General features: G+C 45.1%; 4 protein-coding genes and 1 pseudogene across 5 annotated transcripts in view; 2 read left to right on the forward strand and 3 right to left on the reverse strand.

The window, feature by feature from the left end:
* Nucleotides 1-59: 59 nt before the first annotated feature.
* On the forward strand, nucleotides 60-1,503 carry cops6 (COP9 signalosome subunit 6; the record flags this gene model as incomplete). The annotated part of the gene is given in 2 exon segments (XM_065958777.1): nucleotides 60-159; nucleotides 1,122-1,503. Coding segments are annotated over 2 exon segments (134 nt in total), but the record flags the coding sequence as incomplete, so codon positions are not given.
* A 405-nt stretch (nucleotides 1,504-1,908) lies between these two features.
* Nucleotides 1,909-4,059, reverse strand: LOC136179947 (uncharacterized; annotated as a pseudogene).
* Nucleotides 4,060-5,393: 1,334 nt separating this feature from the next.
* Nucleotides 5,394-18,900, reverse strand: mcm7 (minichromosome maintenance complex component 7). 2 transcript variants are annotated; one of them, XM_065958775.1, is made up of 15 exons: nucleotides 18,690-18,900; nucleotides 15,538-15,617; nucleotides 14,751-14,915; nucleotides 14,161-14,285; nucleotides 13,907-14,087; nucleotides 13,686-13,823; nucleotides 13,457-13,606; nucleotides 13,261-13,375; nucleotides 10,573-10,704; nucleotides 10,404-10,487; nucleotides 10,108-10,319; nucleotides 9,762-10,027; nucleotides 9,522-9,690; nucleotides 6,630-6,739; nucleotides 5,394-5,820 (listed from the first exon to the last, which is right to left on the reverse strand). In XM_065958775.1, exons 1-15 carry the CDS (start codon nucleotides 18,718-18,720, stop codon nucleotides 5,595-5,597), a joined length of 2,184 nt encoding a protein of 727 aa, XP_065814847.1. In that variant the 5' UTR covers nucleotides 18,721-18,900; the 3' UTR covers nucleotides 5,394-5,594. The 2 variants fall into 2 exon arrangements, with proteins under 2 accessions (XP_065814847.1, XP_065814848.1); XM_065958776.1 differs by lacking the exon at nucleotides 18,690-18,900 and adding an exon at nucleotides 16,790-16,947.
* Nucleotides 18,901-19,984: 1,084 nt separating this feature from the next.
* Nucleotides 19,985-53,823, reverse strand: LOC110002989 (cohesin subunit SA-1). Its single transcript, XM_020658672.3, has 31 exons — nucleotides 53,780-53,823; nucleotides 52,568-52,664; nucleotides 52,139-52,339; nucleotides 51,223-51,319; nucleotides 50,893-50,969; nucleotides 50,360-50,564; nucleotides 50,009-50,160; nucleotides 49,510-49,707; nucleotides 49,115-49,213; nucleotides 47,350-47,429; nucleotides 46,453-46,560; nucleotides 45,298-45,394; nucleotides 44,742-44,844; nucleotides 44,551-44,654; nucleotides 44,256-44,348; nucleotides 43,900-43,992; nucleotides 42,179-42,379; nucleotides 41,283-41,350; nucleotides 41,117-41,204; nucleotides 40,430-40,510; nucleotides 40,185-40,277; nucleotides 39,010-39,178; nucleotides 27,567-27,700; nucleotides 26,844-26,945; nucleotides 25,686-25,819; nucleotides 25,411-25,533; nucleotides 23,728-23,903; nucleotides 22,933-23,113; nucleotides 22,559-22,660; nucleotides 21,678-21,765; nucleotides 19,985-20,359 (listed from the first exon to the last, which is right to left on the reverse strand). The coding sequence occupies exons 1-31, from the start codon at nucleotides 53,806-53,808 to the stop codon at nucleotides 20,309-20,311; spliced, it is 3,624 nt and encodes a 1,207-aa protein (XP_020514328.3). The 5' UTR covers nucleotides 53,809-53,823; the 3' UTR covers nucleotides 19,985-20,308.
* Nucleotides 53,824-59,039: 5,216 nt separating this feature from the next.
* The window catches only part of gpc2 (glypican 2), an 18,220-nt gene continuing 12,259 nt past the window's right edge, over nucleotides 59,040-65,000 (forward strand). The window contains 3 exon segments of the mRNA XM_020658673.3: nucleotides 59,040-59,554; nucleotides 61,364-61,522; nucleotides 63,246-63,380. Of these exon segments, the coding sequence (XP_020514329.2) occupies nucleotides 59,377-59,554; nucleotides 61,364-61,522; nucleotides 63,246-63,380 (472 nt within the window). The 5' untranslated portion in view covers nucleotides 59,040-59,376.

Genomic DNA, 65,000 nt, shown 5'->3' on the forward strand with positions numbered 1-65,000 from the left:
GGCGTCTTTCTGGCCTCCATCTTTTTCTGCTTTCACATGTTTTTCTCTTCACGCCGCAGGAGAGGTGCCATTTAACCACGAGATCCTTCGAGAAGCTAACGCCTTGTGTCACAGACTGCCGGTCCTCAGCACCATCAAATTCAAACGGACTTCTACGATGTAAGCGTTACGCACCCCGACAGAATATAAACACTGTGGGTGTGTTCCTGTTCTTCTTCCTCTCCGCTGAGGTCGCAGCAGGTCGTGTGTGAACGAGGTCGGCGGGGTTTAGGGGGCGATACTGTCGTCGTCGGGGGGGTAGAAGAGTCAGATCACCTCGTTGAAGGTCGGGGGAGCTCCGCCTCTCGTGCACGTCTCTATCACAGCTTCACAAACCTCCTGAAGTTTCTCAGTCTGAGCGTCATGTGATCACTCTGAGCGTCATGTGATCACTCTGAGCGTCATGTGATCACTCTGAGCGTCATGTGATCACTCAAACAGCTGAATGTTTCTCCTCCAGCCTCCTCGTATTTATTCTGCAGAAAGTCAGAGTGAGCTGATGTGAGACACAGCAGGATATAATCAGGAGAATTCACCTGGGGGAGGGGGAGGGGGGGAGGGGGACACAGTGGTGGACTTCATTATTTAACAGCTCTGTGAAGTATCCTCGATGTTGAAGAATGTTATCTCCTCACTCGCTCGTTTTCTTTACTTGACGATGAAGCAAGTCGATAATCTGACGTCTTCTGACAATGAGGAGCTCCTCGCTGCATCAGTTTCCAGCTGGAACTGATTAATAACCACTGCAGTGATTATCCAGTGGAAGGCTCTCTTACCTGTGAGCCTCGTTAAATTCAACAATGCAGCAGCCAGTATGTCCTCCTTCTAACTTTACATTCTGCTCCTGAATGCTCTGGATTTGTTTGGACCAGAGAAGGTAGGCGCTTTTAAGACACGCCCCCACACGGCGGTTTTGGACGCCCCTCGGTTTGTCAGATATGAGAGCAGTTATCAGGTCAAACCAACAGGTGTTCGGGACCGCTGATCTAAGGACTCAAATCTGTGAAAAAATAAAGACGAGTCGTTTAGAGTTTGAATCAGTTCACGGTTTCCATGACGATGTCCTCTTTCTCTCCCTGCAGCAATGTAACGACGTGGGCCTCATGGCGTACTTAGGCACCATCACCAAGACCTGCAACAGTATGAACCAGTTCATCAACAAGTTCAACGTCCTGTACGACCGACAGGGCATCGGCCGCAGGATGAGAGGACTCTTCTTCTGAGACGAAGCGAGCACTGCAGTTTGTTTGTTTTCTCTGTTTGTGTTTGTTTGTGTTTTGATCATCAGCAGAAACAAACACTTAAAGCAACAGTAGCTTTTCAAAGCAGTTTACCATTTTCAACCACGAGGTCAGAGGTCAACACATCGATCAGTTAGAGCGGCTCACAGACTCCTCCTCCTCCTCCACTGTACATGTTTCATTGTTTTCTTCTGTTTCTGTATGTAATAAATGATCTGCTGAGGTTTTTTTTTCATTGGACTTTGACTCTTAATGAGCTGCTCTCGATACGACCTGCTCGACGTTACGCGCTCAAAGTGAAGCTAACGTAGCTGCAGCTTTATTGTTGGAGTGTTAGCTCTGCGTTTGAAGTGGGTCTCCTGCTGTTTGATTGGGCCTGCAGGTATGAACGCCTAACGTCTAACAGTAGTCAGCATTTTTGTTTATTAAATGAACAGCGGAACTCGAGATAATGACCTCCAGCCTCTACCCGCTCTGCCATGTGGTCAAAGCAAACGAGACCTTCAGGGACATTTATTATTTCTATAAAGTTTAAGATTTATTATTTCTATAAAGTTTAAGATTTATTATTTCTATAAAGTTTTTCTTTAAGGTCTGAAACATGAGACATTTTACTGACAGCACGATGTTTTGTGTTTTTAGGATTCTTTATTCTTTATGAACACAGAGATCAAAAATATGTTTTTTTTTTATAAACAAGTGCTGCAACTGTTCAAAGGTCGACTCGGAGGACGTTGAATAAACGTCGTGATGTTTCATTGGCCGTCCTCTGCCGGCTCGTCAGCTGACGCAGCGGGCTGCGGGTACTGGAAGCGAGCCGGGTCGTACAGATCGTCTCTGGGGTCGTAGGGCATCGGGTGGTAGTACGGGTAAGGGTACAGCGCCACTTTCTTTGGGACGAGAGCGGGCGGCGCCGCCTCCTCCGCAGGCTCCTCTTTCTTTTCTGCCTTCATGGGAGGCGGAGGCGGTGGGGGGGGAACCACAACCTTCCCCTTCATGGGCCTGGGGGGGTGGTCGATCAGGCAGTCAGGGTCCCAGTAGGGGTCGCAGTCATACTCCATGCCCTTGAAGGTGCGGATGGGTGCCGGGGGGGGCTTCTTGACAAGGACAGGAGGAGGGGGGGCGGACTTCATTGGAGGAGGTGGGGCGGACTTCATTGGAGGAGGTGGGGCGGACTTTATTGGAGGAGGGGGGGGCACTGCGACCGGCTCTGGTGCAGCTTTGTGCGGCGTGCAGTGGGGGTGGTGGCGGGGGTCACAGAGCACGGGCACAGAGCCGGTGGGCATGTAGACGATGTGCGGCCTGCAGAGGGGGTCCTTCTTGTTGCACAGGTAGAGCACGTCAGCCTGAGAGATGATTGGAGGGGGAGGGGGGGGCTCAGTGGGCTTTGGGACCCCTTTCATGGGAGGGGGAGGGGGGCCACTTTGCACTTCTTGTCCGTGGCGGGGTCACACATGATCACTGGAAGCCCCAGCTTGTTCTGGAAGGAGGAGGCGTCAGGGCCGTAGGTGTGCTCCAGGTACCTCATCTGCTGGTAAAGCATCCGCAGCTTGTCGATCTCGTACAGCTGAAAAAAAACAGATAAACAAACATTCATAAACACTTTAATATAATTATCATACTGCTGGATCTTTATGTCCTGATATTCAGCGCTTCATTCATCGAGGATTAAACTAACTTTAACTTTCATGAATAAACTCAACGTCTTGTTTCTTAAAACAAAACATTTAGCAGAGCCAGGAGAGTGAGTTCTGTCCTCCCCCCTAAGGGAGGTTTCCTACTGTCACTGCAAAATAAGAGCCACAGCTTTGGTTTAAAGTTTGTCAGCCCCCAGGGGGGCCCTTACTGGTCTGGGGCCTCCTTACTGGTCTGGGGCCCTGATCAGCTGCCTGATTATTAAAGTCAAACGCTCTCTCTGAGGTCGACTGGAGAACATGTTTCCCTCTGAATGATTCACTTATCATCACGTTAGACGCTGAGTCGTAAAGTGTCTCACCCCCTCCGTGTGTCCGATGCTGCTGTAGTAGCGGTAATAAGCCTGGAAGTCCGGGTTTCCTCTGTACCACCTCGGGTCCACGTTACGCTTCGGTCTGGAGTGAGTCAGGAAGCCGTTCGCTTTCTCTGAGTCGATACTGAGATCACCGACAGGAACCATCTCTGAGACGAGAGATCAAACCGAGTCAACTTCAAAACAAGATAATAATAAAAAAGTGAAGTTAAAGAGGAGCTCTGACTTCTAAACAAGATAATAATCTTTTTTTAAAGTTGAAGAGGAGCTATGACCTTCCTGCTGGAGGACGTTTAACAAAGATTTGGCCTCCAGCCGGCCTGAAGGAGACAACACATGAATAATGACACAAAGGGTTAAACAGGAAATGGTCAATGATGATGATTCTGTCATATCTTGATTTGTTTGATGAGAACTGACCTGGGAGGAACATCAGGGTGCACATCGCTCCCAGCAAACATAATGAAGAAATCATCGTGAACCTCTGTGTCCAGAAATAAAAGATTTAAAGAATAAAGAACAGAAAGAAAATAAAAGATTTAAAGAATGAAGAACACAAATAAAAGCGATATGATCTGTTCCTGAGACACATCTGAGCTCGCTCTGGATCATCATGTTTCAGTTTTAGATTATTTAAAGTCTTTCCTCAGAGTCTAACTGCTCTGTAACCTGCAGCAGAGACTCAGTGAAACTATCGGAGCGTTGAGTCTCCTCGCCATCTGACCGTGTTGTACTCACCTTCCTCTGGAGGTCGTCTTCACTGCTCCAACAGGACTGAGCGGGTTAAATACACCTCTGAGTGTTAGACATAACCCCCCTGTCCAATAGGAGGACTCCAACCAAACCTGAGACCCCCCCCCCCCCCTCTCTTTTCATACAGTTTAATAAGCAGCCAGCGAGCAGCACGCCATAAAGCAAGCAGACTTCAAATGGAAAGTCCTCATTAAGTCTGAGAGGGAAGCATCACCTGCTGGGACGGCTGCAACAGAGGGGGAAAATGTGCCGACTAACACGATACCTGAGCCAGACGACGACGTGCAGCACCTCGTCCCGTCTGTTAATAACATGTCTCGTGCTTCTGAAGGTTATTTTATACACGGGGAACATCTGCTCTGATTCTAAACGTGTCCATGATACCGCTCCAAGCTCTTTAGAGGAAGGCTTCCTTCTAACAGGATGTTATAAACTTAATGTTTACAACACGCCTGAAAGAGACGCCGTCGCCTTCATAACCAGCGTTTGAGTTTCATAAACTAGAACATTTAGACACACTAGACCTAAGGAATCTAAAAGAGGAAGACAAGATATCAGTGAACACTTTGTTTTATCAACAGATTGTAAATATAAATGTTTGAGTTGCCCGTCTGTTCCTGCAGGGGGCGCTGGAGTCCCATCGATGGCGGTCTCCATGCTGGAAATGCTGTCTCAGTCTAACTTTCAGTCAACCTAACGACAGGCTGAGAGCTGGAGCTGAGGCGGGTTTTAAACCTCCTGACAAACCGTTACACCGCGCCCACCTGTCAATCAGGTCAGCTACACGCCTTATTGTGAATAACTCTTATCCTTCATCAAATCAAAACTGATGAGTCATCAAAACATTCACCCCCCGTACAGTGTGTGTCCATCCAGACATGAGCTAATCACACCTATTTGGTTTTTTGAACCAGGCTGTAAACATGTTCATCTCTGCTGTAAAAACAGGCTTTTTAGAATGGGTGTGTATGTGACTTCCTGTGCTTCTGCAGCCAGCCTCTAGTGGACACTCCAGGAACTGCAGGGTTTGTCCTTTTTAGAGAGGACAGCTGAGGAGAGACAGGACATGTTGGGAGAAAGGGGGGGGGGGGGGGGGTGACATGCAGCAAAGGGCAGATTTCACTGTTTCATCATCTGAGACCGGGGCGTGTCCAGACCTGCTGGACTGCGGAGGCCTCATGAATGAAGAGCGTTTATTGAGCCCTCCTGTCGTCACATCGTCTTTTCACTAACACGATGTAACGACTCTGACCCTCAACGCTTCAAAGACATGACTCAGCAGTTTACAGACTTTAACCAGAAAGACGTGTTCCAGGTGTTCAGGACTTCTTCTCTGAATGAACAACAAGAAGCAGAGTTTCCAACAATCCATTTATTAAACTACTGGTCACAACACGACGTGCACTAAACATGAGAAAATATACAGAGAAACATATTTACAAACATTTAGTGAAGATAAAACCGATCGCAGGAAGTCCACCATGTTCTCCATCTTTAATACAAAATGCTGCAGGAGGAAACCAACGAAGAAGAAAGAGGGTACAGCGTGCTGGTCAGACGAAGGTGACGCGGCTGCGGGCCTGGTTGACCTGCCACACGTTCAGCTCCTCGTACTCCTCTAAGGCCTCCTGGAACTGAGCGGGGGTGAAGCCGCGAGACACGCAGCGCTGCTCCGCCTCCGCCATGCGAACAACGCCGCCTGCTCCGCCGCGGCTCGCCACGCCCTCCGTGGAGAGCTCACGCACCAGAGAGAAGATGACGTCAGACGGACGCTGAGTCCTGAACACAAAGAACAAAGAGACGGGTTAGGGATCAGAGAGACGGGTTAGGGATCAGAGAGACGGGTTAGGGATCAGAGAGAGACGGGTTAGGGATCAGAGAGACGGGTTAGGGATCAGAGAGAGACGGGTTAGGGATCAGAGAGACGGGTTAGGGATCAGAGAGAGACGGGTTAGGGATCAGAGAGACGGGTTAGGGATCAGAGAGACGGGTTAGGGATCAGAGAGACGGGTTAGGGATCAGAGAGACGGGTTAGGGATCAGAGAGACGGGTTAGGGATCAGAGAGAGACGGGTTAGGGATCAGAGAGACGGGTTAGGGATCAGAGAGACGGGTTAGGGATCAGAGAGACGGGTTAGGGATCAGAGAGACGGGTTAGGGATCAGAGAGACGGGTTAGGGATCAGAGAGAGACGGGTTAGGGATCAGAGAGACGGGTTAGGGATCAGAGAGAGACGGGTTAGGGATCAGAGAGAGACGGGTTAGGGATCAGAGAGACGGGTTAGGGATCAGAGAGACGGGTTAGGGATCAGAGAGACGGGTTAGGGATCAGAGAGACGGGTTAGGGATCAGAGAGACGGGTTAGGGATCAGAGAGACTTGTTCTGACTGCTTTTTCATTATAGACCCCCCCCCCCCCCCGGTCTACATTAAGGGGGGTCTGAACACAGACTGTGTTTCAGTGGCTCTATAAAAACAGGTTTTACAGCTTCCTGCAGGAGACACTCGTAGACCAGAATCTCATAAAGACTCAGACCAGACCCGGTCACCCGGGTCACGTGGACCTGAACAGACGTTATGACCTCACTGACCTCGTGCTGCTCGACTTGTCAGCTTGCAGCGAGTCTTTGGACATCTCCATGAGCCTCATGGCCTCGTTGACGTCTTCCTTCTCCACGCTCTCCATCATGCGCAGACGAGCCTGCAGACCACAAGAGACCACAAGAGACCAGGACTCAGATCTGCAGGGTTTAATTATGTGCATCATGAGGTCCAGAAGAGACCACAAGAGACCAGGACTCAGATCTAGAGGTCTGGTTTCACTGTGATCAGGAAGGCTGCGCTGTGCCGGCACTGTCAGACCGAGACAAGTGCAATGCCCTCTGGGAAGGTCGGCAATTGCCCAAGTCTCCGCCTCTCAACACCAGCGAGTCTCTGAGCAGAAACAGTCGAGGGCTGAACGACACTAAAAGGGTTGATGACATCATAGGGGTGTTGATGACATCAGAGGGGTGTTGATGACATCATAGGGGTGTTGATGACATCATAGGGGTGTTGATGACATCATAGGGGTGTTGAGCTGTAACACTTCACCGTGTGAGCTGGAGGCGGAGCCACTGAAAGTAACCAATCAGCTGCTCATACGGCCTGTAAATGTGGTCACAGACTAAATGAGGTGTGTGTGTGTGTGTGTGTGTGTGTGTGTGTGTGCAGGCATGTGTGTGTGTGTGTGTGTGTGCAGGCGTGTGTGTGTGTGTGTGTGTGTGTGTGTGCAGGCGTGTGTGTGTGTGTGTGTGTGTGTGTGTGTAGGCATGTGTGTGTGTGTGTGTGTGTGTGTGTGTGCAGGCATGTGTGTGTGTGTGTGTGTGTGTGTGTGTGTGTGGTTTTCTTTCAGATGGTGATTCTGGTCCTGGTCAGTTTTGCAGGGTTTGCACAGCTGATCCTCACAGGCTGACAGACTAACAGACTAAATGAGGTGTGTGTGTGTGTGTGTGTGTGTGTGTGTGTGTGCAGGCATGTGTGTGTGTGTGTGTGTGTGCAGGCGTGTGTGTGTGTGTGTGTGTGTGTGCAGGCGTGTGTGTGTGTGTGTGTGTGTGTGTGTGTAGGCATGTGTGTGTGTGTGTGTGTGTGTGTGTGTGTGTGTGGTTTTCTTTCAGATGGTGATTCTGGTCCTGGTCAGTTTTGCAGGGTTTGCACAGCTGATCCTCACAGGCTGACTGCCCACCCTGCAAAGCTGACCGGGACCAGACCAGCAGGTTTTACCTCCATCATGTGAGAACAAGCTGTACACACATTCTCTCTCTCTCAGTGAAGCTCGCCCCCTTGTGGTCACGTGTGTGCAGCACAGCGCCGCCCCGTCTGCCTGAAGTGCTGGTTCTGCAGGAGGTTCTGACTGCTACCTGCACAAACAGCACTTTTAACAGCCGAGGACCCGGACGACCCGGAGGACCCTGAGGACCCGGAGGACCAAGACGCCCCGGAGGACCCTGAGGACCCGGAGGACCAAGACGCCCCGGAGGACCCAGAGGACCAAGACGCCCCGGAGGACCCAGAGGACCCAGACGCCCCGGAGGACCCAGAGGACCCAGACGCCCCAGACGCCCCGGAGGACCCAGAGGACCCAGAGGACCCAGACGCCCCGGAGGACCCAGACGCCCCGGAGGACCCAGAGGACCCAGAGGACCCAGAGGACCCAGAGGACCCAGAGGACCCGGAGGACCCGGATGACCAAGACGCCCCGGAGGACCAAGACACCCCGGAGGACCCGGAGGACCAAGACGCCCCGGAGGACCAAGACGCCCCGGAGGACCAAGACCCCCCGGAGGACCCAGAGGACCAAGACGCCCCGGAGGACCAAGACCCCCCGGAGGACCCAGAGGACCAAGACGCCCCGGAGGACCCAGAGGACCCAGACGCCCCGGAGGACCCGGATGACCAAGACGCCCCGGAGGACCGGTTTAGAAATGTTCTGGTTTCAAACAGAAGAGAGCGAAGAGTCGTGTGCAGCGTGGGAAACAAATGCTCACACTGCAGTAGATCATCATCATCACTACCTGCACTGTAAGCACTTTATCACACACTGTAAACCAAAGGTCAAAGGTCATCATCACTACCTGCACTGTAAGCACTTTATCACACACTGTAAACCAAAGGTCAAAGGTCATCATCACTACCTGCACTGTAAGCACTTTATCACACACTGTAAACCAAAGGTCAAAGGTCATCATCACTACCTGCACTGTAAGCACTTTATCACACACTGTAAACCAAAGGTCAAAGGTCATCATCACTACCTGCACTGTAAGCACTTTATCACACACTGTAAACCAAAGGTCAAAGGTCATCATCACTACCTGCACTGTAAGCACTTTATCACACACTGTAAACCAAAGGTCAAAGGTCATCATCATCACTACCTGCACTGTAAGCACTTTATCACACACTGTAAACCAAAGGTCAAAGGTCATCATCACTACCTGCACTGTAAGCACTTTATCACACACTGTAAACCAAAGGTCAAAGGTCATCATCACTACCTGCACTGTAAGCACTTTATCACACACTGTAAACCAAAGGTCAAAGGTCATCATCACTACCTGCACTGTAAGCACTTTATCACACACTGTAAACCAAAGGTCAAAGGTCATCATCACTACCTGCACTGTAAGCACTTTATCACACACTGTAAACCAAAGGTCAAAGGTCATCATCACTACCTGCACTGTAAGCACTTTATCACACACTGTAAACCAAAGGTCAAAGGTCATCATCACTACCTGCACTGTAAGCACTTTATCACACACTGTAAATCAAAGGTCAAAGGTCATCATCACTACCTGCACTGTAAGCACTTTATCACACACTGTAAACCAAAGGTCAAAGGTCATCATCACTACCTGCACTGTAAGCACTTTATCACACACTGTAAACCAAAGGTCAAAGGTCATCATCATCACTATCTGCTCGTTAGTGAAGTGTCTCACCAGGGCCGTGGACAGACGGAGGATGGAGAGCAGGGTACGAGCGGAGGTGAAGGTCGTGTCTTTGCTGACTCGGGCCTCTTTCCTCATCTCCACGTACGCAGCTGTGATGTAATCGGCGAGCGACTCGGGCACGACGGGCTGCCGCTTCTTACACAGAGCGATGTAGCGCCTGAGAGACGAACAGGAAGACGTTAGATCTGTGACCGTCACGATTTATAAACGTGGAAACGTGGTCGTCACCTCATCAGCTTCATGTCGATGGGCGTGAAGTGAGACGGCGGCTGGCGGCAGTGCTGGTGCACGTAGGTGATGTGCTGCGCCAGACGCAGGTCGGCGTCGGCGTCCGGCTTGTCTTGGATCAGCCAGAGGAGGTCGAAACGGGAGAGCAGCGCGGCGGGGAGCTGGATGTTCTGCTCGATGGTCTTGCGGGGATTGTAGCGGCCGTACGCCGGGTTGGCGGCGGCCAGGATAGAGCAGCGAGCGTTCAGGGAGGTCATGATGCCGGCCTGGAGGAGGAAGTGTGACACGGCGTTTAGATTTAAATCACACCACACGCCATCTGCCGAGGTTAGTAACGTGTGTTTACCTTAGCGATGGAGATCGTCTGCTGCTCCATCACCTCGTGGATCGCTGTGCGGTCGGCGTCGGCCATCTTGTCAAACTCATCAATGCAGCAGATGCCCAAATCAGCGAGCACCAAAGCTCCGCCTTCCAGGGTCATTTCTCCAGTCACGGGGTCACGCATCACCGCCGCCGTCAGACCGACGCCAGACGAGCCGCGACCGGTCGTGTACTGACCTGAAGACGGCGAGGAGACGAGAGAGCGATGAGACAAAAACAAGGAAAGCGCCGCACAATAAAGGTTAAAACACGCCCACTCACTGCGAGGCGCCAGGCGGTCGATGTAGGACAGCAGCTGCGACTTGGCGACTCCCGGGTCGCCCATCAGACAGATGTTGATGTTTCCTTAAAGACCAAACAGGAAGTTATTGTTACAAGTCGGCGTGCTCATGCCTCCGTCAGCGGGACATTGGTTAAAGTCGGCGCTCACCTCTGATCTTCATGCCTTTGGGCGCCTGTTCCACGCCGCCAACCAGCAGCAGGAGCAGAGCCTTCTTCACGTCTTCATGACCGTAGATCTCGGGCGCTATGGAGCCGGCGAGCTTCTCGTAAAATCCTTCTTCTGCGACAGACGAGAAAAACAAAAAATGACATCAGCTGATTAAAAAACCTCACTTCTTCACATCGTCTAAATGTAGAGACACGAGAACACTGTGGAGGCGTGGCCAACAGATCCACCTCACATCACGCAAGTTAGACACTCCCGTTACTGCCGCCATGTTTGTTTTTCTAAAACGTCTCTCGGATGAGGCGGCGCCCGTGCAAGAAGTGGCAACAGCATCCTGTTCTCTTTCAGAGTTCATCCTGGTTTCTGAAGTCACACCTGATGTTTACATAGAACCAGAGACTGGACGCTCAGGTGTGAACACGGTCAGTGTCGTCACAGGTAAATAAACGCCAACAGGAAGTCACACCTGATGTTTGACCCCACTCTTCCTGATTCATGTGATTAACTGTTTCAAAGAGACTTCAGAACGTGAAGAACAAGACGTCGTAAAAACCTCTTTGAATAATCCTTTAATCTACGTTGGTGAACCAGAACACGTGAATAACTTTCCCTCGCCGTCTGCCGAGTTAATCAACACGGCAGGAGAGGCCTTTGATGTGATCTGACCGTCTCCCGTTGAACAAACTGTCTTCACCAACATAATCCATTTCTGATATAAAAGAATGTCGGTTCAATCCCTGAATCGGATATATGTATCCATGACATCAAGACTAACACTTTCATGCAAGTTAGATTCCGCTACGATCATCTACGACGAACTTAGATATTGAAATCTAAATCACATTACCTGATGACCTCTACTTGAATCTTACATGGAGCACTACTGCCCCCTAGTGGCAGGAGCACTGTACCGACCTGAGTTTCAGGACAGAGGTATTACGATAGTTAATATGTGATTTTGTCCTAGTTCTAAACTTAGTATTTTAAGATATGATTTTATACTCTTCATACTATATTAATGTGTTTTTGAATGTTGAATGTTATAATTCTGGTTTCATTCCCAAACAGGCAGAAATCGTCTGACTGTCCTCAGGTTTGATGTAATGTCTATTTCATTGGATAATTGTTTGAAATGTTTAATGTCTGAGATAATTCTACATACGAATATTGACATGGTGATGTTCATATGATCAAAGTTCTTATTTATGCTCTTAATAAGTAAAGAACTCAGAGTGGATTAAATTAAAAGTTAAACATCGGAGGCGGGTTAGATATTAGGCCCCGCCCCCTCGTAAAAGTCATCCCCAGAATAAAGCAGCTCGTCTCTCAGGAGTTCGCTCTCGTAAAAATCTTACGTTTTTTTTCACCCTCTGAGACGTCTCTTGTTAATTCTTGTTTCAAACCACTTTGTTTCTTTAAGTTTTGCCGATGCGAAACTCTTTGAATTTAAGCCCGGACTCGCAGGACCTGCAGACCTCGACTCCAACTTAAACCAACCCTGATTCTTCACGCACGCACTCTAAGGCTTTTTCCTACAGCCTAAGACCCGTGCTGCTTTCCTTTTTTTCCCTTTTTGAAGTATTGATCATTCGTCTTCCAGAACATTATTTTCTCCATTCTCACACTTGACTACAAGTGACCATTCAAGTGAGGATCAACGAGCGTCAATCCTGACGAACGTTAATTAAGACTCTTTGAGCCGCTGAGAGACGGACCCACGGATGACTGATTGGACCGCTGTGTTTTTCTTCAAACCCTTCTCATTATCGAGTCCGACCAGACCTGCTACAGCGGTTATCGTAGGCCACCGGCATTCCTGATCCGAAAGAACTCGACGGGGAGCCTTGGCACCAGCACCAGAGTTCAATTGAACACTACGTCTCAGTAAGGAAGCGTTCTGATTATGAGATCGGGTTGTTGAGTCAAGCTTGTCGTATCCGAATCAAAGCCTCAAAGTCAACTTTCACCAAATTTATTAAGTTCCCCTTTTTCATTTTTTGATCCAAATCCCACTTCGTTAAATCCCTCAGACAATATAGTTTGAAACTCCAAAATCGACATAAGGATCTCACCATGACAACTTAGAAACAACTCAATATTATTCACTTTATATCACTGTCGTAATTATACTGATGTTACCTTTGCGTTTCCTTTAAACTCTTCTGTTCATCATTTTTCTTTATCAAACTTCCATATATAATTTCAGTACTTTGTCTGTGTAATTTTATGGTTTTTACTGCTTGAGAATTCATCCCAATGATATGAGACCGATTTATAGATTCATTAATTACTACAAGTAATATCAGTTTCCTTACTTAACAAGGATGGTGCCCCGAGTTATATATATTAAAAGTAGATTTGCTACGCAGGTAAATAAACGCCAACAGGAAGTCACACCTGATGATTACATAAAACCAGAGCCGGGACGCTCGGGTGTGAACACGGTCAGTGTCGTCACAGGTAAATAAACGCCAACAGGAAGTCACACCTGATGTTTACATAGAACCAGAGCCGGGACGCTCGGGTGTGAACACGGTCAGTGTCGTCACAGGTAAATAAACGCCAACAGGAAGTCACACCTGATGTTTACATAGAACCAGAGCCGGGACGCTCGGGTGTGAACACGGTCAGTGTCGTCACAGGTAAATAAACGCCAACAGGAAGTCACACCTGTGATGCTGCGCAGCTCGTCGTCGCTCAGGTCATCGTTGCCGAGCTCGTCGTCCTCCGACTTGTTCATGAGCGTGATGCTGTGAGCCTCGAGGTACGTTTCAGACAGAAGACCCTGAAGGCAGCACAACAACATTTAGATATGATGCATTCAAAGACCAGATGAATCATGGGAAATTAAAGCTTTGTGACTGACCTGAACGGCCTGTGAGAATCCTGAGCGTAGCAGAGGGAGGAAGACCCCGGTGATGGCCACGTGGTCACCGGGTTGGGCCAGCCGCGTGTTCTCGCCGCGGGCGTACACCGACATGCTCCGTGGGATGTTTCCAACGGGCACCTGGTCGCTCTGCAGGGCGACAGAAGGAGGTCGTGAGGAGAGACAGTCGTAGAGGTCAGAGGTCATAGAGTTAGAAAGGCTTCCTCACGTGTTCCTGGATTCGCAGCTCCTGGAACTTGACGAACTTGGAGCCTCGGGTCTGCAGGTAGAGGCGACCTCCGGACTTGTTGGTGACGCAGTCTTGGCTGGGACACATGATGAGGGGCATGAAGGAGGGGGACTGGATCTACAGGACCACAAAGAGGACTGTAAGAGGGGCAGGTGATAAACGGGTTCCTTCAGGGTCAAAGCGGTTTGATCCGGTCTTACTGGTTGGTAGGTCTCTGCACCGCACTGGTCACACGTGTACGTAGCAACCGCCATCATGGGTTTGACCTCAGTGGCCCGGGTCACTATTCCTCGAACCGTCACCAGATTCCCGATGCTGTCTGCTCGAACGTCACGCACCACTTTGGGTTTGGTGGTGCTGGGCGGCTTGAAGTAAAGCTCGCTGTGGACGCAAGGCGAGGAGCGTGAGGACAGCGCTGAAGCTTTTAATAACACAAGAATCTGACTCCACTTACAATCTCCTCATGAGCTCAGGCGGGTATTGGTTGCGAGCGTCTCGGGTGTCTGCGGGGTCGCGACCCCTCTGCTCCATCATCAGCCTGTGCTCGATGTACACGTCCAAAGAATCCTTCGCCACGATCTGAAAAAGGAAACAAAGTGTTACTGATGGCGCTCTCATCTTTCAATCCATCCAATCAATATTTATACTGCTTTTCCTGATCGTGTCATTGGGCGAGAGGCGGGGTTACACCGCGTGTCTCATCTCCATGACAACAGCCGCTGCTCTGCTGTGAGCGTCAGACGGAGGGTTCGTGCCCTCCTACTCAAATGATGAGCGTGATAAAAATTACGACCTCGTTATCCCGGCTCCGATCAGATAAGGAGCGAGGATGAAGTTGGTACTCAATCGCTCTGCTACGATTGGCTTGTTGAATAGAGCGCCAGTGACGTCACAGCGCCGTTGTGAAAAGTTGATGTTTAACTTGAAGTGACAACAGAAGGACGCCGGGCGCTGTGCGTGCTGATTCAAACGCCCGCTGCTCGTTGGGACTCGTGAAGTGGTACATACAGCGACATGAATAAAGGTTAAAGGTCGGGAACGTACGTCTCTTTCTTTGTATTCTGGCAGCAGCTCGTGGATGGCGTCGGCGAACAGACCCGTGTAGCGCTTTGCGTTCTCACAGACGCTCTCCACCAGATCGGGATCCTCCTCGGCAACATCATCCAAATCCACACAGATGGACACCTGCTCCCTGTGGGCGAGCGCCACCTGCAGACAAATCAGGGGACAAGTCATTTCAATCCCAGAGACGGCGGCGGCTTGGACAACTTCACAAAGACGAGCGACAGCATCGCCTCGAAACGGCGCGAAACAGGAAATAATGTTTGTGAAACCAACGGGCACCTGAAGTCGTCACAAATGTTCATTTTTTACAAAGAAGTTATTTCATGAAAAACTAAACTTTTCATGCAAGACAGCGAAAGTGAACAAGCATAAAATAAGTGTTTCAGAGCGTTCACTAAAAGTGTTCAGGGTGAAAACGTTAAAGGGTGAAAACGTTAAAGTGTTCAGGGTGAAAACGTTAAAGTGTTTAGGGTGAAAACGTTAAAGTGTTCAGGGTGAAAACGTTAAAGGGTGAAAACGTTAAAGTGTTCAGGGTGAAAACGTTAAAGGGTGAAAACGTTAAAGTGTTCAGGGTGAAAACGTTAAAGGGTGAAAACGTTAAAGGGTGAAAACGTTAAAGTGTTCAGGGTGAAAACGTTAAAGTGTTTAGGGTGAAAACGTTAAAGGGTGAAAACGTTAAAGTGTTCAGGGTGAAAACGTTAAAGGGTGAAAACGTTAAAGTTTCAGCTCCAGCTGTGAACACAAACTGGTTTGTCGTCCTACTTACAAGCTGAGCTCCGTATTTAAACGCCTTCTTCCCGTTGTCATCCTCAGAGTAAAACTCCTGCAGGAATCTTTTGCATTTGTCTGTTAGAGAAAAGAAACAAAGAACAGAGTCAACATGATTTCAGTGCAGAAACACACACAGGTCGTACACACCGGAGACACAAGGATTCAAACCCTCTGTGATGTGTACTACAGCCTCCGTACACGGGGTGCACGACATAACCACCAAACTATTCAACGCCTCAATACATTAGAATCAGCTGACAGGTCCACTCACACTCTGACATAATAAACATGAGAACATATTAACAGGTGACGCATGAGGTAAAGCGTGTTTACATGAAACAAGCTTACTGCTAATATCTCAGACTGATTGATTCTACTTGTTTGAAATAAACTTTAGTTTCAGACACATTGAGGCCGGGGTGAGACGTGTACGGCGTGTACAGCCAGGTGAGCGTGTATTAACCAGGCTGGACATGCGTCACCTGGGCGAGAGAGGCAGAGAATCTGAAAGTTTGTTAGGTTTAGCATGCAGCACATGTGGAACTGGATAATATCACGTAGCTTACAATAAAGGCAGAATGCTCCGATCTATTTGATTCTGATTATAAGACATTTCAGGGGACCTCGTTTGAATTCCATGTGACCCTGTTTGGGGTCGGGACCTCAAGGTTGACACAGCGCCAGGCAGACCTGATTACAAACATGTCGATAATTTTCATGTTATTTTATGCAAACGTGATTTTCTCCATTATTTAAATGACTATATTGTGTAGTGTATATTCTGTGGTGATAATAAAGCCTATAGAACAGAATTGATACTTTCCACTGTTAGAAATGAAGTAATAATCAGTCTTTATGTAAATGTAGACCACCAGCAGGAAACACCCGGTGACAGTATTCATGTCCACACTGTGTGCAGTGTGAGGCTCAGGACCTGATCTATCTTTGTGTGTTTATCACTCATGTGTAAGAGACAGTTTCAAAGCTGTGTAATGTTCATCAACAGGAGCGGATCTGTTTGTTGAGTAACATCTCACTGCAGCCTCACCCTGAGATGCTCCGTGAAGCCTCTCCATGTTTACAACAGTTTAGAAAGAGAAGAAGAAGAAACCGCCGTTACGCAGCAGAAGTGTCCATCTTTTATTTTTATTTTAGCCCTCACTTCAGAGAGTCACAACTATCATCATTATGGATTTTAATACAACAACAAGTGAGACCAGTCCGAGCTGTTTCAAAAGTTAACTTACTTTGACGCCGAAGAAGAAACGCCTCAGCTCTGCTTTCTCTGTTTAAACCATGTTATTGTAAACAAAGCAGCACATGGCTGTGTGCCTCGTCACTTTCAGATCCCTCCGCGTCACTTTCAGATCCCTCCGCTTAAAAAAATAATCCTCTACTGTTTACAACAACGAGGGCAGCCATCTTGCTCACGTTAGCTCTGTCTAAAGTCAACAATGTTTCCATTTATTTTAATGTAATAATCACTCAACGGTCGATGATTTCCGACGGCGGAGACGTTGACGTTTAAACGTCATCACGTAGCGGTTGATTATTTCGGTCGACGTTACACCGACTCCGGTAATATTTAACGTTTAGTAAAAAGGTTTAAACAAAGTTAATGGTTAAGAAAACAGAGATGGAGGGTTAAAGAACGGCCACACACACACACACACACACACACACACACACACACACACACACACACGGTGTTAGGCCGAGAAATGTACCCCACCAAGTGTTTGAAAACTAAATGTTTGTAATGATCAAACTAGGCTCAATAATGGAGAGAGGTTAGAACAGTTTACAGACAGAGCTGGATCAACACTGACTCTAATATTTTGAATGTGAGCTGCAGTACACACTTTAAACACTAGGTGTCAGTTGGCTGCTTTAAGAGAAGGAGGAGAACTATAATATACTTTTTAAACTTGTTCATAGAAAAGATTATAATCAACACACTGTGGATCTGAAACCCATACACGAACCAGCCAGACATGAGGAGCACCCTATGGGAGCACCCTATGGGAGCACCCTATGGGAGCACCCTATGGGAGCACCTGGCTCTTCTGTTTCAGTGTTGTCTCATGTTTATGAATAACCCTAACCCTGCTCAGCTGTGTATGTAATGACTACATGTATTTTACCAGATCAATAAATGTGTAAAATATCATTTTAATGCCCTATACTAAATGTGATGCTTTTTTATAGACTGTAGAGCTTGATTATGTTCATCTGTATACACCAGTTATTGTTTTTGTCTTTTAAGAATCTTCTTCTGAAGGTCCAGGAAGTCCTTTTCAAAATAAAACCTTAATTTGAAGAAATGCAGCTGTTGAAGAAATCTCCATAAAATAATTTTCTTTAACTTAAAGAGAAAACCGTGCACCTTATTAAAAGTAATGTATTTCTATTGCAACAGTGACATTATTCCTCTGGGACATGTGGTCGCGCCTGCTCCTTTGTTTAAACGGACACATCCGGGTCATTGAGCAGTCACAAGCTGCTGGATCCCAACAAGTTTTACCAAAGTTCAGGAAATTAACTAAAATACGCACAAAGTAAGATCGTAAAACAAAAAGAGCATTTAGTGGAGGTAAACGGAGTGCATGGACGATTAACTAAAACACACAGTAAAGAATATTATTTTAAATTAGATAAGCTCGATTTAGATCAAGTGCAATCAAAAGTACACTAGCAAGAATACACAAAAAAGTATTTAAGAGAAAACTCGTTTAAAGTTTAAAGCTCAGAAATGTGGGTAACCTGCTGCTCCGGTGTTATGTCGAATAATGCTACCATGCGGTTCTGTGCAGCATTACATGTCTACAGAAATATGGTTCCTCTAAAACCTTCAAAGTATAGTTTCATAACATGCTCCATGTTACCTGTAAGGGCAGGTGAGGCGACTGGAGTTGTTTAAACGTGATTCTTTACTGGGAGAATTACCTGTTAGGAGACTATTGTTCTGAAATCTTCCGTAATGGAGCACCAACACTTCTCCAGAATACTCAGATTGTGCATACGGAGTGGATTTATTTAAATTATAAAGATACTTTATCAAAACAGCGTTGTTTGAGCACCTGGTGTCGTTTTGACACGGTAGCATATCTCGACATAACACCTCTTCTGTAAAAAGTGGAGCCGTACCTTTCTCTGCTGCGTAATCCTTACGAGCCATAGCTGCTCACGTCAAGTTAAACTGTTAGTGTCACCGGGAAATATCCACGCACTTTAAATTCACGGTTTTAACGTTTCACCGGGAAATATCCACGCACTTTAAATTCACGGTTTTAACGTTTCACCGGAGAACAGCTCGTGCTTCTCTCTCAAATCGCGCTGCAAAGTGGCGCGAGTCTGACGTCTACACCAGCCAATCAGGTCGCTTCTCACAGCAGATAGAGGCGGGACTTTGTTGTGGCGCGAAACTTGTGGGGCCATTGGGCGTCACGTGACTCCTCAAACTTCCGCCCTGTTAGTCAGAATTGGCGCGAAAGGCAGCGATAGGATTTCATTCAGTTGAGTGACGGAGGGAAACTCCCACGCGACGATCATTTACATGTTTAATGATAAGTTTTATAAACTCGCGAACACTTATTTGATCCCCTAAAACAAAAACAATGTTTACACAATAACATAAATAAACTGAAAATAATAAATATTCCCACATTTATCAGTGGAAAATTATAAGTACGGAACTTGTGATAATTGCGAAATAATATATATTATTTTATCACACTTTTTTTTTATCACTGTTGTTTATTTTATTTTATGTCCTTACTCTGAAACGACTTTTATAAAACCTGTTCCAGTGGTTTAAGTGGGTAGTGGAGGTCATCTGCAGTCTGACATTTACAAAGGGGTCCTCTACAAAGCATCTGACACCAACAACATATTTTTGTTTTGTTATGTCTCCCCCATAATTAGGGCTAGACAAGCATCATTCAGTCATTTACTATCATATGAGTGAATGCTGTCAGATGGGGGCTACTTAAGGGGGTTTCTTACTGTCATTGCAAACTTTGCACATTTTGTGCCACTGCTGTTTTAAAGCTTGTCAACCCTTGGGGGTCTACTATTGGACTGGGGCCCCAAGCAGTTTCCTGCCTTTCCTGTTGACCAGCAGCGCCCACTGGCGATTCTAGAGTCTGGTAGGGCGGACTCTGGATCTTAAAGACCACCACTCAGGTTATTTCTCCACGTCATGACTGAGATCAGAAGGAAAACTCCTCTTTCTAAAAGAACAAATAACTCCAATTCATTTGTAGTTTGACTTTTATCACCCGGTTACGGATGCAACCTCCCCGGTGTTACGGTCTAAGTGAAAGACACGCCCCCTGCACACAAGATGATTTTTTTATGGTCTTGTCTCGGAGCACTCTGGACTCGGGTGTGTCATGTTGACTACAACACTAGTTTTAAAACATTTGAAGCATTTAGATCAATAAATCATCTTTTATTCAACAAGTGTACCAAATGATGTGCCGTCAACATCGGTGCTACAGCGACATGAAAACACAGGAGGAGAGGCTTTTAATTTCTGCTGTACACAGAAAAGAACTTTGAATATTTGGTACATTTAATTTTCAAAACATAAACAAAACAAACTTTTATACACAAAATCCATAATGGTTCATCTCTCCTCCCCAAACAAAACTAATGACGGACAGCTTTAGGAGAACTCAAACGTAGTGACACCACCGAAGACGCAGTGATCTTGTAGAGACGGAGTTGTAAAAAAGAACTGTGGGTCCAGGTCTCTGGTGTCCTCAGTCAAAGAGCTCATCCAGGACGCTGGCCGGGGTGTGACTTGTTGAGGGCTGCAGAGGAAAAACAGGATTAAGAAGTTGAATCTTTCAAGGCGTGCAGCATTTAATCTCCTCTTCTTCTTCAGTGTAAATATGTGTCAGAGCTCCTCAAAACATGTGTGTTAAGTTTCTTGTTCTAAATCCACTCTGATCCTGTATTTGATCATGTCTATAAACCCCTCTATTTCAGCCCTGCTCAGAACAGGCTGTTTCTGTGTCTGTACCTTTAAATATGTAAATGAGCTGTGTCTGACCACGCCCCCTCTCGGTCTTTCTTTCTCCATGTCCTATTGTTTACGATGAGAAGGCAGACCGTCACTGTCTGTGTCTGTGCCTCATGTCCGCACAGAGCTCGGGAAAAGACAGTTTAGTTTTGCTGCTCCCACTGCACAGAACTTTCTCCAAAATGACTTGAAAATGGCGGAGCTAATTTCGCTTGAAACCTTTGGTCTTAAAAGATAAAATACGCGAGACAATTGGACAGTGCCTGTGTTTCTGAATTGTAATCCGTGATCAAGATTCTGCACTTTATCTGTAAATCAATTTGTACATTGTAAATTGTTGTTCTCTCCTAACTTATTGTTTGTAAACTGTCTCTTTATCATGAAATGCTTTTTAAGACGTGTGCTGCTGCCTTCTTGGCCAGGTCACCCTGTCAAAGAGATCCTGATCTCAATGGGTTATTTACCTGGTTAAATAAAAATAAAAATGACTCAGAGGGCAGAACAAGGTGTCACCCACCTGGGGGAGGGGCTACTGCCCTTTGTGATGTCATGAAGGGAAAATCTCCAAACGGCCTGTTTGAGCACACATTTTCTGAAAAGTGGAGCAGGCAGAAGACGGAGAGGATGGACTTTTCTCATCATTGGGGGGTTTGTAGACGGACTAGGTTGAGTTCCAGCAGGAAACACTGGACTCCGTTACCATAGAAACCGCAGTGTTTCCCCTAGGTTTACAGCTTTGGGGGGTTGGGGAGGTGCGGGCAGACGGACGCCGACACAAACACTTGGTGTTCATGCGTTACTTTTAATGACAGCTGTCCTGTTCTATCAGAAAGGTATCCTTAAATGACTTCTTTCCGACTCTCACCACTATCCCATCTTTACAATAAAGGCACAAAAACCCCAAAAATAAATCTAAAAACTAAATAATAATAATAGATATTTTTTTGATTAACTTGACCTTCAAGGGGGGTAGGGGGTGCCGTTGGGGAGGGGCGGGCCGCCCCCTAATATAATGGTAGGGGATACACTGAACCGTATAGCTGATGTAAATGAGTGATTAATTGGTCTAACAGCTCATGACCAACACGTGCACTTTGTTCATTTACCGGCGTGTATCCAGACTCCTGGTCAGAGTCACTTTCATAACCTTCGATCTCGGCTTGTTCTTCATCTTCATCCTCGATTAGAGAGAGTCTGGGGGCACACACACACACACACACACACACACACACACACACACACACACACACACACACACACACACACACACACACACACACACACACACACACACACACACACACACACACACACACACACACACACACACACACACACACACACACACACCACACCTCTTTTAATGTTGACGTCACTTCTCCAACAGGCCGCGCCCCCTCAAGCGGGTCAAAGCAGAGCATGAAGACGCACAGGAGCCCGGTTTATCAGTGATGGATGTGACTGAATAAACTTTGGAGTCGGGGGGGAAGAGATCCAGATGTTTTCATTATTTCAGAGATTTATTTACTTTAGCTTTCTGTGTGATGCCTCCTGTTGCCTTGCATCTCTCCCCACTCAGGTTGCATTTGGGCAGTAAGGGGCAGAGCCAGGTAAAACACTTAGCTGCTGAGTTATCATCATTCTTTTGCCTTTCTACTGATCTGATAATATTTAAGCCCTTCATTTTCCCAGAAACAAACAAATGGTTAAAAAACGAGGAGGAGGAATGAAGGGGGTTCAGATTATATTCATCACAGACTGAATGTTTGCAGGCTCTGCGATGCGTCTGTGCTACTGTAACTACACCGCTTCACCAACGTAACGTTAGGAATCCTAAAGTTTCTACCTGAGGATCCGTCCTGCCCACAGAGACACTGCTCGACTGTACGAGCTTTCTGCCACTCGGTGTAGTGACTCCACCCACCATGACATCACGTGCATACCCTCCACATGAGTAGTGAACATTGTGCCCCCCCCCCAGTCTTACAATGTGAGGTGCGAGTCCAGGTCTTGGTGATCTACAGAGGGGCCAGTCTGGCTGGAGGAGAGCTGGCGTCCTTTTGTGGGCTTCACCTTCAGCATGTGAGACCTGTTGAACAGCAGAAGGTATATTATTAAAGCTACCCCCCCCCTTACAAATTCATCTTTATCTCTCAACAGAAAAGAACTATGACAGCAGGACCTCTAAAAGGTCTATCATGTTTCTGCAGCATGTGCACAGACGGTTGTTGGCTTTGAAATGGACAGAAAGTAATTGACCCGTGGAAACCTCCAGCATGTGACACACGACTGGCAGGAATAACTCCAAATAAGAGATGGTAGATACTGACACACTGACATGATGATAAAAGCTCCACCTACCCTGAAGAGAACTCATCCTCAGACTCGGGCTCAGTTAAGCCGCTGCTGATGTCGGGCTCGGCGGCTCTGGGCTTCCTGGAGGCGGGCTGCTTCGCTGGTTGTCTCTGGGCGGTGGAGGTGAGGATGGGGGGGGGCAGGCTGCTGTCCAACCAGGATCCTCTGACTGTGCTGGACACAGAACCTGGAGGAGACAGAAGGGTAACAACGGTTTCACTTTATGAGTGGATCTTCTCTGTAGTGTGATAAACTCCCCTGCTCCTTCAACATTGTAAGAGATAAAGTCAAACTGATGAGAGGTAGAGGTTTACTCAAAACAAGACGCACTTTTAATACCCATTATTTCATCTAAAAAGTTGGCTGCGTCTTGACACCGGTGCGACCAAGATACCAGAATAAAATGCTGACACACGCGGCGTCATTAACCAGAGTTCAGCTGCCACCATCACAAACTGAACCCGACCTGACGCGATTGAAAATTCATCCCCGTTCATTGTGTATTGAAAGCTGTGCAGGACAAGGCTGGCTTCCTACTTCACATCTTTGACATCTCTGACACCCGCTCAGTGTCTTCGATACGCTGCATGTCATTAACGAGGCTCACAGCAGACCCGGTGAGATATCTAACACTTACTGCTGCTGGGTAATGTCAAAAAAAGAAGCAGGTAGAGACGAGGGAGGAGGTGGGGCAGGACAGGCTGAGTGTATGATGAGAGGGATAAGTGTGTGCATGTGTGTGTGGATAATAGAACTGAAGGGAAGCCAGAGGAGCACACTGTAACCATCTGTCTGTCTCACCCTGAGGAGCAATCCTCCTGCGTTTAGTGGCAGGAGTATCGAGTGAAGACGCAGCCTCGCCTTCCTCCTCCTGCTCTACAGCTTTAGAGGAGCGGCCCTCCAAGGAACGCTGATACATTTTGACTGACGTCCAGGAGAGGGCAGCATCGGGACACTCAGATTGAAGAATCCCAACCCTGGAAGGAGACAGTGCAGTGGCAGAGAGGTAAGGACAAAGACAGAGAAAGCTTTGTTAATATTCAGCTCATAATTTAATTCTAAATGAAGCAGAGTAACATTAAGAGGATCAGAATGAACATGATGTCCTGTGGAAGAGAGAGTTTGTGCGATTCACAGAATTTTGACTCACTTTTCTTTTAAACACTCATCAAACCAACATTAAAATAGCTGGTGATTAAAAGTGTAAATGGACTTGAGCTTGTATATTTCTGTTCTAGTCTTCAGACTACTCAAAGCGCTTTTACACCGCAGGTCACACCTACACATTCACACACTGATGGTAGAGGCCGCTGTGTAAAGAGTCCATCAGTATTAACTCATCCATTCATACACATTCACACACTGATGGTAGAGGCCGCTGTGTAAAGAGTCCATCAGTATTAACTCATCCATTCATACACTGATGGTAGAGGCTGCTGAGTAAAGAGTCCATCAGTATTAACTCATCCATTCATACACTGATGGTAGAGGCCGCTGTGTAAAGAGTCCATCAGTATTAACTCATCCATTCATACACATTCACACACTGATGGTAGAGGCCGCTGAGTAAAGAGTCCGTCAGTATTAACTCATCCATTCACACACTGATGGTAGAGGCTGCTGAGTAAAGAGTCCATCAGTATTAACTCATCCATTCATACACATTCACCCGCTGATGGTAGAGGCTGCTGTGTAAAGAGTCCGTCAGTATTAACTCATCCATTCATACACATTCACACACTGATGGTAGAGGCTGCTGGGTAAAGAGTCCATCAGTATTAACTCATCCATTCATACACATTCACACACTGATGGTAGAGGCTGCTGAGTAAAGAGTCCATCAGTATTAACTCATCCATTCATACACACACTGATGGTAGAGGCTGCTGTGTAAAGAGTCCATCAGTATTAACTCATCCATTCATACACATTCACACACTGATGGTAGAGGCCGCTGTGTAAAGAGTCCATCAGTATTAACTCATCCATTCATACACATTCACACACTGATGGTAGAGGCTGCTGAGTAAAGAGTCCATCAGTATTAACTCATCCATTCATACACACACTGATGGTAGAGGCTGCTGTGTAAAGAGTCCATCAGTATTAACTCATCCATTCATACACATTCACACACCGCAGATGAAGCAGTGGGAACAACTTGGGGTTAAGTGTCTTGCCCAAGGACACATCGGACATGTGGCTGCAGTAGCTGGGGATCTAACACTCGGGTACAATAAAGATTTTCCAAACCCCCGACCTTCCGGTTGAAAGACGACCGACTCTACCACTGCTTTTATCTCTGAAGAACTAGAAGAAAAATCATGTTTCTGTTAATTAATCAATTTGTTGCTGTAGCTCTGGATGAGGTCATTGTTTATGAGCAGAGAATACAATATTGTTTAATAAGTACTGAGATTCAGGTGAAAGAACAACTAAACACAAAGGCATATTGAACATGTTCTCTGTGTTTGAGTTTCTCACAGCTGGGCGCGGTCCTGCTGCAGCAACTTGAAACTAAACTCGCTGAGAATTTCCAAGAAGGTCACATTCGGGTGCTGCTCTTCCACATCCTGCGGGTCTTGAAATGCAAAACGTATGCCATCCCTACGAACAAAACAAACAAACAAAATGGTTACTTAGCGGATTATTACGTAAGAACAAAAACGAAAAGGAAGAGTCAGCGCTGTGGCTGCATCCAAAGCTAATCAGACGGAGCCCGTCTGTCATTGTTTGTCAGAGACAGGTGTGTTCCTTACATGTGCAGGGCCACCAGTGGTTTGCGGACACGATGAAGATCGATGCCAAAGCTCATGGCGAGCCTCTTGGCCAAGTCTCTAATCTCGCCGAGATCCCTCCTGCTGTAGTCCTCCGTCAGCATCTCGGAGAACAGCTGAGCACACAAACATGACTTTACACCAAATGGATGCAATGCAAACAATCCTACAGGTGAGGGCTGACTGTTCCCCTGGTTTCCTGGAAGGTAAAAAATACTGTAAGGAAATCAGATGCTTCTTATTGTGTCGAGTGTGTAAATATATACGGACGTTTCTTAGACTTAAAGCATCCACAGGAGTGAAAATAAACAGCTTATTTTGCTCGTTTGGATCATTTCTCAGGACTGTGTGGGTGTCACAGCTCACGTTTTGATTGACATATGCCAATCAAAATCCCACCTCCCCCTATACATAGTGTATTCCAACCATCTGATTGGCTGCTCAAAGCATGCTGGATATCTAGCCTCAGGAGCAGACACAGCAGCGCCACTTATTAACATATTTTCAAGGAAACGTTGATATACTGTTTGGAAAATTAACTTTGTGGAGTGTTGCTTTGTTTGAAAAGAAACCTCAAGTTGAGAGCTGAATGGTGCAACTCTAGCCTGACTGTTGCCTTATACCGCTCAGGGTCGCAAGAGGAAGTCGTTTGGCAAAGCTTCAGGGCGTTCCAGGCAAAACTGGTTAACATATCTTGGGGGAAATGAGCGCAGCATATATACAGGATTGCACAACCCTCTGTTTCTCCAAACCCAGCGCAAGACAATCTGTCAACTTCACCGGAGGATGTGCAGCCAGGAACGGCACGCATGGAGGAGCAAAGAGTAGAGGGAGACAGGAAATGTTGGGAGGCGAGAGCAGGGGATGACATGCAGCAAAGGGTAGAGGTCGGATTTGAACCCACAGCCACTGTGACAAGGGCTTTTGCCTCTGTACATGGGGTGAGATGCATACCCGCTAGGCTATGCGGCGCCCCTCAAAGCTGTTTTAAAACGAGTGAATATTAAATAACTATGATCAATCGAAAAACATGCAGATCGTTATCATCGTCATTTATTACATTTATACAAACGAGCAGTTAAAAGACATTTCATGTGCTTGTACAGTTATCAGACAGATCAGAGTAGGTGAGGTGCACACCTGCTGCAGACTCAGGCAGACGGTCTTGGCGCTCATGATGGGACTGATGAGTTTGCTCTTGCTCACAGTCTCTTTAATGATGTCTCCAAAGTCTTTGAAGTACTGCAGAAAACCAGAACAAGGCTTAAAGTTAGAATCATTAGTTCATGTAATGAACGAGGCGCTGTCTCGATGTCTAAAAGTGTAAAATAAATCTCCTTTTAGTCATCCGAGCTGCTTTTAACCACGGTTCCCTGTGACTCATCTTTAGCACCTCGGTGCTTTTCAGACGCTCACCCTCCTCCGATCTCTTACACATCTTCTCTTATTCCTCCTGTTTTAACCCAATTAAATCCTCGGAGCGACGAGGCTTCAACACAACTCTTAATTTTACAATCTTTAAACTTCCTACTTGAACACATTGCACTTCACACGTGTAATCACTTTGTATGGACCCCACAGTGATCTCACATCACACATCAGAACTACCCCAAAGATCAGACTACAACCAGCTGACTTTACACACACACACACACACACACACACACACACACGTTCAGAGAGAGTCAGGGTTCTGGTCAGTGTGGAGGGAACAGCTCTGGGCTTGTTGGAGGCCTTTTGCCTGATCCAACATGTAGATAAACATGCAGACACAAACTACAGTTCCTCTATATATTCCACTTTATTTAATGCCAGACTGATAAAACTCAGCTATCCTTTAAAGCCCTTTCCTCTATCGCAAACCTTGCTGTAGTGCTTGAAGACATCGGTGGCCGCGCTGAGGTCCAGCACGCCGTAGACGACCAGTTTACAGTAGCCTGCCAGCTGGTTGCGCTTCCTCTGGAGAAGAGTGATCCTCATCTCCTCGTCACCCTCGTCTAAAGGAGGAGAGAAAGATGGAGAAAGGGGATAGTGAGACTTGGCAGAGATCGTTAATCGAAAAGATGCCGACTGGAGAGGCAAAGAGAACATTTGGAGGTGTTTATAAGACGCAGGAAAAACTGAACGCTGCGAAGAAAGGCTGGTATATATGACTTGGGAATTGGCAGTGCATTGTGAAATACAGGGAACAAAAGGGTTGGTTACAGCGGGAGATTCTCAAAAGCCGTGTCTGCAGGCATAAATGATGGTAGGCTCCCCTGGGAGAGAGTTGGCACTGTTAAAACTGAGAAGTTTGTTTCATAAACGCTTCAAACACAGAAGGAGACACCATCAGACTACTGTAGATTAAAAATAGGAGAGGACGACTGGATCTCCTCATTGCTTATGGAAAGAACCAAAATGTATTAAAACATTTTGAGCGGTAGCATGTAGGAGCGGCCATGAGGGTAACAGACTAACTTCAGAGCTCCCTGACCCTACGTCTAAAACTCCGTCTTTTTGCACTTTAAATTGATTAAAAATCGTGAAATATGATGAAGGCGTTGAGGATATGAGAGGGGGAAGACGAAAAACCGCTGTGCATGCTAAAGAACAGTTCTCCCTAGCAAACAAAAATTCTGCAGACGAGGAAGGTGACGGCGAACTCCACGAGCAGGAGGGGCTAGCTCCGCAACAAGCTAACGAAATGGCTAATCTACAGACTATACTCCAGGAACTGAGGGACTTTCGTTGTGAAAACGGGGTCTCTCTCCGAGATATTAAAGAAGACATTAAAACTACTTACAAGAGAATTGACGATGCCAAACTCTGAATCTCAGAAACAGATAACAAAATACAAGTAGTTGAAGAAACCATTTTGGACATGCTAAAAGTACAAGAGAATCTGGAGGCCAGACTCTCGGACCAAGAGGGTCGAGCCAAACGGGACAACATTAGACTGCACGGCATAACAGAAGGATTGGAGGATAACTCGCCATCGATGATCACTTTCGTAGAGGGTTTGCTAAGAGAGAAGCTGGAAATTCCTGCCCACCACAGATCTTAGGATCGAAAGAGCACACCGATCCCTGGGACCAAAACCGCCACCAGAGCCCCCCCCCCCACCAAGATTAATAGTGGTCAAGTTTGCAAGTTTCAAAACTAAAGAGGAAACTTTAAAGATGGCTTGGCAGAAAAGAGGGTTTATGCATCAGGAGAGAAGGGTGATACTCGACCACGACTATGCCCCAGATGTCCTTAAGAAGCGTTGGGAATACGCGGAGGCAAAGAGGGTCCTTATAGAGAGGAAACTTCGATTTCAAACCCATTCCCAGCTAGGATGAGAGTATTCTATGAGGAGGAGACACGTGTGTACAACTCCGCAGCTGAGGCCACCAAGGATATGGCGAGATGCGGACTCCCGGTGGCTGTGTTCAAAGCACCAGCGAGTTGGTCCGACAGGATTAAATCTTCAATGTGGCACACATCTAGGGCATCGGGAGGAGAAAAACCAGCAGAAACTCTGCAAATGGGATATAAAAAGAAACTGGAGGCTTTCAGAAAAGATTGACTTTTACGCGGGACCATGCACGGCGTGTGAGGAATTTCACTACATTGATGTAAAACCTTTTTGACAAATGTTTCGTTGGCCTCTATATGGGCTTGTCTTCTTTTTTTTCCTATCGTGATGTAGTGAAATAAATAGCAATGCAAAAACTTATGGGTGCTTCCCCGGGACCTGTCAAAGACATTGTTCATTTAAGGGTCTCTGACGCGGGCTAAACGAATGACTGTACGCAAGTACTGTATGGAAGCAACAGAGGAGGGCTCTCCACAACCTGAGCGGAGCGGAGAAAATCCCTCTGAGCCGTCAATCCATCGCGGCTCCTTTAGGGTCACAAACAAGACCTCGGTACTTGAAGTTTCATTTTTCTTATTCGAAACATTTAAACGTTCTATTGTTCTGTGTTCTGTTGTGTTTTTGTTTTGTGTCTGTTCGAGTAGCAAAGGGGGAAAGGTACGTTCTGTGTTGTAACTGCACACCAGAAATACATGGCTGAGCAAACAACACTTGTCAGAGTAGTTACCTACAATGTAAAAGGTGTCCTCAATCCTGTAAAAAGGAGCAACATTTTTAACAAAATGAGAAAAGAAAAAGCAGAAATAGTTTACTTACAAGAAACTCACTTAACAGATGAAGAACATGCTAAACTTAGCAGACAGGGCTTCAACCTGGTGTCATCATCATCGTATAAGTCAGGACGCAGAAGAGGTGTAGCAACACTAATATCTGCAAAATTATCTTTTGAAAAACTTTTTGACATCAAAGACAAAGAAGGTAGATTTAATATGGTTACTGGAAGATTAGATGGTGTAGAGCTCACTCTGCTAAATGTATACGCCCCTCCAGGGGCTAAATGGGCATTTTATAAGCACATATTTGATTTAATGATTGCAAAAGCACAAGGTATAATAATTTGTGGTGGTGATTTCAACCTACGACTGAATCCAATGAGAGATGCCTCAGGAAATAACAGTAATCCAAATAATTCAATTATTAGGAAAATGAGAGGGTTGTTAAAAGAAATGGGAATTTGTGATGTTTGGAGGGAGTTAAATCCTACATCAAGGGGCTACACTTTCTTTTCTTCTCCCCACTCATCCTACTCCAGGATTGATTCTTTTTTTATGTTTAATAAAGATATCGGTAGAATAAACAATTGTAAAATTGGATTGATGGATCTATCTGACCATAGCCCTGTGTATATGGACTTAGACATTAAGAATAGAACAAACAGTTTTTTGTGGAGATTGAATGTAAGCATACTCAAAGGACCAACTAAACAAGAATTGCTAAGAGATATACAGACATACCTAAAAGAAAATGACAATGGGGAGGTTTCCCCAATTATACTTTGGGATGCCTGTAAAGCAGTTATGAGAGGTAAAATTATTGCCAAGTCATCTCTCCTGAAGAAACTCAGACAAAAAAAACTGACTGACTTGGAAAAAGAATTGACTGACCTAGAAAGAAAAAATAAAGACAATACTGAACCAGACACTACTCACAAAATTAAAGAAGTTAAAAACCAAATAAATGAACTACACTCAAGTAATTCAGAAGAAATTGGTATTTTTGAAACGAAGATACTACGAAATTGGTAGCAAGTCTACCAAATGCTTGGCCTACAAACTAAAGAAACAGCAAGCAGATAGAGTTATATTTAAAATTAAAGATCCGATAACGAAACAAGTAAAACACAAAACTCAGGAAATCCAAAGCTGTTTTGAATTATACTATAAAAACCTCTACTCCAAAAAATGCAGTAAAGGAGACATGAGTACAGACAACCTTCTTAACTCACTAAAACTTCCTACAATTACAGACGACCAGAATGCAGCCCTGTTAGCAAAAGTAACAGCAAAAGAGCTTGAATATGCAATATCAAAACTCAAAACATGCAAATCGCCAGGTTCTGATGGATTCAGTGCAGAGTGGTACAAAACCTTCAAAGATTCTTTATTACCACTATTATTAAGGACCTTCAACTGGGTGCTTGAAGAGGGGGAAATTCCTCCATCCTGGCGCGAGGCTGTTGCGATTGCTGTATTACCAAAAGAAGGGAAGGATAGGCTGGAATGTTCTAACTTCAGGCCAATAAGCATCTTAAACCAGGACTACAAACTCTTCGCCTCTATTCTAGCCAAAAGACTAGAAACAATACTCCCAGACATCATCAACTTAGATCAGACGGGATTTATTAGACGGAGACAACCCCGGGACAGTATCAGACGTACACTGCATGTAATTAACCATATAAAGCGTAGTAATATAGAAGCTGTAATACTAGGATTAGATGCCGAAAAGGCATTTGACTCTGTAGACTGGTCTTTCTTGTATAGAGTGTTGTTTGGGTTCAATTTCCATGAAAAGTTTGTTATGACAATTAAAGCATTGTATGACAGACCAACAGCAAAGATAAGAATTAATGGTTCCCTATCAAACAACTTTGCATTACAACGAGATTGCAGGAAAGGATGCCCTCTGTCCCCACTTTTATTTGTGATCTTCATTGAACCTTTAAGTCAATGGATCAGACTAAATGAGAAAATACACGGAATCAGGATGAGCCAGGGAGAACAAAAAAATTGCGTTATTTGCAAATGATATTTTAATTTATTTAGGGCACCCTAATACCTCCTTCCCCAAATTAATCTCAACCCTCACAGATTATGGGTCCTTATCTGGTAATGAACTAAATACTCACAAATCTCAAGTTTTGACTTTTAACTACATCTCTAATCAATCTATTAAAGAGACATTTAAAATAAACTGGGACTCTGAAGCTATGAGATACTTGGGTGTGAACATCCCAAAAAACTTGGAAAAACTTTTACCATTGAATTATGACCCCTTAATATCCAAAATTAAATCGGACCTGTCGAGGTGGGGTCTTTTGCCCTTTCTGAGTATAGCACAAAGAGTAGAAGCAATTAAAATTAACACTTTACCGAGACTTCTATATTTGTTTCAAACCATCCCAGCTGAACCTCCAAACGGACAATTCCTAGAACTTGACAAAATTATTTCAAGGTTTATTTGGCAGGGCAAGAAACCTCGGGTAAGGTTCAAGACCCTCCAGTTACCTAAGGAGAAAGGTGGCCTTTCGCTCCCAAATATTAGAAACTACTATAGAGCTGCACAACTAAAAACCCTGGTTGAGATATGTAATCCATCTTACAAAGCACGGTGTAAAGAAATAGAATGCCTGTTATCGAGTGATATTCCCCTGCAAGCTGTTATTGGGGACAGTGCTTTAATCAAACACATAAAAAGAGGCCAATCCCTGGATAAAGTCTTCTCTTAAACCCTGGTTTCATGCGATGACAGTACATCGAGCCAAGGGACCATTCGAGCTGTTGAGATGGATAGCCTATGATTCCAATTTCATACCTAATAAGACTGACACAACATTCAAAAAATGGGCGGATAACGGCCTGGTAAAATTCAGCGATCTCTATATAAACGGCAGCTTTAAGAGCTCATCATGGCCTAACAAACAGAGACTTCTACAGACTTCCGGTTTGGTGAGCATGTGAGCACAGCGTAGTCTCCGTCCCCCGTAACTCAAACTTAAATTTACTTTTAAAAACCCTACTTTTTTGCCACCCCTACAAGCGAAACTGAGGAATAAACATCATTATTCTCGAAACACTAAGGCAAGATGTCGAAATCTTCTAAACTGCAAAGGAAAGCCGAAGCAGAAGCCTCTGCCTCATGCAGTAACTTGTGTCTGACTGGCATAGCTAGCCTGCTAGAGGACCTCAGAGCTAGTATCTCGGCCGATATAAAGAAAACTTTTGCAGCTGTGGAATCTAGATTGGACAAAATACAGACCACGGTAACAGAACACGGACAACGTCTCGAGTCTTTGGAAAACAATGCTGAACTGAATATTCAGCGTATTCAAGCACTGGAGGAGAGGTGTGTAGCCTTGACAGACAGCAATGCTAGGCTGGCGGCAAAAGCTGCAGACTTGGAAGGCCGGAGTCGCAGGAATAACATCCGAATCATCGGCCTCCCAGAGTCTATTGAGGGACCCAGGCCCACAAGCTTTTTCTCCGACCTCCTTGTTGAATTGCTTGGCGACGAGACCCTTCAATCTCCTCCCAAACTGGACCGTGCACACAGGGCACTCATCACTAAACCACAACCCGGGTCGCGGCCGCGGCCTGTAATCATCCGTCTCCATCGTTACCAGACCAAGGACCTGATTATACGGGAGGCACGCAAGAAACGAGGTACACTCCAGTACCGCGGGTCCCCTGTCCAGATTTTTGAAGACTACGCTCCGGAGGTTGTTGAGGAACGGTTTGAATATCGGGCGGTCATGGCCAAACTGTACAACCTCGCTCTTAGGCCGGCTCTGCTCTTCCCAGCACGCTTGCAGATAACATTGGATGGCGGGATAAGGAAGAGGTTCTCGTCCCCCGAGGAGGCTAACTATCAACACACCCCGAGGCTTGATTAGCTGCACTGCTAGCTCGCTTGGAGCTTTCATCAAACTATACCGACACGGCCAGGGTAAGACTCTGACAATTTGAAAATGCTTCAAGTGCACAATCCCTTTGGCCCTCAGGACGTAAATGACACGATGGTAACACTCCAGGTCTGGGATGTTCTGATAGCCCTTTGCACTTTACTGTTGGCCTGGAGGCTAACCGGCTAGCCATACCATCATCATGTACACTTAAAGTGCCGTGATGAGAGACGATATGTTGTGGTAATCTGAGTTTGTTGTTTACTCAGACACATTATGATTGATTGTTGTCTCTGTTTTATCTCTCCACCTTTTTCATTTATACTGTAGACGTCTATATCATTGACGCTCATGGGCTGGCACTTTATCTGAGGTGTCCATGGTTCTGAGGTGCTAAAGTTCACAATGTTTATGTGGCTACAATGTCTACAATTTGTATTTATAAATGAGGCCTTATATCTCATTCACACTTGGTGCTGAATAAGTCTATCATTCTGCAGTCTGGAGCCAGTTCTTATTTTTCTCATTTTATTTTTTTTATTCAATGCAGTATAGCTCAGACTATCTTAAGACCTCAATTTGATACTTGCAGATTGTTTATTTTTTGTACGGTGGTGAGCCAATATTTCATATTGTATTCAGAAGGTTACATATCTGATTTTTCTCTTTCACGAGTTATGGGATCTGAGATGAATCCCGAAGGAGTGAGGACGCAGAAAGGGAAGTACACATCTTTTGTTTTGGTTGATAAGGATTTGTTAAGGGACATGGGTAAAGTGGGTTGGGAGGGATGGGAGGATCGTTCTTTCTATGGGGAGGTTATTTGGAGAGGGAGAGTTGAAGCTGGAAGTAAGTGCCAGCTCTACAGATGTGTAGGGAGGGGGACCTATTTTTTAACCTATCATTTTTGTGATGTTTGTTTTATTTGTGTTAACTTTGTTGTTACTGTGCTATGTTGCTCTGGTACTCGCTGCTTTTCACTCTTTTGCTGCTCGCATCCTAGGATTGACCAGAAACTTTTGCTGCCCTGTGCTGTGTCATGGCTGATGTGACTAGTGGGGGGGTGGCTGGTGGACAGGCGGTGAGGATCGTCTCCTTAAATACTGGTGGGTTAAATGCTGCAGTGAAGCGAACTAAAATCATGACACATATCAAGAGCCTCAATGCCGACATAATGTTCCTTCAGGAGACACATTTACAAAACTCTGATCACCGGAAGTTGAGCAGACAGTGGATTGGTCAGGTCTTTCACTCTAAATTTAATTTGAAAACAAGAGGCACAGCCATATTAATAAGGAAAAATGTACATTTCACTCATACTAGCACAATCCTAGATTCAGACGGCCGTTACGTGATTATCTCAGGCATACTATACCAGAAGCCAATTGTCCTGACGTCAGTCTATGCTCCGAACTGGGATGACCATCATTTTATGAAGTTGTTACTGTCCTCTATCCCGAACTTAAATTCCCATACTCTGATATTTGGGGGTGACATGAACTGTGTCATAGACCCAATAATAGACAGATCTAGCTCACGGCCCGCCCCACTCTTGAAAATATCACAGACCATTTCGGCCTCTATGGATCAATATGGTTATGTCGATCCCTGGAGGTTTTCGCACCCCTCTACCAGACAATATTCCTTTTTTTCGCACGCTCACCGATTGTTCTCTCGGATAGACTATTTTTTGGTTGATAAAGCACTTATTCCGTCAATTATTTCCACCCAATACTCTCCTATTACTGTGTCTGATCATTCTACTGTGATTCTGGACCTCCGCTTTGACCTCAGACCAAAGGAATTCAGAGTTTGGCGCCTAGACCCACTATTGCTGGCCGATGTAAACTTTTGCAAATTACTGATTCGATTGGTTTTTTCTGTGAAACTAATGAGAATGATGAAACCTCCCCCTCAGTATTGTGGGACACCATGAAGGCTTTCATTAGAGGCAGAATTATCTCGTACACGTCTCATGCGAACAAGCTGCGCAGGGCTCGCCAGAGGGAATTAGAAAAATCTATAGCTAACCTTGATGTCTTACTGTCGACTTCCCAATCACCTGACTTGTACAAAGAAAGCTTGACCTTCGTCTTACTACAGAAGCTGAACGTCTCCTCCTCTGCTTTCGTGGGTCTATGTACGAACATGGCGACAAGGCGGGTCGCCTTCTGGCCCACCAACTAAAGGCCAGATTGGCTTCCAACCAGATAACCCAGATACGAGACGAGTCAGGCTCTTTAACCTCTGACCCAGATGAGATAAACGACATATTTAGGTCATTTTATTCTAAGCTATATACCTCCGAGTCCTCTAACGATGAAAGTCAGTTACGTAATTTCTTTGATAAATTAATTTTACCAAAAGTTTCGCCGAATGATGGTCAGACATTAGATGCCCCTTTAACACTTTCTGAAATCAAAGAGGCCATTTGGGTGGAGTGGGCTTCTCTCTTTTTCACCTTGCAACGGTTCGGTTTTAGTGCCAGCTTCATCTCCTGGATTAAGCTACTCTACTCCTCCCCTTACGCATCTGTGTGTACAAACACACAGTGTTTAAGACTTTTTCCTCTTTTTCGCGGCACTAGGCAAGGCTGTCCGCTCTCTCCCCTGTTGTTCACACTCGCCATTGAGCCGTTATCAGTTGCTTTAAAGTCGATTGGAGGGTTTGGGGGGATCAAAAGGGGGGGGTTGAACGTCTCGTCTCGCTTTATGCTGACGCACTCCTCCTTTATGTGCGTGACCCCCTGACAAGTATTCTGCCTATCCTTTCGCTCCTGAACACTTTTGGCGTTATTTCTGGATATAAATTAAACATACCGTCGTCTGACATTTTAGGTATAAACATCAATCCATCCCCACATATAGCTATTTTCGGTAGGTCTCCTGACGATCTTGCCACCTCCACCACTCAGGACAATGTTACTGCTTTTGCCTCCTTAATTGCCCGCAGGAAAATCCTTCTCTTACGGAAATCTTCACAACCTCCCTCCTTCAAAGCATGGCTGCACGATGTCTTATTTCTCCTTTAGTTGGAGAAAATTAAATTCTCTCTTAGAGGGTGCTCTGATAGGTTTTACACTCACTGGAGACCTCTGCTTCAATATTTTGAGAAACTCTCACCTGACGAGGTATTGTAGTAGTACACCTTCGCCTGCTGATACTGATCCTGTCCTCTCGTGCCTGTCCAGCCCCCCCGCGTAATTAAATACCAAATTTTATGTTCTGACCTTACTTCTTTCTGTGCGCGGGTTCTTCAGCCGCTTAGGTGGTAGCCTGGATGTGAGCAGCTGTTGTTGTCGTCCCTTTTATTGATCAAGTTGAGCAGTGTGGGTGAGTGATTCTGTCTCTTTTATAGGTTATACTGTTTTTCCTATTTACCTTTGTGGTATGCTCATAACAATGTTTGTTTTTTTGTTATGTTTGTCTCTTCAATTTTCATTATTATTATTTATTTGTTTGGTTATTGTATTTTATTTTTTTTTTCTGTGAAGTTTTCCTATCTTGTATTTTTATTCTTGTCTTTAAATTAAGAGGTCCATTTGTTGGTCTGGGAGGGTTGTTTACAGGGTTAAGGGATACTGGGTTTTTGAATGTTTCTGAGGAAAAAAGAAAAATGTTGACTGCATCCCAATTGCACTGTATGTTTTGAACTTGCTTTAATAAAAATATGTTGAAAAAAAAAAACAGAGACTTTTACAGGTTTCTACAACTTAGACATTATGCTGATAAATTAATAAGAAAGAATGACTTAGTCAATATGAATTCTGCCATTTTTAAGGTTTTCTTAAAGGCCTACGACAGATCCAGGCCTTAGAAACATCTCTAAGCTGTACAATGGTCTGAATGAGCTGGATTGGGACAACACGAGTTACGTAAAGAAAAAGTGGGAAAAGGAAGGAAATCTTACATTAAATTCTGAAGTATGGGAGAAACTCCACAAACAACAATGGAAAAGTACACCTGCCCTGTCCTGGAGAGAGTTCGGATGGAAAAATTTGATACGTTTCTTTAAAACGCCTGCACAAAATAATTTTGTTAATAAAAACACATCCTGTTGGAGGTCTTGTGGGGAGAAAAAGGCAAACCACTACCATGTATTCTGGCAATGCCCGTTGCTCCAGAATTACTGGATTCAAGTTAAAAACGTAATGGAAAAGGTGCTCAAAGTGCAGATCCCGTTCAATTTTGCAACGCTCTATCTAGGTCTGCAGCCAGACAGCATTGAGGGCTTTTCCAAAAAATACTTGTTTAATATTCTACTGATATCAAGCAAGAAAGCTCTCACCAGAAAATGGATGTCACGGTTGAGAACTGGATCGATGTAATCCATAATATTTTGTGATGGAGAAACTCACATTTATTTTACGACTTGAACAACAGAAGTTTAAAAGTTGTTGGACACCTTGGACCACTTATACATCCTCATTAAATCCTACTACAACCAATCTCAAAATATGGACCTAATACACCTCTTCCCCCTAAGTGTTTACTAGTTTTCGGTTTTTTTTGAGCTACTAAAGTGTACATAGTTTATTGTTGTCAATACAAGTTTTCCTGATCCAGGAACACATGCAAGCAGCTAGGCCTAGACCCCCCCCCCAACATGTTTCCTTTTCTGTTATACATCTCACTATGGGTGATAATAAAAGGGTCCCAAGTTGTTAATTTGAATTTGCTCTGTGGCACAAGTGACAACTCTGACTTGTAAAGTGTGTTTTTTTTCACTAAGACTTTACTTTAATTCATCTGATCACTGATCATTTCTACAAGTTTCTAAATGTTTTTTTGTTTTGTTTTGAGCATTTCTCAGTATGTGAAGATTTATGACCGTAAACTTTGGTATACGTTTTTGTGAGAGTACATTTACTTTAAACTTATTTACTTTCTTTCACTGACTGATCAGTTTGCCTGATTGGGTGCGTGGGTTTGTATGTGTGCAGGTATATGTTTTTAAGTTTATCTATGTAAGCAGGGTCATGTACATGTATTTATATACGACAACAATCCTAATCGCTTACCCATCCCGGCATATTACTCTTACCCACAATGGCTTTGCCAAGCTTTGAATTTTCTTTTACAAAATGTTTATTTGTCTCACCACTATTACCACCTCATTTTATAAGAATGTTTAGAAAACTGTGTCTTATGCCTGTTTTATTGAATCTCTTTACTTTCTGAAAAACGTTTGTATCTTTGACTAGCTGCAAAATATGTCTCAATTTTGCTCTGAATAAAGATTTTAATTAAAAAAAACAAAAAAACATTTGGAGCAAGTCAGAATACCATTTAGCGCAGAATCCTCTGAGTCGGAGAAGACGTAGTCCAGGAGGAAAGCAGCCATCTCCGAGCGCAGGGAGTCGGACGGCAGGTGGACCAAAGCTTGGAGTGCGGGTTCAGAGCGAGCTGAACTCGTGCTGTACAAGAGCAGCAAGTCACAGAGCAGCTCGAACGCCTGCAGATGGAAACACACAAACTGTAATCGAATGCACGTATGCAACATTTTGCAAATAGAGTCAGCCAGCAGGAGAAAAAGCACAAACTATTTTAATTGTGTAAATACTGTTTATTATGTATTCTGAGTATCTACTGGGACAGAAGCTTTGTGTAACATGAGCGCCCTCTGTTGGTGCCCCTGCAGAGTTGAGCGGTGCAGCCCGTGCATTGATGCCAGTCTGCACTTCGCTGTCCCTGTGATGAGTTGATTCATCAAAAGCTCTGCTAGATACCGTAAAATACGGAATATAAGATGCAGTATATGAGATGCTACGACCTATAAAATCATTTAGAGGTCGCCCAGAGAGAAAAAAGTTTTAAACTGAAGTCCCCAAAGTGCAGTTTCAGTGCAGCTCTGTGTTGCTCTTGCTTTAGTAATATCTGTTTTCTCTTTGTGGAGGTTGCACTCGTTTTAGCTACAGTATGCTAGTCGAGCTCTCAGCCTGCAGTGAAAGTTGTGAAGTACTAAAAGCCTGCAGGTCGTACTGCCAGACTCCGCTGGTCACTTGTTACCATTAGAACTCTTTGAATCAAAAGTACGCTCCCAAGGTTTATTTACTGAACAATAAACCACTGTTTCATTAAATGCACAATTATGACCTCATGACGGAGAAAAGATGATAAAAAGTCTCGTCAGCATCACTTTGTATACCATCACAGCTCCCAAAACACAATGAACGGGGATGAACTTTCAATCACTTCAGGTGGCGTGCGGTGTGTAATGGTGGCGGCTGCACTGACGGTAATGACAGGGTGTGTAAAAGAGATCTCTTTCGTGATTTCAGTTTGAAAAGGATAGAAGTTATTTGTTAATTAAGAAAGGGACGTTTTCCTTCTGGTCACAGTAGTGATGTGGAAAAATGGCCGATCAGTGGCGGCTTTAACTGGTCTTGATGTAAAATCAGAAGTCCACCCAGGACGAGACAGAGACCTTCAAAAGAGGTCTCTAGAAATACAGTTCCTACCTGATCTCTCATCTCCGCCTCGTTCACAGACAGACAGGCCTGACAGACTCTGCAGAAGGAATGCACCTCTTTCTTCAGAAGCTTCAAATCTGCCTGAAACAGACAGTGAGGAAGGAAGGTCCCACATTACCATCACTAATGTGTACATAGCATGTGCAGCCACTTGCAGGAGTGTAGTTAGAGCATGACAGATGGAGAGAATCTCTAATAAAGCATCAGAGGCGGCAATGAGATCAAATGATCACCTCGGATGGCGTGGAGTTGACTGCGTTTACTTCAGCCCACATCAGGTGAAAGGCTGCACACTTCAGAGCCGACACCATGAGCTGGAAACACACAAAAGGACAGTTAACATTTAAAACCATTTCTGGAGAGAAAATCATTTAATATGACGACTAAACAAAATTCAACGGCATTTTCCAAACAGATACACATCTACATGAAAGACTACCTAAACCCCCAGACCCCCTTCTCTGCTGTAAATCCCCAGACCACCTAAACCCCCAGACCCCTTTCTCCGCTGTAAACCTTCATTAAGTCGTGCTGGCGATCAGTCTGGGTTCAGTCTCAACAAAGAGCACAAAGTTTTTAGATTCTACATATCGGCTGTTTTTGAAACCGCCTCCTACATACTTCTATGGAACGTAGTCTGTAGTATGTGCAGCACTCTGCGTAGGACAGTAGTCTGACCTCCAGGAGGTGGTTATTCTAAAGTACACCAGGCCCGGCTTAGCTGGTTGCCGATCTTGGAATGAGGTATGGCTTGCGTGTGTGTGTGCGCGTGTGTATGTGTGTTGCACGGACTGATGGTTACATCATGAAGCAGCGAGTGGGTGTGTCTTATCCCTCCTTCCCCCCAGCTCTATCCATTGTGATGCGTTGTCGTTCTAAAGACTTTTTTTTTTTTTTTTTATGTTTAACATCCCGCAGACCTCCTTGTCAAGCTCTCCGGACTCCATCCTGTTCTTCAGAAGCTGGAGACACGAGTTGAACAGCTTCCAGCCCGTCACGTCCTTGGCACTGGACAACACAAACACCTTTTTGTAAGACATGGCGCCAATACGACTTGTCATTTGTATCATGAGGATGCACTTTTACCTGCTGAGGGCTGCAACCCTTTTTAAGGCAGTGGCAGCGCTGTAGATGTCATCATCATCTGCGGTTCCCTAGTGAACAAACACAGGCTTAAAGATCGACTCTGAACAACTTCAACACTCTGACGTTTGTGATGTAAAATCTCTGTGATGTAAAGTCTTCATCACTGAACTGTTTTGATCTTTTTGACCGTTTCTTGCTCAACCTTGTGTTCGTTTTATTTTATCTGCACGAGGCGTAGTTGTGCCGTAGACAGTAAATATAAAAGTTTGAAGCCTGAGTAACGTCCCCCGTCTGTTCCTGCAGGGGGCGCTGGAGTCCCATCGATGGCGGTCTCCATGCTGGAAATGCTGTCTCAGTCTAACTTTCAGTCAACCTAACGACAGGCTGAGAGCTGGAGCTGAGGCGGGTTTTAAACCTCCTGACAAACCGTTACACCGCGCCCACCTGTCAATCAGGTCAGCTACACGCCTTATTGTGAATAACTCTTATCCTTCATCAAATCAAAACTGATGAGTCATCAAAACATTCACCCCCCGTACAGTGTGTGTCCATCCAGACATGAGCTAATCACACCTATTTGGTTTTTTGAACCAGGCTGTAAACATGTTCATCTCTGCTGTAAAAACAGGCTTTTTAGAATGGGTGTGTATGTGACTTCCTGTGCTTCAGCAGCCAGCCTCTAGTGGACACTCAAGGAACTGCAGGACTTTACACTTCAGCATAGAGTCCAACTGATTACTAAAAGCTCCTGTTAGGGGTTTTCAGTGGTTATGAAATGGACTGATTTTAACACTCCTGAAGTTCTTCCCTATTTGATATAAATGTTTTATAGATTAGCACGTGCATGAATTCTGCTGCTTTTGAACGTACAAGCTTAGGTGACTCGTTATCCACACCTGCAGTAGGTCATTTAAGTAAGAACTGAAACACTCCGTCAGGGCATCCAGCAGCTGGCTGAATGCCAGGTGTGCCCGGGAGGAAAAGGTGTAGCAGTCGGAGCAAAGGGCGCTGGCGAGGTGTGCACACGCCTCCAGCACGGTAAGCTCCGTGTGTTTCTCCACGATGCTGCATGTCTGACCCAGCAGCGAGTCCAGATGCTGACAGAGAGGAGAGATCGTTAGTAACATTCTTATAGTAACATTTTTTTACTGACAGGTAACGGCCAGTGTCCACCTGGCATTTATTTCTGAGTGCCAGGGTCTTTTTGCACTTGATCCCAATGGAGGAGGGAGCGTTAAAAATCATTCACCTTTCAGAAGGGTGATGTTGACGTCACCAACGGTCTTCAAAATATGAAACTCCCAGTATCTTTGTCTCCTACGGATCATGTCTGGATCCACATACTCCTCTTATCGGAGCCGTGATAGCAGGGCCGTCATTATTATTAAGCTCATTCTCTAGACAAAGTCGGGGGGCGAGCATCCTCCATTTGATGCTCATAGTGAAGGAAAAAAAACGATCTCAGGTGAAAAAAAAAAACTTTCAGTAAAAAGAGCATTGTGGGTTAACAAACAGCGCTTTTATTCTCATCTAAGGGCTCAGAGGGCACAGCCAACCCCCCCCCCCCCCAAAAAAATGCTGGGTTGACACAGGGCCTCACTCTGGAGGGGCATTCAGAATTCAGAGATGATCAAAGACATAAAGAGAAGGATAAGACAAAGATTGGCTCCTCATATTTATGGCGCCTGGCTAAATAAGTGGGTGCGCAATTTTCAAGTTTTTACACACACTGAGTACTCACTGACCACATAGAAACCACAAGATCACTTATGACATTCAGACTTCATTTATTGTCGCAGGTAGCAGCTCTGTCATGACTCCCCCATCTCTGAAGAAATCTCCCTGATGAGCACATAACCTCAAGTAATCCTACCCTAAAGTTTTTAGAGATGTATATAGTTAATATGAATTAATCACATTTTTGAAATTCTATTATTTTGCATTTCAAAAAAGTCTTTCTTAGGCTTTTGTTTTGAAGGTTTGTCCTGTCTTAAGCTGATAGTATTTTACTTGCTGTGTGCTTTTATTTTGAAATAAAGTAAGGCCCTTCCTGTAGAGTGAAGGTTAGGACAGGAAGTTAAGCACAGAAACAGGAAGTGGTTAGGGATCCCAAAGTAAGGTCAAACAGCTCAAAGGAACGGTAACAAAGGTCAATGTGTGATGTCATAGGTCAATGTGTGATGGCATAAGGTCAATGTGTGATGTCATAGGTCAATGTGTGATGGCATAAGGTCAGTGTGTGATGTCATAAGGTGGATATTACTGTCTGAGAGTTTGTTAAAGTGAAATGAGATGTTCAAAGATGCAGCAGTGTTCTTCTTTTACATCAGTGAGACTACAGGGAGACACTGAGGACCACTATCTACGGAGAGCCTGAAGGGACAAAACAACATGAGAATAATCGTGATTGTTTTTCCTTCCATTAGCCCTAAAAATGACATCCCCCTCTGGCAGCTCACTCTCTCACAGACCTCTCAGGTTTATTTTGCTATGATGTGATAAAAACAGGAGGAACTCTGGGAGAGGGAGTACAGGTCAGAAAGAACAGGATGTGATATTTTAAATACAATTTTTCTGATTAATTACGTTGGTCCTGAACGCTTTCCACCACTCCTACCTTCTCCAGTGTGGGAGCGCTGCTGTACATCTCAAGGTCGAAGTGGAGAGGAGCTCCAAGAAGGAGGGTCACCTTCGATGCATCTGCCGAGTACTGCAGGTCAGCGAGGAGAGAAAAACACACGATCAGTATTGAAAAATGTCTCGTGAATATTGAAAATGTGCATGTGTATCCTTGATAATAATCTCAGCTTTCTTCTGGATATAGCGAGTTAGGACCTATAGTGAAGCTACACGGTCTACCTTGCTTCTGATGGAGGTCAAAACCTTCTCAGCAGCTTTAAACTTTTGTGTTTAACCCTTTAACTTTAATGGGTTAGCGTTATTAAGTGTGTACATTGAACCTTGGGGTCGTACCTTGGCCAGCAGCTGTGGCAGTAAGGGGATGAAGTGTGTGGTGATTCGTCTCCTGTCCTGCTCCTGGACCTTCTTGTCCTTCATACTGAGGATCTGCACAGGTATGTTCAGACACAGGTGAGCAGTTTAACCATGTTCATGCACACATACGAGGGCCCAAAAAAAAAAAAACAAAAAAAAAACACTTACGATACCTTCAATAAACGCGGTGTAATTCTGACAACCTTTCTATTTTAACTGGCACAGCTTTTACTGAATTTACAGTAGTGGGTTTAGCGTCCCACAACATCCTTACCTTTTTGCCTTGTGTTCTCCCAACAGGCGGGGTCCCCTGTGCTGCCTGTCTAATGGCACACATCATCAGCTCTATGAGAGTCCCCTCCTCCTCGTACATCAGACCTGAAGCACAGAGGGGAACAGACAGGTGCAGAACTGAGTGGGGGAGATGACTTCATCTTGTGGTGTGCTCAGAGTCTAGATCCTCACCAGACTCCGTGAGCAGCAGCATCGTCATGGTCTCCCAGTCTCTGAGCACTGATCCTGCCACAGACCACAGACTGTCCACCAGGTACGCACCGTGCTCATGGAACTGGAAAGACAGTGAATGAGATCATTTTGAGATACTGCATGACTCACAGCTGAAACACTAATGTTGCTAACATCAGGAAACATGCAGCAGCAGGTTGATTAGAGCACGAGATGGTAGAGGTGGTGTGCAGACAGTCTATGGTCGTGCAGCGATCACAGGGAATAAAAGGTCACCACCCCCTCCCACTGGCCCCTCCCACTGGCTCCAGGTGAATTCTCCTGATTATATCGTATAATGCTGTGTTCTCACATCAGCTCACTCTGACTTTCTGCAGAATAAATACGAGGAGGCTGGAGGAGAAACTCCGGCTGAAGAGAGAAACATTCAGATGTTTGTGCTCACACATGACGCTCAGAACGAGAGACTTCAGGAGTGTTTCAGGAGTTTTCTGCAGGTGTGAGAGCCCTAAGATAGGTAAGAAGTGGGGACATGGACGGATAAAGGAGACATTACCTCGCTCTGGATGTAGAAGGAGATGAGGATTTGAAAGAAGGCTGCTGAGTCACTTTTCTCACTCTCCTGGTTGTCACTAGAGATCACACTTTTCAGCCTAACACACAAAAACAAACGATTCTCAAATACATTAGAAATAAAAAGATATAAAACTCTCAATTATAAAAGGTGGTGGTTAAAATGTTTATTTTCTACCGATCCACTTCTTCAGAGTCTGGTGTAAATTGTTTTTAGGTCCTGACAGACATTAATAACTCATGTTCTCTGAAAAAGGAACAAAGAAAATCCATCATCTGTATCAGTTTGTAAGTCTGTAAAAACTTTGACCAATGTCTGCCACGAGGTACCAATCTGATGAACCAATCAGACGCCTCCCTGTCTCCCTCGCTCTCTACCTCTTACCTGCTCTAGCTCACACTCAAAGCTCGTCACCGATGACTTTAGGAGTTTATACTGTGAGATTACTGACCGCTGAATGAGACATGAGACGATGTAGTTTCTACACAATGAGATGAGCTGAGGTCCACTTCTGGAGGGACGGCGCCCGATGTAAAGGAGGGGGCGTGGCTTTAGAGGGAGCACAGAGGGGGAGGGGCGTGGCTTTAGAGGGAGCACAGGGGGCAATGAGGAGGGGGCGTGGCTTTAGAGGGAGCACAGAGGGGTGTGGCTTTAGAGGGACCACAGAGGGGTGTGGCTTTAGGGGGCAATGAGGAGGGGCGTGGCTTTAGAGGGAGCACAGGGGGGCGTGGCTTTAGAGGGAGCACAGGGGGGCGTGGCTTTAGAGGGAGCACAGAGGGGAGGGGGTGGGTGCAGACAGCACACTGAGGGAATGCTACTTTCAAAATCATGCTAGTTCACAAAAATTACAAACCCTGCCTTTAAGACGGTTTATATTTGCTTGAAAAGATTGTAAATATTTTAGTCTTGAAGTCATACAACAGATATACTGTAAAATACAGAACATAAGCTGTCTGTTTTGGGTGTCTCCCAGTCCACAACGGGCAGTTTCTGTGTTTCCTATCCCTTCAATAAAAAAAAAACATAAAAAGCCCCAAAATAAAAAAAACATATGAACTTGTCAAACACGGCGTGCACCTTCTTTTAAAAGCCTCTTCAACGTTCAGTCTGACAGCAAAGACGGATATAAAAACGTACTTGTTGTAGAGAAAGACACCGGCTGCAGAAGCCAGCCCTCTGTTTGAGGCATAAACCAGGGGGTAAATGCGGCCACACTCTTCTTCTGCCAGACCTTCTTCTGTTGTCCTGCAGAGGTGCAAATGTAAAACCAGTAATAGTTTAGTTTGGGGATTTAATTTAAAGGTCACATATCCTCCTCCTCTTCTTCAGTGCAAATAAGTGTCTCGGGGCTTTCTCGCTCCATGTCCTATTGTTTACGGTGAGAAGGCAGACTCAGAGGGCAGAACAAACACCTAGCTGTGGGAGTGTCACCCACCTGGGGGAGGGGCTACTGAAAGCAATTTGGCTGGGCGCAGATACACTCTTGCGCAGAGCAACACGTAGACAATGAATGGGCTTGACAGCAGCACACACCTGCCACCGCGTCCTATCTGAAAGGCCTTTGAATCAGAATTTTGACAATATCACGTCTTCTTTCTTGTCATTAGTCCTAAAAACATCTCATTCACACAGGACGTGAGTCAGCGGTGTGATACATTGGCCAACGTGTGAGATCACGACTCATCCTGTGAATCATCAGCGTTCATGACAAAGACTGTCATCACACGTAGGAGTCACCACTGCACCTTTATTGTTCAGAGGCTGGACTTTCATTTGTAGACGAGCAGAGTTTATTTACAGTTACCTTACACTACAGGTACACTCCGTTTGGCTTTATGTGCATTACTTTTTTACATAAAGTAATGATTCAGTGACGGTTATGGAGCTGAATTTCTGTTAAAAACTCTGATTTTAAAAGAGGGGGCACTTGTTAACATGAATATGTATGATATTTGCTGTTTTTGGCATTTCTTAACAGAAATAAAATTAAACTCTGTGTTGTATGTCGCCGATAAATACAGAGAAACTCCTCACTGATGGATCAGCAGCAACAGATTGATCACTTCCACTGCCACTTCCGAGTCCTTGTCCAACACCATGCTGAGCATCCTCTCCTGCACACATTCAAATATGCAGTGGCACAGTCAGGACAAATGCCCAATCATACCAGCACACAGAAAGGCTTCAAAACGACACACAAAAATGAATCAATGTACCCACAGCTAGAGATATGCATGCATGCACACGAAGGCACCGAGCACGGCTAAGCCATGAAAACCATTTATCTGCTGCAGCACATGTGGATTAGGAGGGTTTAAATGTGCTAGATAAAGGCTCATTAACCATCAGAAAATTGGCCACAATTAACACATCCAGACGCACGCCGAGACAAAAGGGAGAGACAGAACAACAAAAAGGCAAAGAAATAAGGGAGGGGGGAAGAAATACTGAGACACGCAGACAGACACACAATAAGATGAAACAATAGATTAAAGAGACAGACAGGCAGACAGACAGACAGGCTGAAGCAGACAGACACACAATAAGCTGAAACAATAGATTAAAGAGACAGACAGGCAGACAGACAGACAGGCTGAAGCAGACAGACACACAATAAGCTGAAACAATAGATTAAAGAGACAGACAGACAGACAGACAGACTGAAACAGACAGACAGACAGACAGACACACAATAAGATGAAACAATAGATTAAAGAGACAGACAGACAGACAGACTGAAACAGACAGACAGACAGACACACAATAAGATGAAACAATAGATTAAAGAGACAGACAGACAGGCAGGCAGACACAGACACACAAACTGAAACAATACATTAAAAAGACAGACAGACAGACAGACAGACAGGCTGACACACAGACAGACAGACAGACAAGATGAAACAATAGATTAAAGAGACAGACAGACAGACAGACAGACACAGTAGATTAAAGAGACAGACAGACAGACAGACAGACAGACACACACAGACAGGCAGACAATAAGATGAAACAATAGATTAAAGAGACAGACAGACAGACAGACAGACAGGCAGACAGACAGACAGACAGGCAGACAGGCAGACAGACAGACACACAGACACACAATAAACTGAAACAATACATTAAAGAGACAGACAGACAGACAGACAGACAATAAGATGAAACAATAGATTAAAGAGACAGACAGACAGACAGACAGACAGACAGACAGACAATAAGATGAAACAATAGATTAAAGAGACAGACAGACAGACAGACAGACAGACAATAAGATGAAACAATAGATTAAAGAGACAGGAAGACAAACAGACAGACAGACAGGCTGACAGACAGACAGGCTGAAGCAGACAGACACACAATAAGATGAAACAATAGATTAAAGAGAGAGACAGACAGACAGACAGACAGACAGACAGACAGACAGACACACAATAAGATGAAACAATAGATTAAAGAGACAGGAAGACAAACAGACAGACAGGCTGAAGCAGACAGACACACAATAAGATGAAACAATAGATTAAAGAGAGAGACAGACAGACAGACAGACTGAAACAGACAGACAGACAAACAGACAGACAATAAGATGAAACAATAGATTAAAGAGAGAGACAAACAGACAGACAGGCTGAAGCAGACAGACAGACAGACACACAATAAGTTGAAACAATGGATTAAAGAGACAGGAAGACAAACAGACAGACAGGCTGAAGCAGACAGACAGACAGACAGACAGACAGCAGGGAGAAGAGATGGATTAAACGAGGTGTGAATCTAATCCAGAGGGATGCCTCACTTTAAATCTGCTGGTGAAAAGCTCCAGGCGGCCAATGAATTCCTTCTCCTGGTACAGACCCTGCAGGGCTCGCACACACTGCAGACGCACTGGACTTTGCTGAAGGTAAGTAGAAGAAAGCGCACGCACACACACACACACACACGTGTCTATACGGACAGATAGTGAAGTCTGTTCTCAGTGGATGTTTCTCTTTGTGTGAGCCTGAAAGGTGTTATTGAGTGAATATTTGTAGAGAACATGAGAGACCAAGTTGAAAATGATTCTGATGCTGTTTGTTAAGTTTAAAACTAATTTAAAGGGGAAAATAAAAAACTAGCCAGATTCAAAATGTTTTAATGACAACCTGAGAGGCTGCGAAAGCCTTAAAAGAACAAATGTAAATGTGTGTTTACTTTGTCATGCAGGGTCCATCCCAGGTATTTAAGACATCCATCATTCAGGAAGTCTTCAGGATCTGTTTTCAGCCACACGCCCAACTCCTCGATACAAGCCGCCCGGATCTCAGGCAGTCGGTCTCGATAACGGTGCACAAACACTCCGCGGAACGTGGCGTTCATCATGGAGGAAACCTCCTCTTGATTCTCGCGCATCTTCAACAGAAACATGTGAAACGAGATAACAGTATGCTCATGCTCAACGCATCGTGAAGAAGCACACATCTTTCAACTGTGCCAGGGTCAAGGAAGTGTCTCATGCTTAAACACAGAGCAGAGCACTCGCACTAGTCAAACTAGATTTAAGGGGGTCAAACATGTTTGGGCCCGTGCAGTACAGATTGCCTAGTGTCACTGCGCCCTAAAACTGATGTGGAAGTTCTGTTTTCCTGTCCTGACCCCTGTGTTTTGTAAAAAAAGCAGCGATGGGTCTGCTGTGTGCATGTGCATGTGTCACCTCACTGATGGACGCCTTCAGCTCCTCCAGCCTGTCAGAGGCTCTGTCATGCGCCCTCTTGCTGTTCTCTGTGTCGTATCGCCGCTGGGTGGTCTGCAGCTGCACGGACACTATCACAGCCACTTCCACCAGCCCAGTCATCAGCTTTATGGCTAGTGGAAACATGCAGGATGACAAAGTCAGAACGTCATGTAACCTGAGTAAGATGTCGAAGTGTGAACAAGAATTTAGAAATCCTCAACAGCATGTGTACAATATTAACATAAAACTGCACCGAAAGCCACCAAGCAGAAAGTAACTCTCTGTTGACAAGTTATATTTTATCCATCTGTATTGTATTAACGTGCTTACCAAGCAGGGTACTGGTGTGCCTGAAGGCCCTGACCTGAGAGTCAGACAGGCCAGTGAGCAGAGCCAGCAGGGCGGGGAAGAGATGCTCATTGTATATGAGGCTATTCCGACAGGAACGCACCAAAACACGAGCAAACTCACACAGGCCGTTTTTGAAACGCTTCAATTGGGGTCCTGGAGTGCACAGAGGATAGTTCACTGAATCCTGGAGGAGGGGAGGAAACAAAAGAAATCGAGGAAGCATCTCAAACTGTGCACGGTATCATCATTACAGGGAGAAGCTTTGCTAATTACATCACTAGAAAAACAAAGTGATTAACTTATTAATGCGTGCATTTATCTTCATTAGATTTTAATTAGAATGTACCATCACGCTAAACTCAATCCTGAGGATGATAATCACCTGGGATATGGATGTGGTTTGACTTCTGCATATTCCAGAAGGATTATTAGAAGTGAGCAGATATGACGACAAACTAGATTCAAACTTTTAGATCTTCTTTGTTTTGAGGATTTGTGTACACACACTTTACCTCGTTGAACTCTTTGGTTAGTGTGCCGATTATCTCGGCATTCTGCATGCTGTCGAACATCTCTCTGCTAACCACGCCTGGACAGAAGCAGGAAACATAAACATTTAAGTGAAATAAACATCTGATCAGAGTTCAGTTTTATAACATAATCTGATTTCATTTCATTCTGACAGATATTGATACTGTGTGCTGTCGATAGATAGGCGATTGTTACCACACTGGCAGATCAATAGTTGACTGCTGATCACTGCCCAAGCTCAAATTGGAAAGATAATCTCTTGAACTTTGCCTCCCACCCCTCAACTCGTTGGCTCTCTGTTGATCTCTGACCTTTGCATCCGCAGGAGCGAACAATGAAGTTGATGAGCACCAGCAGCCCCTCCTCTCTGCTTTGCTTGTAGCTGTCCAGCCACTCGTCTACCACCGTCTTAACATGACAAGGAGAGGGCAGCCAATGAGAATGCTCGGCTCAGATCAGAGGGAAGATGGTTATGACAACAACAAAGCATTAGAACAACATTATTGATCGTGGTTTTTACGTTTCTTCCATTATCCGTCACTTTATGTTTCACTTATTTGGATCTGTTGCTCATTGCTCACATTTTCTGCCCATTTTTATTTGTAGTTTTATTCAACATCGTTTTTGCATAATCATGTTTAGCAAGTATGAATCCCTTCAAATAAAGTGACACTGCTCTAGAACAGCTATCATGTTGTTAGTAAGACTGTAGGTTAACTTAAATTGTTGGAACATTTGTGCAGCAGAGAATAAAATCTGTGAAAAGCAGTTTGTTGGATTCGCTGAATGTGCTCCATGAAAGTGGGCCTTCACCCAGAACCACCATCTGTGTTGTGCTGCTGCTCTCCACTGTAGTGACAGACCCTTTTTATTACGGCTCATCATACTGTTTTTGTCTTCCTTCCTTTTGTTATGTGTTCCTTCTTTTCTCGTCTTTAACTAGAGGAGACTGGGCCCAGAATAACAAAGGTTGGGATGGACACATGCTGTCAATCATTGACCACACAACCTAGGTAAAAAAAACACTTTCCCCTTATTCCCGTATCAAAGGCAATTCTGTAGAGTCGCATCAGTCAGCCAGTGACAGCAGATGATAATCTCTCTCATTGTCAGCTCTTAAAGCCTTTTTTCTTTGCTCATTACATATGCCTCCTTCACCACCTCCCTTCCCTTCATGTTGTCCTCTGTACCCCCTTCCCCCTTGCTCTTTAGCCTGGGTTCGCTCACCACCATGGCACTTTTTCCAGAGTAGACAGCATCATAGATATCCTCTGCACTGATGTTCTCCTCGTTCACTCTCCCCACAGGTCTAGGAGAGGCCCGCCTGGATGTCCCCCGGGAGTGCTGTTGCTGCAGTAGGGAGGGGTTTGGAGGAGAGGGGCTGGACGACACCCTCGATGCAGCTTTCCGCCTGGGTCTCTTGGGTGGCTTGAGATGAAAGAAAAATGGGAGGGCAGCTTAGCAGGGGGTCTTAAGTGAATTGATGTTGTCAGCTGCATTAGTGGTAGCCATGGCGAGATGAGGCATACGGTTGAATCAGTGTTATTATGAAACCAATTAAGAATTCTCTATGTTTTATAAGAACCGAGCCCTGATACTTATCCTCTGAATGATCTGAATGAGAGATAAATATTCTGAGAGAATAAAATAATTCACCTGAGGACCAGGCACGGCCGGTTTTCTCCTCTTCGTAGATTTCATCATGGCCTCATAGTCACTTCCAGAATCAGAGAAGTCATCCAACTCCTCCAGACTAACAGAGAAGTAGGAAAACCACATGAAGACAAATTTAAGTATCGATTAATCACTTTTAACGAAATGCTTACACGACCAAACAGCTCCGCAGGTATGGGGAAAAACAGATGCTTTAAGCACAGGAGAAGCTAATTGCACTTTGTGACCAATTCATAGCTTTCAGTCATGGTGGCTTAGAGGGCCAAAAGAGCGTATGAAAGTGGCGTCCACCATTGAACACAATGTGGAGCTGCATCACATTCAACTACAATTGTCTTTAGTTTAAAAAACAACTGGCAGTTGGCTATTGCGACTGATAACTACCCCCTATCCTGCAGCAGTAGGAAGCCTCTCCTGTTTCCACAAGTGTGTGAATTCACCTGAAAGCTATGAATAGTTAGCAATACAATTTGTATTTATTTATTTTATGGTTACCATTATAACGCTCTCTTTCACACAGTTCCAGTGTTAATCTTCACACCATTTTCTAATTTAGTCATAGTCTCCTAACGAAAATGTCTTTTACATTTAGTCATTTGTTATGAATGACGAAAATAGAAGACATTTTAGTCAACAAAATCTGACACGAGCTTTTATTTTTATTATCAGAAGCTCCAGGGGGCGGGGCTTCACGGACCTGCAGGCCAGAGGCTCCAGGGGGCGGGGCTTCACGGACCTGCAGGCCAGAGGCTCCAGGGGGCGGGGCTTCACGGACCTGCAGGCCAGAGGATCCAGGGGGCGGGGCTTCACGGACCTGCAGGCCAGAGGCTCCAGGGGGCGGGGCTTCACGGACCTGCAGGCTCCAGGCTGCACACAGTTGCACTCACCGCACACCTTTGACGTCTGCTCTGGTTTACAGTGATTTTAGAACAGCTGAGTGGGGCCGTGATAATCATCACTTGTGATGTAGTTTTCGTTTCGTCACATTTTCATCAATTAGATGATGAAGTAATATTATTTATCAGTTTCGTCTCTTCATCGTCATAGTTTACTAATTTAAAAGACCTTCAACGAATATTTTCGTCATTTATTTCGTTGACGAGATTAACACTGGACGGTTCGGACTGTAAATTAGTAATTATATTTCTCTGATATTCATCCAGACATGCTGGGTTAATAAAACTCTAAAGTTACCTTTCCAATATGGCGTCGACGTCATCCATATCCGGAGCACAGACCTTCCTACGGAGCGGGAGAGGAGACAACACCTTGCCGAGTCAATGTCTTTAATAGCTCTTAAAAGTATGCAAACGTACACTAATGGATGTTAAGCCAACTAATTACGATTTTAAACAACATATTAAATGAACGGGATTACTTTGTGGTTCGCAAATCTTGTTCTCGAAATTTAGCTAACTTTATCTTTTAGACAAGTAGCCAGCTAACTTATAATGCGAAAAATAATCAGTACACATAATCCGTTTACTAATAATTACACAATTTAGTTACCTGAAATGCAGCTTTTGGTCAGTATGTCGCTTTCTTAACGGCTTTTCTTCTATGCGCACTGATGATGCGCACTGACGACATTAGAAGGGCGCGAAAAATGTCTCGCGCTGGATAGCAGCAGCTCTTCAGGTCGACAGATGATTGGTTCTTTTTTAGGTTCGCTTGATGTTAATTGGTCAACATCGTGTAACGGTCATGTTGCTATGGGGGCAGGGCAGAATCATTTAGCTTTTTTTAGAAAACTTTATTAATACATTTACATTCAGTTCATAGATGTAACTTGTAAGTACAAGGAGACATCCAACTAACTGTCCATAAAAATAGAGTTACAGATATATCAAAACAAAATGATGAATTCAGCTCAATCTGATCACAGTATGCACTTGCACCAGTTTGATGGATAAAGATTGAATAAACACGGCGCTAATAAGTTAGCTAATGTTTATTTTATGATGGTATGATGCTGATCCCTGTTCAGAAAAGTAATAATTTATAAATTTACCTCACTTGACATCAGTTTCGGGCTCCAAACAGCTAGTTTTGTCTTACTTTATTATGAAAACTCCACTTCTACAGTGTTTCTGAACATACCTGGGTAACCTGAGTGTCAATGAAATAAACCCATCGAGTCCTTTGTTTGTGGTCTGCATAAGTCTTAAGCTGAGTACACACCAAACGCAAATGTAATCTGACGCGCTACAAAAGTACATCGAAAGTCAATGGGACGAAATAGACGTGAAATGACCGCGAGGGATGCCAAATGTCAGAGCGTGAAGTCGCGATGGACACAAATTTCGTGTCCATCGCGGCTTCACGCAAGTTCAAAACATTCAGCTTCAGCAGCAAATTCGCTTGATGCCTTGACGCGACAGCCAATCATCATTGACAAAAGATGACAAGGCTGACGTCAGGAATGCAGGAGAAACTTCTGGAGCTGCACAATCTGAGCGGCTGTAATCGCAGTTCCTGAAGAAAACAGTGATATTCACAGAGCTGCTCCAAAGGAAGCTGTAAACACAGATGATGGTGTTTGAATCGACAACTTGTCTGACTTCGGTCAACAAGTAAAAGGCAGCGATAACAGTATCCACTGTGGCTGATTACAGGAGAAGGCGCAAACAAACATTGGTATCTAGGTGACAAGCCCCTCCCCCTCAGCTTGTCGCTTCAGGGTCAGATGGGCGAAAATTCGCTTCAATAAATATGATCAACGCGATGACATTCGCGCGATCACGCAACGCGAATATTATTTTTGCGCTTGGTGTGTACACAGCTTTACAACACAGAGGAAACCGCTCTGTTACACATGTGCTCTCCTTGTGATGTCACAGTGGGATTCTGGTAAAAATAAATCTTAAAAAAAAAGAATCCCCTCCCCTGGTATCTCCACCCATGGACTCCACCTCCAGCCTAGAACAAAACTTTAATGCAGTTCGGCCATTTTTATTCTCTCTACAGAGGAGTGATGTCTACGGGGAAAACTCAGGGGGTGGGGCTTATTGCATTTAAAGAGACACACACACCAAAACGGAGCATTCTGAGAGAGCTGGTTTCTACAGGGTCACAAACCTCCTCTGGTGCTTGATTCATGTTATATTTTGACCAAAGCACAGCACAGATGTTTCATTTAGACCACAGGGGGACTGTTTGAAAAGGTGGAGGAGGGGACTGTTTGAAAAGGTGGAGGAGGGGGACTGTTTGAAAAGGTGGGGGAGGAGGACTGTTTGAAAAGGTGGGGGAGGGGACTGTTTGAAAAGGTGGAGGAGGGGACTGTTTGAAAAGGTGGAGGAGGGGACTGTTTGAAAAGGTGGGGGAGGGGACTGTGAAAAGGTGGAGGAGGGGACTGTGAAAAGGTGGAGGAGGACTGTTTGAAAAGGTGGAGGAGGAGGACTGTTTGAAAAGGTGGAGGAGGGGACTGTGAAAAGGTGGAGGAGGACTGTTTGAAAAGGTGGAGGAGGGGACTGTTTGAAAAGGTGGAGGAGGACTGTTTGAAAAGGTGGCGGAGGGGACTGTTTGAAAAGGTGGAGAAGGAGGACTGTTTGAAAAGGTGGAGGAGGGGACTGTTTGAAAAGGTGGAGGAGGGGACTGTTTGAAAAGGTGGAGAAGGAGGACTGTTTGAAAAGGTGGAGAAGGGGACTGTTTGAAAAGGTGGCGGAGGGGACTGTTTGAAAAGGTGGAGAAGGAGGACTGTTTGAAAAGGTGGAGGAGGACTGTTTGAAAAGGTGGAGAAGGAGGACTGTTTGAAAAGGTGGAGAAGGGGGGGTGTTTGAAAAGGTGGAGGAGGACTGTTTGAAAAGGTGGCGGAGGGGACTGTTTGAAAAGGTGGAGGAGGACTGTTTGAAAAGGTGGAGGAGGGGACTGTTTGAAAAGGTGGAGAAGGAGGACTGTTTGAAAAGGTGGAGAAGGAGGACTGGTTGAAAAGGTGGAGGAGGGGGACTGTTTGAAAAGGTGGAGAAGGAGGACTGTTTGAAAAGGTGGAGAAGGAGGACTGTTTGAAAAGGTGGAGGAGGGGACTGTTTGAAAAGGTGGAGAAGGAGGACTGTTTGAAAAGGTGGAGGAGGGGGACTGTTTGAAAAGGTGGAGGAGGAGGACTGTTTGAAAAGGTGGAGGAGGACTGTTTGAAAAGGTGGAGGAGGGGACCGTTTGAAAAGGTGGAGGAGGACTGTTTGAAAAGGTGGAGGAGGGGACTGTTTGAAAAGGTGGAGGAGGACTGTTTGAAAAGGTGGAGGAGGGGACTGTTTGAAAAGGTGGAGGAGGGGACCGTTTGAAAAGGTGGGGGAGGGGACTGTTTGAAAAGGTGGAGGAGGGGACTGTTTGAAAAGGTGGAGGAGGACTGTTTGAAAAGGTGGAGGAGGACTGTTTGAAAAGGTGGAGGAGGAGGACTGCTTGAAAAGGTGGAGAAGGAGGACTGTTTGAAAAGGTGGAGGAGGACTGTTTGAAAAGGTGGAGGAGGGGGACTGTTTGAAAAGGTGGAGAAGGAGGACTGTTTGAAAAGGTGGAGGAGGGGACTGTTTGAAAAGGTGGAGGAGGGGACTGTTTGAAAAGGTGGAGGAGGAGGACTGTTTGAAAAGGTGGAGGAGGAGGACTGTTTGAAAAGGTGGAGGAGGGGACTGTTTGAAAAGGTGGAGGAGGGGACTCTTTGAAAAGGTGGAGGAGGAGGACTGTTTGAAAAGGTGGAGGAGGGGGACTGTTTGAAAAGGTGGAGGAGGGGACTGTTTGAAAAGGTGGAGGAGGGGACTCTTTGAAAAGGTGGAGGAGGAGGACTGTTTGAAAAGGTGGAGGAGGAGGACTGTTTGAAAAGGTGGAGGAGGGGATCATATGTCCTCTTTAAGGCCTTTAAATCCGTTAAAACGTCTTTTCCATTTATCGCCATTAATTTTAGACGGAGTGGCTTCACCGAGAAGGGGGCGGGGCCAGAGTTGTTTGGGCAAAGTACCCGGATGGGTTGCTCTCAGACTGTTGATATTATTATAGCTCTCATCAATGTGTGAGTTTAAGTAATGAATTTAACGATTGATGAATATCTAAGAAAACACCTCTAAACTTTTTGCAGTAGGCCTAGTTGATCGTCCCTCTTTTTTGAATCCCTCTTCCTTTATTTACAGACATTTGTATCCGTGACACCTTGTTAAAAAAAAGAAAAAAGAAGTCCACTCTGGGTCGTTCTGTCCAGGTTTTGGGACCCTGAGGTGGTGTTGGTGGGCTCAGCTGCTCCCCGCCCCTCCACCACAGGTTCCTCACCCTTTCCTCCTCCCCTGTTGGTCCCAGTTGGTTCATTGTTCTGTTTGATGATAGGCTGTTATGACCAGAATCAATGCAACCAGAGTTAAACACACAACTTCCGGTGTCAACCTTCAAAATAAAGCATTTGTTAGGTCTACTTAACACATTTGGGCTGAAAAAAATATGCCCCCTAGTTTCTAAACTCAGCTGTCAAAAATGATTATTTCAGCAGCATCTTCTAAAAAAGGATTGGTTTACAAAACTTTGTAAAAAAAAAAATGTTAAAATGTCTGAGGTTCTTCAAACATGGTGTTTTGAGACTTACAATTGGAAAATCTGTGCCATGGAGAAACTAATATATTGGAATAAACCATTTTACAATAGCTGTTAACTTGTCACTAGAGCTATCATGGCCCTTTCTTTTAGCTATAGTTTTTTGGGCGATATTTGCCTTCATTGGTTAGGACCTACAGTCTATGGGTATGACAGCTGGAGAGAGACAGGAAATGTTCCTGAGGGGAGAGTGGACGATGACATGCAACAAATGGCCGAGGATGGATTCAAACCCACGGCTGCCGCGACAAGGACTGTAGCCCCCGCTCTTGGGGTTTAACTGCAAGGCCATTCGAGACTCCTTATCTGTCTCTTTTTCCAATATTAAATCAGGGTTTGATGAAGGCTGATTCTGACACTGGGTGGTTTCAAAGAAATTATCCTAAGCAGTTACAACAGCAGGAAGCCTAGGAATAGAAATTTGATAGCAAAGTCTAGGCCATCCCTACGGTGGCCCTGAAGGTCAGCTGCACAAATATATCATTGCACCTGTCGCCAAAGCATTTCACTAAATGCAAAAATAAGTTCACGAAACACGAAAACATTCACTTTCTGCAAAAATATTCAATCTTCTGCAGATTATTTAATTATCTAAAAAAAGAAAAAGTCTGCAAAAATGTTAAAAGCCAAAGTTAGCCAACCAAAGAAATGGAAGGATGTGATTTTTGTTAAATTAGGTTTTTAGTGTGTTTGCATGTTGCTTAAAACATGATGAACACAAGGTGTTATTTATCCCACATTACTCTGCACTCAAACTCTGAGTTTCTTCTTTGAAGGAAAATGCTTCCTAAACAAACGTTGCTCTGCTTTTATTTTGAAACTGTGCACTTCCCCGGTGTAACGCTGCTAACTCACGTGATATTGACGCTGCTGGGTGAGGAGGGTCGGGAGCACCCCATTCATTCACACTCCCTTCACATCTCCGACCAGTAGCAGTGGATCTCCCTGGGAGGACAAATGAAGTGGACCCGGTGGATGGAAACATATGTGTGATGAGAACAAACATCCCGGATGCATCTGTTCACTGCACTCATCATCAGGGGAAAGCGATGAGTGATTTAACCCACTGACGTTTGGGATACTCTTTACTCTTTTGACTTTTGCTTGCATCTAAACCGGCCAGTCATTCATTTATTTATAGAGGTGCTGCACCCTCAGTCTGGTTTCTTACCCCCCCTCCCCACCCCCCGCCCGCCCGCCCTGCTGTCTGAGTCCCGCGGTGCAGGATGGATACCCGGCTATGCCTCTCCAGGTACCCGCTGCTGGTGCTGCTCTGCGCGGCGTGTGCACTGTCGGGGACCCGGAGCCCCGTGGCTTCAGCGGGGAGGAGCTGCGCCGACACCCGGCAGGTGTACTCAGAGAAGGGGTACAGCACAGGGACTGCGCCGATGACTCAAATCTCCGGTAAGACTCTGCACCTAGGTCGCAGTGGGACGAATTAGAACACGAAGCAGCTCTCCAGTCCTATCTTAATCTATAATATGTAGTTTTTAACAAAAACCTTTGAGTAAAATGTAAAAGCATGATGTACATGAAGTCCTCCGTACACTGGCTGCTCACCACTGTAAATCCAAAGAGGAACTTAAGCAGAATAAAAATAACAACCTTTTCACAAGATCCAAAAAGATGCAAGGTGGCTCTAAAGTCCCCCATCAGCACCTGGGACACAATGTCAGATATCATGGTGAGTTTCCCCTCAAGAGAAATAAGGCAGCAGGGTGGTTTAAAACAAATGAAACCCACCCCCTCCTCCCCTCTGTGCTGTTTAAATAGGATGATTAAGGGGATGAGCAAATTGCCAACACTAGTGCAACAAAGAACCTCGCCCCTAATTAGTCTTTGCCTGCTGCCCCACTGTGAAATCCCTGCACCCATAGGCTCTGCTCACCGGTCATCATCTTATCTGCACGATTCAAATATGTGCAAATCAGACTGTAAAGTTTTGTTCAGCTGGGGACATCACAAGTGGGAGTTTAAATGTGAGGGAGAAAATTCTGTAGCAATTTAAGGTCTGAAAATGTTTCCCACTTTGCAGAGGTTCAGCTTTGCATGTAAAGCAGTTAGTGTGTGTGTGTGTGTGTGTGTGTGTGTGTGTGTGTGTGTGTGTGTGTGTGTGTGTGTGTGCGTGTGTGTGTGTGTGTGTGTGTGTGTGTGTGTGTGAGAGCACCAGATACATCTGCAGCTTTGTCTGCATACTGTCTAAAATATAAGTGCAAAATCACAGAGCTTGCAGATTTGTGAGGATTATTTTGGGTTCTGCTCTGTGTGGGTCCCAACTGCAGTATTGATTGTGTGTGTGTGTGTGTGTGTGTGTGTGTGTGTGTGTGTGTGTGTGTGTGTGTGTGTGTGTGTGTGTGTGTGTGTGTGTGTGTGTGTGTGTGTGTGTGTGTGTGTGTGTGTGTGACTGAGTCTTGGCTCACTGTCCCGTGGGCCAGGGGAGCAGATGGCCGGGAGAGTGAAGGATGAAGAGAGGCAGTTTAGAAATGGAAATAGAGGGATGAGAGAGGGCTGATATAGTGAGACACACAGCGAGAACAAAAGGAGGCGAAAAAGAGACGAACATGAGCGAGGGTGGAGTTGGGAATGACTCTGTCCCTCTTCAATTCACAGTGGATCTAAAATGACAGAAACTAAGATTTGAACCCCTGTTCCTCGTTCAGCGTGCGGCTGCTGCTCTGTGTGTTTTCTTTTTGTCTTCCTCCCCTCGTTGTCGTTTGCATATCATTACCTCTGTGACATATCAAAGAGCCAACCTGAGCTGACAAAGAAAGACAGATTGAAGCTGAATAATTCATGCAGGGAAATTACAATTCGTCTATCTATCGCACCTTTTATCTTTGATAAGATTTCCTGCACAGGGAGAGAGCGTGTGTGTGTGTGTGTGTGTGTGTGTGTGTGTGTGTGTGTGTGTGTGTGTGTGTGTGTGTGTGTGTGTGTGTGTGTGTGTGTGTGTGTGTGTGTGTGTGTGTGTGTGAGAAACGGGGGAGAGAGAGACTGTGGAATGGCATGCGGGAAAGGAGCCGTTGGCCGGATTTGAACCGGGCCCCCTGCTTACAGGACCACAGACTCCATACATGGAGCGGGTACTAACCACTACGTTACCGGTGTCCCTGTGATATTTCCCTGTTGATGTGATTTCTACACTTCCGTTTCCAAACATGTTTGATTTAACCATTCTGCCTCCGCCTGTTTTTTTTTTTTTGTATCTTCCAGGTGAGCACCTGCGGCTCTGCCCTCAGGACTACACCTGCTGCTCCAGTCAGATGGAGGAGACGCTGGCCCTCCAGAGCGAGAGGGACTTCCTCAAAGCGGTCGAGGAAAACAGCCAGTTCCTCCTGACTACCTTTACCCAGAGACACCGCAGGTTTGATGGTGAGAGGTCCTGAGTTATCAGTCATGTTTTCTGTAATAATGAAAATAACAAAAGCATCTCTCTTGAAGCCTGATCGGGACATTTGAAGCAGCCGTACAACACTCGGTTTCTCCTGGTCTCACCCTTCCCATCTACCCACTTTGAGTGACAGCTGATTAAAAAATCTATTTAGGATCCGCCTGCACAGTTCCTCTCAGACGGTCCGGTATCCGAGACATAAAATTGACATTGGCAGCTGAAAGCAGCGATGCGTACACATTGCAGAGCTCCTTGCAGGATTTTATTTATTTTTAATCAACTCTACTCTCGTCTACTCCTGTAATTTGGAGCTTATATAAAGTTATTGAACGCATAATTGATAGATCAGGTCACATCTGAAGCAGCACAGGTTGAGTTATCCTGAGTCTTAGTTCTTAAAGGTGACATATCCTCCTCCTCCTCTTCTTCAGTGTAAATAAGTCTCAGAGCTCCTCTTCAACATGTGTGTGAAGTTTCTTGTTCTAAATCCACTCTGATCCTGTATTTGATCATGTCTATAAACCCCTCTATTTCAGCCCTGCTCAGAACAGGCTGTTTTTGTGTCTGTACCTTTAAATATGTAAATGAGCTGTGTCTGACCACGCCCCCTTTCTGGAAGGGCTCGGGTGTACTCGAGCTTTCTCGCTCCATGTCCTATTGTTTACGGTGAGAAGGCAGACTCAGAGGGCAGAACAAACACCTAGCTGTGGGAGTGTCACCCACCTGGGGGAGGGGCTACTGCCCTTTGTGATGTCATGAAGGGAAAATCTCCAGACGGCCTGTTTGAACACACATTTTCTGAAAAGTGGAGCAGGCAGAAGACGGAGAGGATGGACTTTTCTCATCAATGGAGGGTTTGTAGACGGACTAGAGACACATGTTAGAGTTAGAGGAACATGGAGAAGAGGATTAAAACTAAATGGAGGAGAGAGCGAGCATGCCTGATGAGATCCTCTAGAAATGTGAATATATGTTAACACCATTTCACCTAGCTTGGAATAGCTGACACCTCAATATTAGTTAATTCATCACACACAATATGAAATAATGTTGGGTTTCTCTCTTCGCCGTTTTTGTCTGACATGTTTTTACTTTTCTCGACACCAAGCCTCGCTGAAGTAACCTGCTGACATCATTATGACATCATCAGTGTAGTGATCTTAGACTTAAATCAAAGTCTTTACGGCGTCTCAACACGGCCAAAGAACGTACCTCTTTAAATGAGGTGTAATGCCCCTTTAATCAAAGGTTTCAGTGTAAGGAAATGTACCTCCATCTTTAGTGACTGTATTTCGGAGGATTCAGCCCACGCTGTCTCACAGTTTGCATGTATGGCTGCAGGTCTGTAGCGGCCACAGCTTAGATTTGACACTTTCTCCTTCTACCTGCTGTGGACTGCTATCACCTTTTTTTCCCCTCCTCATCCTTTTATATAATGTCGGCGATGAATCATTTAAACACGTCGAAGGAGTGGGAGACTGCATATGAGTCCTGAAGACCTAAATAGGGTACATGTTGTTACGCTCGTTTACCAGCATGCAGGATCTGATGTAACTGTCCCTATGAGCTGTTAATCTTGGACGGGAGGGGGCCGACTAAGTGCCCACACATGTGGAAAACCGGCCAAGATATTAGAGGAAAAAAGGAGGTGGGTGACAGATTCATATCTTATATCTTATCCCTGTTTTTGCCATCCCTCTGCAGAGTTCTTCAGGGAGCTGATAGACTTGTCAGAGAAGTCCATGAACCAGATGTTTACCAAGACCTACGGCCGGCTTTTTACCCAGAATGCACACGTCTTCCAGGAGCTGTTTGTGGAGCTGAGGAGATACTATTCAGGTTTGTGCACCTCACTCTGTCATTGAATTAATTTTCAAAGTGATACCAATTTGACTTAGAAAATAAAAAGGCATCCATTCTCTTAAAGGAGCAGTATGTAACCCCCTAGTGTTTAAAACAGGTACTGCAGTCTAAATTCTAAACATCATAGAGAGCTGTCTCCCCCCCTCCTCTCTAGAGTGGATGCTCACTCAGGTCACCATGTGGTGGACTCTGAAGCTTCAGTGTTTATCCAGCTCTGCATGGGTCTGTAAACCTTTCTGTGTTCTAACCTCTCTCCATTTTTCAAAAGCATCTCCAATATTGATCCTAGTTTGAGCACGTTTCTGCTCGTGGAGCTTATTAGAAACATGCAGAGGCTTTTTAGGTCGGGTACAATCACTTCTATCTGAACCACTTCTCTTGACCGCTTCCATCGCTGCAACACCTGTTGACCTGATAACTGCTCTCATATCTGACAAACCGAGGGGCGTCCAAAACGGCCGTGTGGGGGCGTGTCTTAAAAGCTCCTACCTTCTCTGGTCCAAACAAATCCAGAGCATTCAGGAGCAGAATCTAAAGTTAGAAGGAGGACATACTGGCTGCTGCATTGTTGTCAGAGAAGCCAGCACTTCAACATAACATGTTTCCTTAATGATCAGATAGTAAGATACCTTTATCATCTCACTCTCTACACAGCTCACTGACTGGACCTTTAAAATAGAATGCATTCAGACACATGTAAGAAGAGTTATTGTTATTGTTAAAGGACTGAGGTACTTCCTCTTTGCAGTTGGTGGTTTGGTGGAGTTTAATGAGAACAGCAGAAAAGAGGCAGAATTGACTTCTGAGGAGAATTGAAATGCCAGGAAGATAATGCAGAAAAAATGAAAGATTTGGAAATCCCACAGCTGACTGTTTCTATTTCTGTTCCTCATCGCTCTGTTCTGGCATGACAGCCACTCGCTGGCGAGTCTATCCGCAGGCTGTCGCTGCTTAGTCAGCCTGACTGTATCTACTCATTTTGAGGCTGTATAGTAGACTGCAGAATGGGAGAGGTGTGTAATCTTCCAGTTGACTAACGCAGGAGTTCCCAAACTTCTCAGCTCGTGACCTCCAAAATAAATATTTCTCTTTACATTGTAGATGCTCTCTTGTTAGTACGCTGTTGTAAATAAATACTGTGCACACATATCTCATAAGACATGTTCTAAGGAAAGAAAACGGTCCATAAAATTTGCATTTACTGTGCAAATTCATGCACACACTTTCTAACATGCAAACTACTCACTAGCATCATTAGGGTACTGAAACATTACCAGTAAATGTATTTTTGCAAATTAGACGATTGCATGCAATTTTCTAAGTACTTTAAATTTTGAATTTGGACATCTTTTGGTCTTTCGCTGTTTATCTCCCTCCTTCCCTCTATGCTCAGCCAATGAAAGGCGTCTGATCCAACCATCACAACAGGGTCCTAAGTCTCTGACTAGACTTGCTCCTCTGTTGCCCCCCGGTGGTGGAACGAACTTCCAAACTCCTTTCGCTCTGCAGAGTCCCTTATTTGAACTCTGTTGATGTTGTTGTCAATGACGATGTATTTACTTTAATTATTAAACTGCCTCTAGTCACTTCCTGTCA

Source organism: Labrus bergylta, chromosome 9 (assembly GCF_963930695.1).
Source record: "Labrus bergylta chromosome 9, fLabBer1.1, whole genome shotgun sequence".
Lineage (NCBI taxonomy): Eukaryota > Metazoa > Chordata > Actinopteri > Labriformes > Labridae > Labrus > Labrus bergylta.

Bases quoted from the DNA above. Each gene is read 5' to 3' on its own strand.
- mcm7 (XM_065958775.1), bottom strand. From the start codon at position 18,720: ATGGCTCGTAAGGATTACGCAGCAGAGAAAG. The intron at 10,488-10,572 runs GTGAGCGCCGAC...TTGGTCTTTAAG, and splicing joins CAAAGGCATGAAGATCAGAG to GAAACATCAACATCTGTCTG. The intron at 9,691-9,761 runs GTGACGACCACG...TTCGTCTCTCAG, and splicing joins ATCGACATGAAGCTGATGAG to GCGCTACATCGCTCTGTGTA.
- LOC110002989 (XM_020658672.3), bottom strand. From the start codon at position 53,808: ATGGATGACGTCGACGCCATATTGGAAAG. The intron at 45,395-46,452 runs GTACGTTTTTAT...TTTGTGTGTTAG, and splicing joins GGTGTCTTTCTCTACAACAA to GCTGAAAAGTGTGATCTCTA. The intron at 44,845-45,297 runs GTAATGTCTCCT...CTGTCTTTCCAG, and splicing joins CCTTCTACATCCAGAGCGAG to TTCCATGAGCACGGTGCGTA.